Below are 72,089 nucleotides of genomic sequence, written 5' to 3' on the forward strand. Positions count from 1 at the left end.
ATGAAGGGAAAGACGAACGGAAATGCAAAATCTCATCATCGTTATCCAATATTGACCGTTCAAAAACTGTATGAGCTAAAGGTATTTTTGGACCACATTCACATATTAATTCTCCTAAATTGCGATGATTCAACGAAACAACGCTGGATTCCTTAACCACTAATTCCACCCTTTTTCTTTCTTTCTTCCCACCACTTATTTTAAAATGTTTTAAAATATTTTTATTAATAATTATATTTTTATGCTTTTTTTTTTTTGTTTCTTTTCTTGGTTTCATCACGTTATCTATCATATTTTTATTTATTTATTTTTTCTCTTTTCGTATTTCTCTTTTGCACTCATTTTACACTCCAAAATAAGACATAAAATAATATTTTTTGACATGCGCATAATATAAATATATTTTCACTCTTATCACCGTTCTTTTTTTGGGGGCATTCTCTTTTTCTATGATGGGCATGACATCCTAGTAGTAAAACATAGCAGAAGTTGACCAGCTCCCATAGATATGAAAGGAATTAGTACAAACAAGAATTTTTAAAAGCAGTCCACATTCAACTAGGAATGGTATCTCCTTCAAAGCAATGGTAGACTTGTTAAGAAGGAAGTCCAAAATACCACAAAGGAAAGAACTCAAAAGAGAGAGGCATGGCCAAGACATTCAAAGCACCAAGTCATCTTTATTTTCTTTGAGTAGGTTCCAACACTTATTCCTTATTCTGTGTATTATCTTCTGAAGTCTCTTCATACAAACAACCACCCCACCATGGAACAACCTCCTAGATGCCAATTCACAGTGATTTTCTTCATCATCATTTCCCTCTCCCTTGGCTTAATTTCCTTTATCTTGTGTGTAGCCGCTGAGATGAAGAGGAATAAGGTAGTGCTTATCCAAATATGTTGTTTTCTAGAATTTTTAGTCTTGCAATCAAGAGTTTTTGCTTTAATCTGAAAAGGGTTATAATTATAACACTTGTCTCTTTGTAGGAGGAGGACATAAGATGGAATGGGAAACTATGTTATTTGCCATCAAGCAAGGCATTTGGATTGGGTATTGCAGCTTTGGTTAGTTTTTTTCTTGCCCAGATCATTGGGAATTTTATATTGTTAAAATATTCTTGCTCGAGAGGAAAGAGTAAATCCCAGTATAAGATGCCTCCTATTGCAAAGGTTCTGCTTTTGATATCTTGGTAGGTTAATTATCAATCTTTTGCATACCCGTTACTAGTTGTTACTAACATTTCAGCAATTTGAAATTGAGGAAGTAAAACATGAAACAGATAATTATTTTTTATTTGACTCAACTTGATCATCATTTTTGTGTCAAAATCGATACACTTGTTCCTTAATACAAAATTGATTTCTGCAATTAAGTTCTGGAAAATGGACACCATTGAATTTTCCTGTTTTATATTATTGACTTTTAATAGAGGGCCAGATCATCATGGAAAACTGTGTGCCCTGTGGCCTGCCATTATTGGGCACAGGATGGCAAAGTGTATCACTTTTTGGGTATAACGTTCAATAGTTTTTTGTCCTTTAGGGAAACCATTCTGTATATTAAAAAGTGAAATATGTTTACATTAATTTATAGCGTTAATTTTAAACACTTGAAAGAAAAAATAATTTATTAAAAATCTGTTAGGAGTATATCTTTTTGGCATGCAAAACTAATTCTTAAAAAGTTAAAATAAGTTTTAAACAGTAATTAATTTGAGATAAGTATTTGTAAATTTTGAAAAAGTTCACTAATTATAGAAATATGTCGAGGGTGAATTCAAAAGAGTGCCCTGTTAGTATTATTCATTAAAAAGTAAGTATTTACCATATAAAAACATAATAAACATTTATAAATATAAATAATTATTTTTAATGTTTAAAATCAAATCCAAAAATGAATGTTAATAAAATAAAAAATAATAAGAATAGTGAGATCATGCTTTTGCATTTGGTAGTGCACATTATAAGGAGCAAAATGGTTGTCATTGGCAGGGTTAGCTTTGGAATTGCGACCATTTTATTGGTTGTAGCGACAAGCATGAACAGAAGGCAGGCATATAGGGTAGGATGGTTGAATGGGGAGTGCTACATAGTCAAAGGAGGAACTTACGCTGGCTCAGCCATTTTGGTACTCGTTGCAGTGGGTTCTGGAAATGGTTCAGCTTTCTCTACAATAAAATCCACCCAACCAAATAAGGATAAGAAAATACACAAACAAATCGGGGTGATATTATAGTTTTGGGAACCATATAATAATATATTGAGAAAAACATGCACATTTTTTGTGTGATGAGAAGAAAAAATGAAAAGAAAAGGTTTTAGGAAGAGGAAGAATTTATCAACAACACTAGGCACCACGCGAGCAAGTTGCAGAGGTCAACAATGTCAGAGCAAAGAGAGGGTTCCAAAGGAATACAATTCTTTTATTAATTAATTACGTAAAAGAAGGTGCCAAAAAAAGGCCACTAAGCACCTTATCCAATGCCCAAAGGAATAACTTTTGTTTTCAACTTACACGAAAAAGAGACACTTCATTTGTACATATTCTATCCGAGGTGGTGACTGCCTCATATAGATCCCAACTTGCATAGATTAATAATTGTTTGGTATATTATTTTGTATTAATATTTTCCAACTCATTATTTCTCAGTTGCTTCTACAATTAAACAATTCTTCGAGTGCCAAGCAACACAAGGAATCATAATTTCACCCACAAAAATAGACATGATTCAAGGAGCAACCTCATAAACGTGTTTCTTTGCTAAAAGCTGCCTGGGCCCAAGTTAGCATTTTAAAAACACCATTCAATTCGCAATAATGACATCATGCTTTGTATGATTACGTTTTCTTTTTCTTTTTCTAAAATGTAAAACCATTGGTTGTATGTTTGAAGAACAATCCCATGTTTGCTGAGCTGAATCCTACACGCGGTGTAGAAACGCCCTGCGGCACAACAAATGCGTTTTCATTTTGTTGGAACGGGGAACGAAATAGGATTGAAAAATAATAGAAATAGAAAAATATAAAATGCAAAAATAAAAATTAAACTAAACATATGTGTGACAAAATATTGTCTTTACTTATTTAGAAGAGTAAGAAAGGTAATAAAAAAATTATATTAATTAAAAATTTTAATGTTATTTTTCTTTTATAGAATGTTATTTTTGATATTTTAACAAAAAATAAAACAAAAGAATTAAAAAGTTACCACCTGCCCCACCTAAAAGAAATCTTCCCATTTCTTCAAAATAAACACTAAAATTTTTAGTATTTGTATCTCACATGTTTTATCTCTTTCCTTTTCTTTATTTATTTGATATATTTTTATTTTATAATAAAAAATTTCTCTTCACTCTTAAATGAACAATAAAAAATTGATATTTTTATCTTATTTCTTCTTTTGCTTTTTCCTTTTCTTTTCTTTTATTTATTTTTTTTAAAAATTTAATCTCTACATTTTTATGAGATTAATAAATTTAGTTTCTTAAAAGTAATTTTTTATTCTAAAACTTAATTTTTTTTAAAAAATAGTAATTTTGTATAAGCGTATAATTTTATATTAAATATTTATTTATATTTTTTAAAAATATATTATATAGTAAATAAAAATGTTTGATAAAGAATATTTTTTAAATAAATAATTTTTTCCGAATATAATTTATTTAATTTAAATTTTTAATTTTGTTATTGAATTAATAATTTTATTATTTTTCAAATTTTATTAAGTGAAATAACCTTGATAAAACATAATCTTATTTCTTCTTATATCTGCATGTGTATATTAGAGAAATCATCGATTGTTCTTGCGAACGTCTTTTAAAAAAATTACACTCCGGAGTATTTTTCTTATACCTCTTTAAGCTTTTCGATCTAACTTGGATATATAAATAAATTAATAATTATTATATTAATAAAAAATATGTTTGTTAATGTATGTTTCAAGATTTTGATAATATATATATATATATATATATATATATATATATGTATGTATATAAAAGACTAAACACTTAGTTTACTCCTAAAAAATAAAAAGTGTTTAATATTTTAATATCTAAAATTTTAAAAAGTTAAATTATTTTTTAACTTTTATCTTCATTTATCATTTTAATTTTTCAGCCATACACAATCAATATACTAATCGAATACATAATAAAAATAACGTTGTATATAATACAATATTTTTTTTTAAGTATTTTAATTTTTGATATTGTTGTACGTCAAATATTTGTTAAAATGAGGAACAAAATAGGGCTGAAAAAAAATAAAAATAAAATAAAAAATGTATAAATCGACATAATAAAAGATAAATAAGTAAAAGTTACCACCTACCCCATTTTTATGCTTGTTGAGGGGATAGTTTTTTTAGCTTAAAAAAAAAATTCTTTCTAATTTTCTTCTCAGTAAAAATTGATGTGTATCTCACCTCTTTTATATTTCTCTATTTTTATTTTATAATAATAATTTTCTTTATTTTTGAAGAAAAATAAAAATCGTCAATCACATGAATTAACTGGTAAATGATTGTTTCAATTGAAATTATATATTCAAGTTTAAACGCAGCTGTGTTAAACATTCCGAGAGAGAATTTTGCCGTCGATGATAATTCTACCTGACTTAAAAAGAATTGTCTCTAACAAGAATACTTGTGATCTAGACCAAAACAAAAATAAATAATGAAAATTTGATATTTTGATCTTGTTTCTTCTTTACCTTTCTTTTTTTTTTCTTTTATTTCAGCTTTAAAAAAAATTGTATTCTCTACATTTTTACAAGATTAAATAAATTTAGTGTCTCAAAAGTATTTTTTTTAATTCTCAAAAGTATTTTATTACATTTTACATTATTTTTTTTCTTAGGCCTAAGTTTCTCTAAACTCTATTTTTAAAAAACCAAAAATAGTAATTTTGGTCTCTATTAACACCTTCCACATTCCTCTTCATCTTCATCTTCATCTTTCCTTCCACCCGCATATATACCTGAAGAAAATATTATATATTTTGTTAAATATTTTTTTCTAATAAATAGATAAATTTAAATCGTTAATTTATGTGATTATATATGTTACATTTTAAATAATGTATAAGTATATAACTTTATAATAAATATTCATTTATATTTTTGAAATGTTATTATATTGTTAATTATTGTTAAATTAATTTATATTTAAATTATATTGATATAAGTGAATATAGTCTATTTGTGTTTGCTAAATATAATTGTATGATACCAATTAAATAAATTAAAAATAATGTATTTGATTTTTAAGATTTTCTTTTTTACAAATCCAATATAAATGATATTGCTATCATTGTATATTAGAAAGGAAGAAAAAAATAGTAAAAATAAAAAGAGAGATAAATTTTTAGAATTTAAAAAGAAAAATTCATGAAAAGTTAAATCTTAATCGTAATCACATTATGTCTATATTTGTTATTTAATCAATTTACACTTAAAATTATTAATAATTTTTTAATGCAAGAATATTTAAATATAATAAATTATATAATTAATCAATCTTATGTTTATTTAATTTATTTATATATGCTAATTTATTTATTGATCATTACTTTTTTTATGTACAACATTTTATTAAATTTTATAAATTATAAGAAAAAATAGAATTTTATTTCAATGTAAATACACATGTAAAATTAACATTAATTTCTTCAAAATTATTATTTTAATTTGTAATATAAAAATATATAATTTTTTATTTTAATCATTTTACAACTAAAATTATTAAAAAAATCTCAATACAAACAAATTTAAGAAAATATAAATTATTTTAAAATTTTTTAATGCACAAATAAATATTAATAAAATTTTCAAATAACATGATACCTTAAACCAAAATTATAAAATAAATATTAATATTTTTAAATTAAATAATTAATGAAATATAAAAAAAAACTTAGGTGGTGGTTTGTGGCGAAGAGGCAGCGACACGCGCTCAGTGGACACACTGAGTGGCGTCGGCGATTAAACAGGGAGGGGAACGACAAGCAATGGAAATGAAGAAGACACAAATGGGGCTACGCTCAAGGGAAGAAGAAAATGGAAATGAAAAATTTTATAAAATAATGATTACACATAAATATATAAATTGTAAAATATATATTTATTATTAGAAAAAAAATACATACTTATTATCCTACCTTAATTATATATTTTTTTCTAATTTCAATGAGGAAAATGGCTTTTCCTAACCTCCGTGTGCCACAAATGTTCACTCATTTTTGGGCTCAAAAGTGTAATTTTCTTTTCTTAAATTAAGAAATGGTTCTTTGAATCTCATGTTGGCCCAAGGTCCAAAGTAAACAATTTGGACTTTTATACTCTTCTATACTCCAAGTGCAATTTTTTATGTATTTCCTTTTATTTATAAGATTTTTCTAAGCCAAGCAAATGTTTCCAAATATAAATCAAGGGTATCTTATACTTAGAAGAATGTTTGAGAATTTTTTGTATAGATTTAGGCTCAACATTTAATTTTTCGTGAAATGGGATCCACTTTTTTCTAACAAATTTCTATTTGGGCTCTATTAATTGTTTAAGACTTTTCTTGAGATTTTGAAATATTATTCTGGTGATTACTTGTAAATTCAACTTTATGGTAGTTAGCAAGAAATGGAGTATTATGGCTCACGTGTCACTCAAAATTAGCAAGTACAAGTATGTTTTAACAATATATTTTTACATTTCATTTCATCTCAAGTTGAAAGTGAATGATAGCCTAAATACAGAATGATGCATGTTAGAAAATAAAAAAGGTCTCATATTAATTAAAAATACTAAAAATAAAGGAAACATAAACAAAAGATATACGAAAGTTAAATCATCTTAGATATTTTGAATAAAATTGCTACTTCAATATTAATCCCACGTTAGGAAATCTTATTCCCCTTTTCATACGGTATAAACTTGAATTGAGCCTGTTAATAAAATACAATAAATGAAAATTACATAACAGTTTTAATAAAACTCTCTTCACTTTTAATGTTACTTATTTTTCAACAAACTTGCAGTGGGTCACTTTAGAATACTAATTACTAGCTTTGTTTGATCTCCAATTGCAGCACCTTCCCATGAAGAAAAGAAATACAATTTCAGTGTTTGATAACCAACGGAAAAGACCGATATCTAATTTGAAATGCACATTAACCAGAAAACAGCTACATTGTGTTATTTTGCTGCCATTCCATTTATTTAAGATGGGATGTTTTATTTTGACTTCTTTTTGTTCTTAGCGACATTTTTTACCTTGAAAATTGTCATTTGCATGTGAAAATATATCTTTATGTTTTATTTTGACTTCTTTTTGTTCTTAGCGACATTTTTGACCTTGAAAATTGTCATTTGCATGTGAAAATATATCTTTATGTTGACTTTCTGACGAAACTTAGATGCTACTTGTTCCTGTTAAAGAAACACTAGTCTTTAGGTCCTTACTCTGAAACAGTGACGTATCTCTGGTAGTCGCTAACGTGGGGAGGATACTTGCAAAAGACACTTCGATGCAGAAGTCAAGATTCGGTTCTGAGTAATAAATGGTATTAAATAATGAAAAGTCAACCATTTACCTATACTTTTACCTTCTTTATATAGGCATTGTAACGGGTTAATGGGCCTGTCAAGCTAGTTTTGATTTTAGCCCTTTATTTAAAATAAATAATATCTTAATTATTACCCTAAATTAGGTTTAATTACCTCTTAATCCTGACGAAGGGTATCCGGCCAAATTAGGCCGAATAAGTACTCAGTTTCCTTTTCTTACAAGTAGAACCGAGTTGATCCCTATCCAGTACACTAGCTCCCAAGCCCGAAGAGGTATGAAGTGAGGGCTTTAAATAATTAGAAGAGGCAGACAGTTGATTAGGATTAATTTGAACAAGATCGAGGAGGGTACTCGGTATTGAATGGATGAGTGGTGGTAGTATTTACATTTGACTGATGTGCATTGTGTATACCGAAGGGTATTCGGTTTAGTAACAGAATGATGGAGACCGAGACAATAAATAAGAAATGATGATACAAAAATAAATAATTATGAAGGAATATTCTAGAATGTTAGCCGTTAGGGCTTCCTCGGTGTGTAAGAAATGAAAGGGTGCCCAACTTCATCCGTTGATCTGAAAAGGATCTAACGGTTCAAAAGGAGGGGCGTCTTTTCGTTTACCCGATACCAGATCCCCTATAAATATATGGTGGTCTCTGCATCCATTTTTTACTCTTTTGCTCTGTACTAAAACGTGCAAATTGTTGCTCCAAACCGAAGGGTATTCAGAGATCTTCACTTGTTCTTCCCTACCGACTACTTTTAAGGTGCGTTCTAATTTCTCATTTCCTTTTCCTTCATGGCCGAACCTATTATGTGGGAGGATTCTCTGTCCAATGTCTCGAAACCGAATACTGTCGAGGTAGACATTATGAACGAAAATGAGGGGAGTGGCGAGGTTTTATCCATACCGAACGAGAGGGCTGAAGAAGCACAAGTCAGGGAATGTAGCAACGAGGCTGAGTCATCTGCTTCAAGTGATATTGACGTTTCTGAACTAGCCCCCTAGGGAAAGACAGGTGTTTCCCCCCTGTACAATACCTGGATACGAGTGGGTGCATAGTGAAGTGGCCGCATACTTTTCTCGTTTCCAAAGAAATAAAAGTCTTCAATTTTTTGTAGATAATTGTGACATTTCCTTGTGGGAGGCCTTTGAGCCGTATCCGATATGCCTCAATCCCTGCAAAGGGGACAAAACCGAGAACTATGAATTTGTTTTCTTGGGGGGCGTTGGAATGGCCGACACCTTCTTTATGTATGAATATATGTTTAAGGAGTTAGGTATTAGGCTACCCTTTGGTGACTTCCAAATGGGAGTTTTGAGGGTTTTAAATGTAGTGCCAACACAACTTCACCTGAATGGGTGGGTGGCAATACAAGCCTTTAGGATACTTTGTAAATTCCATTATATAAAACCTAGTGTAGGTCTATTTCTTCATTTCTTTTGTACGCGCCCATCAGACTTAGCAAGGTGGGTATCTTTAATAAGGCAACCTGAGTTGCCTTTATTTAAACCTTATACTTCATCCTTCAAGGGCTTCAAAACCGGCTACTTCAAGGTGACCGTGGACCCTGTAGGTAGAAATTATTTTTTTGATAGCGAGAATAAGCCCCTCTTCCCCTTTCATTGGACTCGGACGCCTCGCTGATATGACATATTCCCCGAGGACATGTTATCGGCTAAGGAGTTGTCAGACTTGGAATTTTTGAAGTCCTTCCCCCGGGAACTACTTGCCCGACATATACTCCTCGTGCTCAAGTCTCCACGTCCTCGTTGGGATATGGAGGGTATGTATCGTCTTGATTTTAACTTATATTTTCAATCAAGTTGTATTGATTTGACTTATTGTTTTTAATGTAGGCTTAATGGCTCAGCGAGGTGTTAATGTACCAACCTTCCATCGTACTTTGAAGCAGAGGACGCCAGAAGGTACAACAATTGAGGAGCACCGACACCCTCAAATTGATCAACTTCCCGAAGTATCTGAACCTCGCCCTCCTCCCCAAGACCTAGTCCTTGCAGAAAATCAGCCCAAGAAGTGCAAAGACAAAGGCAAGGGCAAGGAGACCGAGAAGGAGAAAGAGAAAATATGTCCATTCGGGTGGGCCGAATGCAGCAGAAGGGGTACGCAAGCAAACCCGATCGGAAGCTACTGAAGGGGCGAGTAGTTCCTCCACTCCGGTAGTTCTTCCACTCCGGTAGTTCCTCTGGATATGCTTACCGAGACCTTCCTAGCAAATGGAACTCACGCTGGCCGGCTAGCTGCTCCTAACCTATTGTCTAATTCGGGAAAAGAGTTGGTCAACAGTTTAGACTTTGAATCACTCTGGCGGTGCTATGTAGAACTTCAAGTACGATCGACAGCTATGCTTCAAAGGCTGGTTGTTGATCCAATTCTTGAGGTGAAGAATATGCAAAAGGCGTATTCGACTTTGCAAGAAGCCCTAGCAGAGAGCTGAGAGACTCAATCCAGCCTTGGTGAGACCATTCAATCCTTGGAGGCTGAGGTCAATCAGTACAAGGAGCACTACCGGATAGTGGAGGGACGAGTCAAAACGGCTGAGGGAGCTCTGCGGACGAAAAAGGACGAAATAGAGGCACTAAGGGTAAAGTCTGCTCAAATAGAGGAAGCACTAAGGGCCAAATCGACCGAGATGGAGGAAGTCTTGGCACTTGAAAGGCAGAAGGCTGAAACCGATCTGAAGGCTTTTGCCGCAAAGTGTTCAGAGCAAGTTGCCTTTGAACACGAGTCTGGTTTTAAGCATGTTGTTCGTCAATGTCATGGATTCTGTCACGTCCCAACCGACTTCCATTTTGACATTACTAAAGACTTCTTCGGTGGCCGGTTCATACCTTACACTGAAGTAGATGACGATGTAGAACCGGATGCCGAAGCCCCTAGCCGCGCTGATGATGAAAACGCTCCTGCTCTCGAGGGCCCTGGACCAGATGGTGGGGAAGGGCAATCTTAGAACTATTTTTTTTGTACTTTCGGGCCAATAGTGCCCCAATTTTGTAATTCTATTGAATTTTTTAAATACACACTCTTGTCTGCTATTCTTGCATATTGAATTTTGAAATACAATTTTGTAAGTCTATCGAATACCTTTACAAACGTTATGTTTATGATTAGTTATCTCAACCTTGACCAAGTGGAGATACTTGGAAATTTTAATAGCGATTCATCCTTGGCCGAGTAGGGTGCTCGGGAGGGAATTAATGAATTCAACCTTAGCCAAATAGAGATACTTGGGAAGGAATTTTAATAATGATTCATCCTTAGCCGCGTAGGGGTACTCGGGAGGAAAATTACATAATTCAACCTTAGTCAAGTTATACTTAGGAGGGAATTTTAATAACGATTCATCCTTGGCCAAGTAGGGATAATCGGGAGGGAAATTAAATAATTCAACCTTAGCCAAGTTATACTTGGGAGGAAATTTTAATAACGATTCATTCTTGGTCGAGTAGGGGTACTTGGGAGGGAAATTAAATAATTCAACCTTAGCCAAGTGATACTTGGGAGGAAATTTTAATAACGATTCATCCTTAGCCGAGTAGGGGTACTCGGGAGGGAAATTAAATAATTCAAAAGATTTGCTTGAAAGAAATCCATAACTGAGAAGAAGTGAGAAGTAGTATTTTATTGATAAGGTGCCTCGTTAAAAACCTTCCTAGGAAAATCCCTTTTCACTTTTTTTTAAGAGGACAAAACATGGGCGAGGAAAAGAATACACCGAATACAAATTATAAGTTTTTAACTAAAGTCATGCTTCAAATGTGTAACATTCCAAGTTCTTGGTATAAGCTTTTCTTCCAATGTTTCTAACTTGTATGCTCCATTGTCTAATCTTGTCGTTACCCGAAAGTGGCCTTCCCAGTTAGCCGCTAACTTTCCCTCTCGCCAATCTCTTCGCGCATCTCCTGTTACTTGCCATACCAAGTCATTTTCATAAAATTGTCGTGGATGGGATTTTGGAATTAAATTTTCTAGCCATCATTCTTCTGCTGGCCTCGGTCATAATTGCTGCTTGGCCACGCACCTCAGCTATTAAGTCCAGGTTGACGGCCAAAGCCTCGTTATTAGCCGATTCCTCGAAATTCTCCCTTCGAAATGAAGGTTCTCCAATTTCTACCGGCACCATGACATTAGTACCATAGGTAAGCCAAAAAGGAGTTCCCTTTGTTGTGGTTTGCGGTGTACACTGATAAGCCCATAGCACCTCGGGCAGCTTCTTTGCCCATTCTTCTTTTGCCGAACCTAATCTTCTTTTTAATTCATGCAAGATCACTTTGTTTGCGGCCTCAGCTTGACCATTAGTCTGAGGGTGTTCCACAGACGTAACCCTATGCTTGATATGAAGCCCTTCCAAAAATTCATTGAATTGCAATCTGTTGTCTGTTATTAATGCATGAGGAAGGCCGAAACGTGTGATGATATTTTTCCAGGTGAATTTATGTACATTGTTGGCTGTGATGGTGGCAAGAGGTTCAGCTTCAATTCATTTGGTAAAGTAATCCACAGCGACAATTAGAAATTTACACTGCCCTTTGGCTAAGGGGAAAGGGCCGAGGAGGTCCATACTCCAAATGGCAAAGGGCCAAGGAGAGCTAATAGGGCGGAGGGTGTCGACATGTTGATGTAAGTGTAGATCGTGTTTTTGACAGGGGATACATTTCTTTACAAACATATGGCAATCTTAGGAGAGTATTGGCCAATAGTACCCAGCTCTGAGTATTTTTGCCGCCATGGTTCGTCCACCCGAATGGGTACCACAGATACCTTCGTGAATCTCCCTCATGACATAATTTGCTTGGTTGTCGTTAAGGCATTTAAGCATAGGTGTTGAAATCCCTCTTCTGTACAAGTCTTTTCCGAGAAGGAGGTATTTAGCTATATGCATTCTTATTTTCTTGGCCGAGTCTGGATTATTTGGCAGGCTGTTGTTGGTAAGGTATTGGATAATGGGGGTCGTCCAATTGTGAGGCATATTTTCTATATCCATGCACTCTTTCTTAGCTATGCTCGGTTTAAGGATTTCCTGGTGAATTACACTTTGTAATTGCCCAGGTTTTCTTTGGCTGGCCAACTTAGCAAGCTTATCGGCTTGTTCATTCATTGTTCTCAGGGTGTATCGAACACATACCTCGTCAAACTCAGCTTCTATATTTTTAAATTCTTGGTAATATTGGAGCATGACCGAATCCTTCACCTGATATGTTCCATTGACCTGTTCGGCCACTATCTTTGAATCACTCCAACAAGTGACACGTTTTACTCCAACATCCCTTGCCAATTTGAGGCCGGCTAGGAGGGTTTCATATTTAGCTTGATTATTAGAGGCTTTGAATCCAAACCGAATGGATTGTTCAATTGTTACGGTGTTCAGGCCTTCAAGTATAATTCCTGCTTCACTACCAGATTGGTTTGATGATCCATCAACATACAGGTTCCACATATCCCAACTGGCTTGTGGCTGAGTTGTGAATTCATTGACCAAGTCGACAAGTACTTGAGCTTTAAGGAGGCGTCGGCTTTCAAAGTGTATATCAAATTGAGATAATTCTATTGCCCATGCTACCAACCGACAAGCTAATTCAGGTTTTCTTAAAATTTTAGACATTGGACAATCTGTCCGTACCACCATCCGATGACTCTGAAAGTAGTATCTTAATCGACGAGCTGTGTGGACTAGGGCAAACACCACTTTCTCCATTAATTGATACCGGGATTCGGGACCTTGGAGCGTTCTGCTGATGAAATAAACTGGGGCCGGTTCAGGTATTTCTTGTAACAGGACGGAACTGATGGCATTATTCGACACCGCCAGGTAGATAATCATCTCTTTCTCAGGGTGCGGTTTTGTTAATACGGGTGGTGCTGTGAGCATATTTTTATATTGGGTGAAGGCGGCCTCACACTCGTCATTCCAAGCAAATTTTTGAGATTTTTTAAGCAAGTTAATGAAAGGCCGAGATTTGTCTGCCATTATGGGACGAAACCTGGAAAGGGAAGCGATCCTGCCGGCTAGTCGTTGAACTTCCTTGACATTCCGAGGACTAGCCATCTCGATGATAGCTTGACATTTATCAGGGTTTGCCTCGATCCCCCTTTCGGATAGCATGAAACCCAAGAATTTACTGCCGACTACACCAAATGTACATTTTTCAGGATTGAACCGCATCCCATGCCGCCGAGCCTGACCGAATACTTCTTTTAAGTGCATAAGGTGGTGCTCTAATTTGACAGATTTGATTACCATGTCATCAACATATACTTCCATGCATTTTTCTATTTGTCCTTCAAAAATTTTATTCATCAGCCTCTAGTAGGTTGCCCCAGCATTCTTCAAACCGAAAGACATTACTCGGTAACAAAAATTAGCGGAATCAATGATGAATGCAGTTTTTTCCTCATCCGGCGGATACATTCGGATTTGATTATACTCAGAGTAGGCATCTAAGAAACTGAACATTTTGTGTCCTGCTGCGCCGTCTACTAGGGCATCAATGCTAGGGAGTGGGTAAGCATCTTTTAGGCATGCTTTGTTTAAATCTTTGTAGTTGGAACACATTTGCCATTTTCCATTTTCTTTTTTGACCATGACTATATTGGCCAACCAGGTAGAGTACCTGACCTCTCGAATAAAATCAGCCTGTATCAATTTAGTAGTCTCTTCTTTTACTGCTTTTGCTCTGTCGCCTCCCACTTTCCTTTTCTTTTGGGCTATTGGTCTCGCTACTTTATAAACCGAGAGGTGATGACAAAAAAATGTTGGATCGATGCCAGACATGTCTGAAGCCGACCAGGCAAATAGATCAGCATTTCATATCAGTGTCTTCTGGAGCTCTTGTTTTTCTTGGCCAGATAGGCCGACTCCCAAGTAAGTAACCTATTCAGGCTTCGGTCCCAGCTGAAAAGGTTGCTTATTTTCATTGGGCTCAACCCGACACCCTTCATCAGTCTTAGGATCAAGTTCAATATCTACGTCTTCCTCAGACCTAGGGGTCACAATGTTGACATCTCGTTTATATTCTTGGAGTGGTCTGATGCGTAAGCTTGCAAAATAGCACTCCCTCGCTGTCTTCTAATCAGCATGAACTGTGACTATTCGGCCCCTTTCTGATGAAAATTTCATAGCCAAATGTGGAGTAGATACTATAGCTTTAAGTTTGTTAAGGGGTGGTCTGCCGAGTAATATGTTGTATGAGGTGTTCGCGTAAACTACCAAGTACGTGACCTTGATGCGTTTTCCTTCATGCTCTAATCCAAATAAGGTGTAAAGGTCAATACACCCATGAGTCTCCACCCGTTCCCCTGAAAAACCAACTAGGGGTTGTCTTGTATCGGATCCACTCCTTGAAAGTCTTCATCAGTAAATGTAATAGGGGGAATCTGAATCCTGCTACTGAGTGTGATATTGTTGACTGATCTGATTTGCCTCAAATGTCTTTTTCTGGCCGAATGGGTAGGTCCGCCACTGGCAAATCCTCCAGCTATGCTATTAATGACCCTTTTAGGATACTTCTCATGTTCATCGTACATCTAGTTGGAGGTTCCCTGGACCTACTCCTCTGTCGTTCAAGTCTCTTGTCATCGTATCTCCTTGATGACTCAGAGTAACGGTCTCTTCTTCTATTGGATTGACCGACAGGATTTGTCTACATAAAATCTTTTAAATGTCCGTCCTTTATTAATTCCTCTATTTTATCTTTCAGCGCTGTGCACTCTTCGGTGGTATGACCCCTGTTCTGATGGTATCGGCAAACCTTGCTTTTATCTGCCCAAGGAGGGGTGTTGGCACGTCTAGGCATTCTCAGTATTTCTGTGGCCAATGCTTGATCTAGTACTCTAGACCGATTAGTGTTGAGCATAGTGTAGGAAGGATATTTGAGTCCCCTGGACGGCCTTTTAGGTTCATTTCTTCTCTCCTTATTTTCTTGCCTAGACTTGAAAGTTTCTCTCCTGTCTGTATTTTTTGAATTGGACTCCTGGTACATCCGTACCTGGTTTTGGTACTCATACAATTCCTCCATCTGCATATACTTGGCAGCCTTGCTTCTCAACTCATCTAGGTCAACATATGATTTTTTGCATATGCTATTAACAAAAGATCCTGACTTAAGAGCCATTGTGAGGTGGTGCATGGCCACTGCTGGCTCTAAGTTATGGATCGAGAGGCTCACTTTGTCGAAACGCTCCATGAATTCCCTAAGAGATTCTCCCTTTTCTTGCCGAATATTGACCAGCGCGAGGGATGTTAATGGATGAGGTCGGCTTGTGGCGAACTACAAGCTGAACCGTCTTGTGAGGGTTGTAAAAGAGTCGATGGATGAAGGGGGGAGTCGTGTGAACCAACTGAGGGCTGGTCCTCGGAGTGAAGTAGGAAAAATTCTACATCATAGAAAATCGTTCTCGGTATACAAACCGATTTGGGTTGTAAATACGTCCAAGTGTTCGCCGGGATAAGATGTACCATCATATTTTTCTATTGTTAAGCCTCTCCAGTTGTTGGGTAGCTTAGCCTCCAGGATGTGGTGAATGAATGGGCTTCGACTCACTGGATCGTCTCGGTCATTTTTGGCTTCAGATTGAAAAATCTGTTTTGATTTCTCCTGCAACGCCGAGGATTCCCCCTGATCTTGGACGATGGGTGTGGTCTGGGAAGGGATATGTGTTCTTATCTCTTCTCTCAAGTTAGCATTTTCCCTTCGTAGAGCCAAGAGCTCTAGTGCATCCTTCTTTATCTCCTTCTTCATCTCTGTCATTTCTGCTTTGAGCTGCCTCAGTACAGCTAAAATGCTCTCGTCGGTTCCCCCTTGCATCACTACTTCAGGTGTTGGATCATCTGGTGTGACACCCTCCAGCTGTTGACGAGAGGTTCCTCCTTGTTGAACATGTTCTTCTTGCTGGCTTCTTGTTAGTACCATGATTAATCTGAAAAATGAGGCTAATCGTGCCCCACGGTGGGGGCCAAAATGTTCATGTTAAAGAAACACTAGTCTTCAGGTCCTTGTTCTGAAACAGTGACATATCTCTGGTAGTCGCTGACGTAGGGAGGATACCTGCAAAAGGCACTCCGATGCTGAAGTCAAGATTCGGTTCTGAGTAATAAATGACATTAAATAATGAAAAGTCAACCCTTTACCTGTACTTTACCTTCTTTATATAGGCATTGTAATGGGCTAATGGGCCTGTCAAGCTAGTTTTGATTTTAGCCCTTTATTTAAAATAAATAATATCTTGATTATTACCCTAAATTAGGTTTAATTACCTCTTAATCCTGACGAAGGGTATTCGGCCAAATTAGACCGAATAGGTACTTGGTTTCCTTTTTCTACAAGTAGGACTGAGTTGTCCCTATCCAGTACACTACTGGTAAAAAATAAATTTTATCCAGATAAAAATTCCACATCTAATACTAAATGTAATGCTACTTTTAAATAAATATTAGCACTTCAAGAAAGGCGTGTATAGTCCCTCTTATTTTAATAATTTTTTGTCTTAAAACATGTTTTTCCTTTCTTATAAATGTATTAATAACAACAATGTTTAAAAAAAAAAAAAACTTAAATAAGAGTGATAATAGACACTCCTCGATAAGAACTGTATCTAAGTTTTGTATCCCTCAAAGTTTAGTTCGTTTGGTGAACTTTGTCTCACTTTTAGAGGCGTCAAAGTTTTTTTGTGAAGTGGTTAGTTACCTTCGAGGATGTGAGTTGAGTTCCTCTTTGTCCAGTTACCCTGAAAGACAATAGATGAATATGATTTGTGCATACCAAAGCGCAACATGATATTTTGTTTTCCAGGGTCTAACTTCTAACTCTTCTAATCTCTATTTTCGGTTTTGCGCAGCAAAAGTGTGCAGCAGAAAATGGTCAACTTTTAGGTCTAACAGGAGATGAACGAGAAATTGAGAATTAAATCTTGATCTGAAGAATCTTCTCTGAGAAGCTGAGACTTGGAGATTATTTATTCCATATACTTATAATTAGCCCGTCGCAAAGTTTTACGTTTATGCACATACGAAAAGTTGATTTCATGTTTTCTACAAGCTTTTGCAGAAGCAAACAATAGGCTTGTTATAACTTATATGATTAATGGAGCGATGGGTTTCATGATGCAGAAACAAAACATTAGGCTTGTCTAAATTACAAGCATTAGTGCTTACATTATATGTGATATGAAGTAGTAAAATTATATCCAATGGCAGACTAGTGCTATTCTTTCATTGATGGTTGAGCATCACCCTTAACATTATTGAAATTTGAGTAATCTTGTGCTTTTACATAACCATCATATTTATCTTTTTTTTCTTCCCTTCATCTTCTTCTCCTTCTAAGAACTTCAAGAACATATTGTGCAGTGCAGTAAGCAATAGCCTGAACAGTGACCATTGGATTCACACCCAAAGCTGTAGGAAAGACACTTGAGTCTGCCAAATAAAGACCCTCCACTTCCCACGTTTCCCCCATTTGGTTTACTACTGATTCCATTGGATTATTACCCATCCTACAGCTCCCCATTTGGTGTGCTGAACACAGTGGTGTTGAAAGGTCTGTTAAAGACCTTGAACTTTCTTCTTTAACAAACTTCTCAAATTCATGACAACTGACCCTCTTAACATTTATGCTCCTTCCCTTATTATTATGAGTCCCAATTTCTTCAGCACCAGCTGCTGCAAGAATTCTCAGTACCTTCTCAATTCCAATCTTTAAATTCTCTTTGTCTACACCTTTCAACTCATAACTTATACTGGTTGGTGAATTCACAGTTCCTGATCCTTTATCCCTTGCCAATGCAAATACATGAGCTGTTCTAGAAAACTTGCACATTCTATCTTTTAAGTCCATTCCAGAGGTCCATGGCATTAGAATTGAGAACATACCAGGGTGCAATGCAGGTGTTTGGATCACTGCACCATATCCAGATTTGTCAAACTGTGCAACAACTGTAGACATTGCTGTCATAATTCCCCCTTCATAGCTTTTTTTATGTTTCTCTGGCCACAGTTCAGGTGAAGAAGGTTCATCGGGGAAGTAGCCCCAAGCCATTGCCACTGGATGAAGGTGCAAGTGTCTACCTATGTTTGCATTCTTCAAGCCACTTTTTTTAAGCAATGTTGGAGTACTGAGTGCTCCACAGGCTACAATTGTGACCTTGGATTCCACCACACAAATGTCTTTGATTCCATTGTATTCAATTGCAAAAGCCACTCCACATGCTATTTTTCTGTCTCTTCCTTTCTCTTTCTTGTGCAAGACTTGTATAGCCTCACAACCCGGAATGATTGCACCATTGCCTGATTTCACCAAGTCCACTAGCCATGTTTCCGATGTACCCTTCTTCCTTCCATCCTTGCATCCCATGCAGCACCAGCCACAATAGTGATCTGGTGAAGCATTCCTTGGAATGTTATTCACAGGATACCCCATTTCTTGACACCCTCTTCTTAGCACTGCATTGTTGAATCCTTCCTCATTAATCTCAGATTGGACCCCCATTTTCTCACACACAGCATCCATAGCTTCTTTATAAAACTTACTTTCAAATAGTTCAAGCTCATGGCTATCACACCACTCTTTGCATACATGCTGAGGGGTTCTAATGCTAGCTGACCAGTTTATTGCAGACCCTCCACCAACTGTGGATCCTGCAAGTATTAGTACAGACATATCATCTGTTGCAACCAAACCATTGGAAAGGTACATGTGATCCATGCTTGGTCCTTCAAGAAGGGAAAGTTTGTTCCTAGCACGATAGCTTCCTTTCTCTAAAACGAGAACTTTATGACCAGCTTTTGCAAGAACCCCAGCTACCACCCCACCTCCGGAACCAGAACCGACAACCACTGCATCACATTGGATAACTAAAGAAGGAGAGGACATGTTAGAAGCCTTGGTCTTTCGAGGATTAAAAGACACTGAGAATCCAAATTTTCTTAGAGAATCAGTAATGATGTCTCGTGGGTTATTTATATGCACAAGGCCTTTGTAAAGAGGTCCTCTAACCTCTTCATCATCGTTGTTATCATTATCATTTTCTTTTTCCTCTTGTCCTCCTTCTTTTGATGTTCTACGTAAAAAGTGGTTCTTCAACTGTATTTTGAACTCTGGATCAGGTCCACAATACCCAATTGCTTTCCATGATGGGTTTTCTTCTGCTTCATCTAGCTGAAAATGGAATGGTTCTGGCATGATGAGTAAGTAGTTCCAAGCTACCAGAAAATCATATAAATTTGATAATGTGTTAAGCACTTTGTCTATTTTCTTCAGACACAAAGCCTATATGGTATTTTTATTGTGCCGTGGTAGCATCTTGATAATATATGTAAAATACTTCCACAATTTACATCGGATATAAAACCATTTTCAGAAAATAAATTTCGAAAATAATATGTAAATAACTTTCACAATTTAATTTTTCGAAATTCATTTTTTAAAAAGTATTAAATACATTTTAAAAATTTAACTTTCATAAGTGATAAAAGGAAGAATGATCTGAAGTGTAGCAAGTATGTGAAACTATTTCTGAGTTTGGGAATTAATTAGAAAATAGGATATTGTCAACTCTTGGGCCCGAGCTTGTAGTCTACTCTCTTTTTGGGTGAAAATCTATTGTTTCAATCGGCCCAATAAGTTCATAATATTGAACTATGAAACAAGATTCAAAGCCCAAAACAAATATGAAGGCAAGAAATATATGAATTTCCAATAATATTCCGTTCACAACAATAAAAAAACAATATTATGTTCAATTCTATAATTTGGGATAGAGTAAATATATTTTCACTAGACATCAAGCCCCACTGGATAGAAGACCGAAGTCATGTTTGGGAAACTTAAATTGCGATTTGAATTGTTTTATGAAATATATGGTGGCACAGTAGATGTAGCTTTCATCATAATGGAAGCTAAGTGAATGAGGTTCCTCTCCAGTAGCTTCTTTTTCTCGGACTAGCATCATTTACTTTTCCCATCATTGTGGGACACTCTTCATTTTTACCTTGAGTTGTGATATTACCAACACAGCTTATAATTTTAAACTAATGAATACCCTTGAGGGTCTATTTGAATATTCCACAAGGAAAAATTTGATCTTATGGAACCACAGCTCAATTGTGCTCTTTAAGATTTAAAAGCACAGTACATGAGAATTTAATGAGAAGGACACACGAATGACCATTGAGGTGGATAGCATACCTATTTCCTACGGAAGGTACGATTGTAGTGAATATCTGCGAGCTGGGTCAGGTGGGTACAGTCTTTCATTTCATTTGTTTATATACCAATGTTAATCAAATCCTACCATTTTGAGGGTGGAGGGAAACCCCACTATACAATGCATGTGTAGCCCTCATGGGGCCATTTTTGGTATGAAATCCCGTATATATACTGCTAGTTTATATGAATATAACAATCATTTACGGGTCCTACTGTAGTCAGTGACGGATTAAGAAATTTTTAACCGTAGAAATAACATTCACATATATACCATATATATTATTAATATTCTTTAATCAAGTAAGATTGAACCACCTGGTTTATCAATTATTAATATTTTTTGCTAACTTCACTTTTGTTTAAAACTACAACTATTAAAATAGATCACAGCTCATGAGACAATCGAACTCACTGCAGGTTACAGGTGAATCAGGTTTATAACAGTTTGACTCAAGCATTTTGATTTATTTATTTATCCAACTAATTGAACTCACGAGTTAGGTTAAAAATATTTTGTAGTGATATAGTTTCAATAAATGTTAATAATAATTTTTTAAAAATATATAAAAATTTATAAAAAAAAATGTTTTGTTTTTCAACAGGGGCCATGCATTAAAAGATAATCATGACAAATTCGTCAAGAAACAGCTATAAAATATCTCCCGCGTTGACTTACGAGAAGAGCAAGTGAAAAAATATTGTTATGCAAAAGCTGATTACCTGTTACCATATTATAATATTAATTTAATGACATAGGTAGATGGGAGTGGAAATAGAGAAAAATATCACACAAATCCTTGCTCAAATATTGTTAATTAACGCCCTATATATGAAAAAAAAAATTTCCTTTCCTATTTGAGGAATAAAGATGGTCTTATTTCCTCTTTTTAACTTCATCTGTACAACAATGACAGTTTCTTTTTTTTTTCTATTTCTTTGTAATAACATGCAAATTTATAAAAGTGTACTGTAGTATCCCAATTTTTTTTTATAACTATCATATCTAAAAATTTGTATTAATAAAAAATAAATATGAAAAGTAATAAGCAATATATAGTATTATATATAATCATCTATTATTAAATAAAATTATTACTTAAATATATATTTAACTATTATTGATTGAATTTTTTTTTAATCTCTTAAAAATTTTTAAAGGTACCTCAGATTTTATCATTTATAAATGGATACAATTTTATTTCCATCAACTTGTTTCCTTGCCGTCCCTTTCTCTCAACTATACTTAGACATAACATTAATGCTCTCAGTTTTGTAAATACTCTATGTCCATTTTCTTTGACAAAACGCTAGCTAGATCCCATATGAAACAAGGACAAATATTTATCTTTCATATTAATATATAAAGAATTTAATTGTTCCTGTACGAAAGCAACACTAATTAATGCCAAAATGTGTGTGTGTGTGAGAGAGAGAGAGAGAGAAGTAAGAGAAATTAAATGCTCCAAATTGATTCCTTCGTGGAAGGTCCTGCTCTTGCTGCAGTATTGTAATGAGAGGAATTTGTATTTTTTTAATTAATTAAATTGATATAATTACGTCAGAGAGAAATATATATTTTTTATAAAATAAAAATTCACCATGATTAATCATAAATTTTATTAATTAGATTTAATTAAAATTGTAGATTTTTAGATGACTATATCATATTATTCAACAGCACTAAAAGATTCAACCCATATCAAAGAGGCCATTACCTGAGTGAAGAAGACAAGGACAATGAGAAGCTTGATAGTCCTGAAAAACATCCTTAGTAGACGAAAGAAACTATGAGACCAAGATTGCATAGCTTTCTGGCGTTTGGGTGGAGACAATTCAGGGTAGCTATGGAAGAAAGGGAACTTTGTTGAGAGGCTAAAGATCCCACAGAATATAAACGTGCCAAACCATGTAGACAGTAACCATAATGCCAACCGCAACAACCATGTACTCGGGTGTTTCAGTTTCTCACTTATCAATATTCCAAGCTACAATTTTTGAAAGAAAATGCTCAGATATTAGTATCAAATACGATAACAAAAATTAATATAAACTTGTATAGAAGAAAATTAATGTAATCTTGGAACAATTTTACTCAGTAGTGTATATATTCGACCCTAGTAGTGCTTTTGTTTAATTTCTGAGGTTAATTGTAAATTTTGAAATGGCATTAACAATATATGGAGGTTTTAATTACACTGTGGTGGTTGTACGATACGTATACTGTCATCAATAAGACTGAGATTTTATTCATTGTCGCGAGACATAAGAAGCCTAGTACGGTCAACACTGCCATATTTTAAAATATAGAACGAGTATGTGCATCTACCGAACAAATATACAAAAACCTTGTAAAAGTTAAAAAGATAGTAAGCTGAAAGCAAAGAAAGAGGCGAACTTGTTTTCATTTACTCTTTTATCGTTTTGAGTTTTATGAAAGTTTGTAGGTGCATCTATTTTTTATTTCCATTTCTAATCTCAGTTGCATATTATATTATAAAGATAGACAAACTATAAAATAAGGGGATAATACTGAAAGAAATATCCACAAAAAAAAATCAATTTTTTTTCCATTATATAAGAAAACTTAACCTGCTTTTGTCAAAGAAAGGAGGTCATCATATATATATATGTATGTGTGTGTAATTTCAATTTTTATAAAAATAATATAATGTAATTTTATTTTTTATAAATATTGGAATTATTTTTGCTATCAGTTAGTGATAAATAATATAACATGCATCAAATCATACATTATTATTAGACTCAAATCAGTTGACGACTAAATGGATTTCTTGTCAGCATTAAATAATAATAATAAAAAAATTCAAAGAAAAATATTATTTTTGAAAAGCCAGAACAAGGAATTAAGTAAATGGAAGAGAAAGAGATAAAACTTTGAGGGTGCAAGGTGGCAAGTCCTACACGCTCAGGTGTTCCAGCCATGGAAGCTGACATACGGTAGAAGTTGGCGACAGAATCATCGGAGGACCCAACAACGTTGTCTTTGATGGAAGGCAAGATGGTGTCACAGAGAGCAACAAGGGACTTCATCTGGCGAGGAGAGAGAGAGTTTTTAAGAGGTTTCTGTTCTTTCTCTCTCTCCTCACCAACATCGCCACCATCTTGAAGAAGACTAGTGTGTGTGTGTGTGTCAACATTACCGAGCTCAACCACAGTGTGAACTTTAGCCTCATTCGCACCCAAGCCCAAGCCCAGCCTGAAACTACTACTTCTGCTATTGCTTTCCCCACTCTTCTCCATACTTGATTTGTTCCTTTTTTATAATCGCAGCAAATGCTATATATAAGTATGAGGGCAACGCATTCGGTGCAGTTTATATAAATAATAAGCGTCTTTTGTTAAATAGTGTACTTTACGAATAAATAGCAAATTTATTAAAGAGTATGTTAGGATGTTTAAAATATTATGGGGACCAATGCATTATCAAGTTAATTAATGTTTAATAATTATACATTCTTAACTTAAACACCAAATTTTAAAAAAATATATATAATTAATTAATAGTTTGTCATTTTCCTTTTCATTAAAAAAGATCCATCAAAGTTGTACACTTGTAAAATTTATTGTTCAATAAATCCTTAATTTTCTGTGCATAAATAAATAGTCTAAGCTTTAATTCCTTTTAAAATGATCTATAAATTTTATTAATTTTTATAAACAAATATCCAAATTTTTAATTTCTCATCTCAATAATATATATATATATATATATATATTGATTTTTTTTGTTATAATTTTTTTTGTAAAACATAGTAAACCGCTGAATTAAAATAACAAAAAAATTGTTTAATTTTATTATATTCTGATATTTGAGTTTAATTTTAATGTGATATCAATATAAAATTATTTACAAAATCAAATGATTAGAATACACGGACACGGTGAATATAATTTTTATATTAATTATTATAAATTAATAATTCTTACGAATATATCAATTCATGAAGGAATAATACTGTAAATTTTTTTAAAGTATCAATGTAATTAAATTAAATTTTTAATATTTGAAAAGTAATTTATAAAAGTAAAATTAATGAAGATTTTGATTTCAACTAATAAATAATTAGAAATTTTCTCTATCAGTAATTTAATGTCAATTTAATAAAAAAATATTATTTATAAGAATTTAATTTAAACATACTGTCATTGTAAAGTTTGTTTATGAATTATCAATTTATGTAATAATCAATATAAAAACCATATCTACGATATATTTTTATTAATTGATAGTATAAAAATATTTACAATAAAACTAAACTCTATTTGTAGCAGAGGTTAATCTTTTTTTTTTTTTTTTTTTCTAATCACACTTAGTAGTCACTGACTAGCTTGAGAGAATTTCGAACACGATAAAATCTAAGATCTCGTACTAAATAAATTAACCAAACGTAATAAAATTAGTCTATCTACACATGATAAAGTTTAAGAATTAATTAAAATAAAATTAAAATTTAAAATGTCTATTCACATAATCGAATACAATTTAAAGATTGATCATTAGGATAAAATTAAGATTTAAAAAATTCATTTTAAAAAAAATGTGTTTAAGCGACAAACTACTAATTTTCCATTTGCTTTAAAAATCAACGTGCCGTCACATATGCATTAACGCTTACAGATTTTTGTCCACAAAAGGACCTTTCAAAACTAATATTGTCAAACCTGGACCAACACAGTTATTAAACTACTGAAATTTGTTCATAATTTATTAGTTCAAGGAAAGTCAAATCAATAAAATAGCAAAAAATAAAATAAATAATATCAATATATTTTAATAATATATAAATAATAATGTTTTTTTGCAACCAAATAATGACCTAATTAAAAATGTAAATAATGTAACATTTTTAAAAAATGAAAGTAAGTAAATAAAAATGAATTTAACTTGAATATATTTACGGTATAAAATTTTTTATACTATTATCTAATAATAAAATATTATATTAAAACGAATAAATTTTTATAATAATTAATATAAAAATCACCCGTAGTTTAATTAGTTGATAATATTAAATTCTTCACACTCACATTATATGAAAATTTTGTCTAAGAAAAATTAGTTCCTTAATTCTATTTCACTTGAAAACCTCTTTTTCTATCTACGGACAATAGTTGTGTTTGGTCCTGCCTTTATTCATTCTAATCACCCCAAGCTTCTGCGCCGCTAGTAATTGGGTGTGTTTTATGAAAGAACACCAGCAACCTTGTATTATCGTTTATTGAGGAAACACAGAGGATTGAAAAATAAAATAAAACATGCACTAACAAAATAACAGAAAAAGATATTTTCAGAAATAAAATTTTATTTGATTTTTAATTAAATAAATAAATATAATTATCGGTATCTTTTTTCTTCTTAATTTTATTTGCTTTTGAACAAACAAAAGCAGCACTATTAGAGATCTATGGCCTTACGTGGCGTCCATTTCATTCTTAAATTTGAACAGAGACGCTACCATCCTTGTCATGCCGTATTTCGTGGCATCGTGTGCCATGTCACACTCTTGTTACTCGATCATATTCGGAGGTATTTACTTCAGACCCAATTAAAATAGTGCTAAATAGGTAGAGGAGAGAGAAAAAAATTAAAATGTAAAAAATATAATAATAAATTATATATATAAATGACTTCACTAGTCGCTTAACTAGTTATTAGTTTAGTCAAATTGATCATTCTATTCACCTTTTAAACTCTAAACCATTCTATCCATCTTTTAAAACTATATTCTAAACTACAAAACCATTTCTAATTTATTATTTTATATTACTATTTTAATAATTAAGAAATAAACTTTCTTACCATTGTTTAATTGAATCTTAATAGTTTTCATAATTAATAGAAGAAAATGAGATAGAAATAAAACCTTCCACTACTAGAAACACGCAAAATATAAATGAATAGTACATACAAATTTTCATATAAGGGTCAAACTTTATCATATAGTCAAGTTGCCTATTATTTTTTTACCAAGGGTCAAACTTTTGTCTCTTCGGGTGGGTCATATAGTAAAGTTGCCTATGGCATTTTCACAATCAAACTTTGTCTAGTCCAAATAAACTATATACTTAAAATTTTTTTTTGGTTTGTAACTTATTTATTAGATAAGTGTACTCGTCAAAAAATAATAAAGGATTTTAAAATAAGTTCTCAAAATATCATTTCACGAGGATTAATTTTTAATTACTAATTTTTTTTTAATTCAATCGTTTGAGTCTAAAAATGTGAAATTTAATAAGAACTAAAATTAAATTTAAAATTAATTATGAATAAAAGTAAATAAAATAACACATGTCTTAGTTGAACTTATAAGAGAGGGACTTAGGGTATATGAGTTTTCTTATTCAATCTTTTATTTTATTTATCCATTTAACTCTAAATTTGATTTCCTTGTGATTATCAATCATTTATGTAAAAACTATTAATACCTAATGATCATGCAATATTAATATTATTTTCTCTAAATTAATATTTCTAATGATCATGCAAAATATCAATTAAAGAAAGCATAAAGCACCTATAAACTTTTTAATTTAATAATAATTTGAAGATAAAGATTGGTTTGGTCTATCTAATCTTTTGCCTTGTTTTACCCTATAGATCTATTAACTAATTGAGGTATAATCGCTTAACAATATAATTAATTAAGATTATAATTATACACAATAGGATAAAAGCTAATCACGAACGGAAACCAAACATAGATTCAAACTTTAAAATCCCATAAATTCATGAACAATAGTTTTCATAGCCCTAGTTATAGATTTAGTTACTTATGTTAAAGAAAAGAACTAAAACAATCATAAACAAAGCTATAATCAAAAGAAATAACAAACTAGACTATGAGATGAGTTCCCGGTCTTCAAGTACAATCGTTCAAAACTCTAAATTTTGCCAAGAGTATGCTAAAAATCCTGTACAAGAGAAACGAGATGAGAAGTGCATCAGAGAGTAAAAGATAAAATGTAAATGGTGTCCAATAAGATGCTTAAGGTATCTCTTTTATAGGTTTTAAAAACCCAAAAACTCTTTATAATTGTGCTTCTTGCAGATAAGTACAGTCGTGAAAGGCCTTGTTGAAAGGGTATGGGCATGCTGACTGTTGCCAAACTCTGATCTTTCATTAATTTGAGTCCAAAATGCACCCAAAATCCACTTGTTGCCTCTTCATACTAATTTGTACATTTAACATATAAATCAGTGTAAAAAAATTCAATTAAAATAAAGGTTAAACATAAATATATGAGTTGTAGAAAATGGCCTAATTATGAACTTATCATAACCTGTGTCACAAGATTAAAAGTCTAACTCTTCTAGTGTAAAATCTCATTAGTGGCTTTAGCCCCTAAAAAATAAGGCTATCTTTGTGGTTCATTTTGAGGTTAGAATACAAGTGGTGTATGATTAATTTTTCTTAATAAAGGGTTTAAGTTCAAACAATTTTTTAAAAAAAAACTTCATTGGAAGAACTAATTTGCTATGTTGTGAATATTAGTAACTAGATTAAGCGTGTCTTCAATAAAAAGAATATAATATAATATAATATAATATAGACTACAAAAAAGAATTGAGTTGAGAAAAGAAGAATACTCAAAACTATTTTATTAGGGTCATATTATGACAATGACAAAGATAGATTAATCTAATTCAATCATGATAATACATTGATCAAATATAAAAAAATTATACAAAAATGATTAAATATTTGATGGATTCAATTTTAAATATAAAGTTGATAATTTCAACTAAAAATTTTAAAAATACACAAAAAAAGTATTTAATTGTAATTGTATTATTTAGCTTGATGATTAACTCAATTAGGACATGAAGTTGACTAGTAACCCTTTAAAAAATGAAAAAAAAAATTACATAAAAAAATAGATTAAAGTAGTGACAAATTATATTTTGTTCTATCTATAGAAATTTTTATATTATTTTTTTAGTTTCAATAGAGAATTTCACTAATATTTTTAAAATTATTACATATTTGAAGAATTTGGGTGTCATTATCATTTGATAAAAAAAGTTTTATGGTTAAAAACAATAATAGTATGCATAAGTATTCAAACCATTTGGATATCTAAAAAGACAAGCACACAAAAGCATGGTTGTGCAATGTTTTGCACAAATATATGATGTCAAAGAAGAGTTGAAAGTGTAACTTTAGACATGCACAACCATGCATACAAAAAACACACTTATGCACATTGGAACATGAACAATTATGCCATAAGAAATGTATAATGCATATATATTTCTCAATTTAACTAAATAGTATGATTTATGAAAGGAATGTGATGAGAAAGATCATAAAATAGATGTTTACTTTACAAGAATACCTATTGTCAGTTTTTCCTTTCTTCTAGAGCCACCTGATATATCTTTGTGTTGTCAAAAATGCAATAAAAAAGTTGAAATTCTTTTACCTTCAGTGTTAGATTCAACTTGCTGAAAGGTAATATTTATTTTTGTTATTCTTCTCTCTTTATAATTGATATTTACATAATTTTAGTTGTTTGAATTTGATAATTATCATGAATAATTAAATCCATAGTTAGGTTATGATCATTGACTTAAATATTTTTTAATAAATTTATTTTTTTTCTTTTCAATTGGATTTGTTTTACTACTTTTATTACTTTTAAGATATGATAAACCTTCTTATGATCTAAGTTAACTATGTAATCAATGATCCTACCATTACTAATTAACGAAGTCGTAAGGCGAATTCATGAATTTGAGATTTTGTAAAATCAATTTTTATCTTAAATTTTCAATGATTTATTAGGCTAACAAACTTATTAAGATTTAATTCTTTCTTAATTCAGCATATTAGATGATCATTAGGGATAATGCATTCATGAAAAAGAATATCAATATTACATTATCATTAAGTGTTGATAAGATTCAAATAAGTGTTTGGTACATGACAAAAACATAAATTACAAAAAAAGAAATTGACTAAAATTTTTGATAAATAAACAAGTAAAATTAAATGTCCAAGGCTAATTTATAATTTAATCTTTATTTGCAACAATTTTACTATTTTAAGATGTTTTTATTATTATTTTTTGTCATATCTCTTCTTTTCTATATTCTTGGTTATCATTATATTGTGAATAATAAATATGGAGCCAATAATTTTAGATTGTCATGTCATTTATATCAAATAATATTTAGAGTTTTAAATACTTATGAATATATACACTTATTATTATAACATTTTGCCTAATTAAAAGTTGGATTATTTAAAATACAATCTTTAATTTTCTTATGAAATCAACAAATGTATTAACTTAAAATGAACTAATAAATAAAAAAGTTTTAAAATTTTGTTTGGTTGTAGAAACTTGAGAAAAAATTAATGTATAGTAAAAAGATTTGTTGTTTTTATCTTTCTTGTAATCAAAAGACATAATAATTAGCACATTGTTTTCTTTTATGCACCTTTAAACCATGACATTGAAAGCCTATTCAAAAGAAAGATTGAATATTAGAGTAACAGAAATTTGTTATAAATATTTGAATTGTGGAAGGAAAGTTCCTAGCAATAGTTTGAGAAATACAAAATATTTTAGCATATAATTCTTACTTTATTTCAAAATTATAGTTCTAGGTTCTTAATTATTCATATAGAAGCTACAAATCATCCGTGTAATTTTTTGAAATTTTTAATCTTACAAAAATTAAACCAATTCCCATTAAATTGTCTAATAGGAGTCAAATTTATGCTAGGTCTCAAGTTCCATTAAATTAAACCAATTCCCATTATTCATATAGTCTTATTATCTATTTTTTGTCATTAATATATCTTAATAATTGTAAAGACAAGTTTAGGTACATTTAGATTTACTTGATGAAAAATAAAATAGAAACATCAAAATTGCTAAAAAGTTTTGTTGCTTTAATCCATATATAAGATAATAAAAAGATAAAAATCATTAGGACAAATAATGGGGATTGAATTCCTTAAGTCAGAATGATATGCTTTAAAAAGAATTAACCATCGAACAACTTATGTGTAAATGCTACAACAAAATAGAATTATAAAAAGAAAATAATAACACATCCTTGGTGTGACAAGATCTTTCATTTTTTGATAGAACTTGCTTAAAAGTTTTTGGAATTATATAGTTAATCATGTTATACACCTAATGAGTAGAAAATGACAGCCAAATATCTTAAAAATGAATAACCATATAAAATTTTAATGTACAACTTGCCTAAAATATCAAATATAAAATTTTTGATTTGTTTATACTTTACTTTCACTCTATCAATGTCTAGAAAAAAACTAGATTAACTAAAATGCAATTTTTTTAGCTTAAAATTAGGGACCTATGTATAATGCAAAATATAGAGAAGCTTTCATATCTTGAGATGTTATGTTATGTTTTATGAACAAAATTTTTCTTTTTATTATAATGATAACACTACTAATATTTTTAAATAAAATAATGGAATATCTTAAAATTTAAACTACAATAAAATGAAGGATTACAAATCAATTCTAATAAAATAATAGCTCTTGAACAAATAAAACATGATAAAGAGTTAGTAGACCTCTATTATATTATAGGTACGATTGAACATATTGGTTGATTCAAGTGCCTCCACCAATATCCAAATCTATCTAGAATTCTATTTTAAATTCTCTTTCCTACAATTCATTACTTGACTCTAAATAATTTTTTTAGTCATTTCTTTGATTTTTGAGCCAAAATCATATTAGAAAGCTATTGTTAGTGCATGTTGGGAACATGATATCCAAAGTGAACTAATAATTTTAAGTAGAAATCATACCTAAAATTTAACTTGACTTCTTGATAGGAAAGAAAATTGCTGGATGTTGATGAGTGTTAAAGGTAAAGCACAATTCACATGGAAGCATTGAGAGAAATAAGACAAGACTAGTTGCGAAGAGGTTTATTCAAATTGTTGAAACTAACTGCTTAGTAATTAAGCGTCTTTATATGGACTAAAATCAGTAAGTAAGTAGGCAATAAAACATCAAATTAACATAGACTCATATTACTTTTGACTTCAAACAATTGAGTGTTGATTATTTTTTATTCACAAAAGAAACTTAATGGTTGATTTATGTTTTAATATATTTTAATTTTACAAAACTCTCACTTGCTCTATTGTTCTATGACAATCAATTAACTCTTATATTGTTGCAAATCTTATCTTTCATAAAAGAATAAAATATATTAAGATTGATTGTCATGTGTGAGTGGAAAGTTCAATAAAAAAAAATACACCTTTCACTTATTATTATCAAAGAGAAATTTGCAAAAATCTTAACTAAACTTCTTATTCCTATGTTTTTCAAACATTTGTATTAGAGTTAGGATGGTTGGAAATGTAATATCCAGCTTTGAGAGAGTGTTAATAAATTGCTAATTATTCTAACTTTAGCAATGCTAACTTATTTAGTTTGAAATAGCTAGTTAATTAATAAATCAATTAACAATTGAATTTCAATTAGGATGATTGAATTATATATAGTTATAATCATATACATTATGTATATTGATTAATTTGATTTAATGAGTTTAATAAATTGATTTCCATCAAATAAGGTATATTTAAGAGAAAGTTTTAGACAGAAAGAGAGAATGACATATTTTAAATTTTAAATTAAAAGAATTATATATCATTAATAATAATAAATATATGATTAGTTTATCAAATTTATATCAATATATCAATTTTTTTATTTTAAAAATTATTAATTTTAAATATATTTATTTAAAATATAAAAATTTTCTTCTCTTCTTTCCTTTCTAAAATTTCCCTTCCAAAACAATCTCTAAGAATTTTTCTTTTCATCTTTCATCTGTACCATATTTCTTAAAAAATGTGTCATTGATTTTTTTTTAAAAGTAGATTATTCAAGATTATTCAAAATGGATAAAAAAGAAAGTTAGAATTATATGTCACTTATTATTTGAAATCAGATTATATAATTTGAAAAAAAAATTGTAGAATAATGAGCAATAATTTTTTTATTTAGATTAATTCAATTCCTTTAGTTACAAAATATTATGTCATGATAGTTAAATGGTTTATTTAAGAATATGAAACTGAGCATATTTATAAGAAGTTGATTATATTTGATTGAATTATAATTTTCATTTTTTAAACTTAATTTAGGTTTTAGTTTAGTTTTTCAATTTTATATAATTTAAGTTAATCCTCTAAATGATTTAGGTTTTAGTTTAGTTTTTAAATTTTACATAATTTAATTTAATTTGCTAAATTTAATGTAGGATTTATTTTAATATTTTAACTTTTTTTATTCAATTAGGTATTTTAAGTTGTTTTTTTAGGATGATATTTTTTACTTTTTCATATTTTCTAATTTTGTTAATTTTTCTAAGCAAGAATGTGTTTAGTTAGAAATAAATTGTTATCAATTAAAAAAATAATGACAATATAAATTAAAATTTTGGATGATGATTTAAAGGTAAATTACATAAAAAAAAAGCAAGAAAAATCCTAATTCAAAACATTGTTAAATAAATTGAGAGTTGGTTAAGTGGAGTAATACAAGATCTTCAATACGATTAGTTGTAGGTTTTTCCTGTCTTGAAGTAGTATATCATCCACTTCTAAATTTCTGTAACAAAAAATTTGTTGTTACATAATATATATAAATTGGTAATTAATTAATTGAAAGATTAAATGAAAATCAAACTTAAGAAAAAAATAAAATAATAAAATTTAGAGAATAAAAATGATAATTTTATTAAAAATTAATTTGTATACATTGACAACATAATTTTTTTTACATTATCACGTAATTATAGATTATAAAAAATTATTGGTTAAATTAATAATTAATAAAAAATTATATTCACCAAACTCTTTTATTAATAGTTTAGTTTGGTTATTTGACTTTGTTGAATTTCGTTTATATCCACCCCTACCCGTAAGGCATCTAGGTAGTGACATTATAAAAACACCATTCTTCTCTTTGATGGTTGGAATAATGACAGAAACTAGTAATGAAATTGAATGACATCTACCAACTTCATTCTCAAATACCGTTTTAAGAGAAGTATAAGTCTATTAATTTGTTGAATCACAACCATACGGATACGTATAAATGTTTATTAATTTTTTAAATAATACTTATTACTTATTGCACATATAATATTTATAAAGCAATATCAACAATTTTTTATTGTTTTATTATGTATAAGTGTTTCAAAATTAAAATTAATGAAATATTATTTAAGATAAATAACGTCTTGGTAAAAAACTAAAATTTGAAATTTTATTCCAATTAAAAAGACGAAATAAAAATAATTTCAATAATTTAATAAGTAAATTTATAATTTAAAATTTTAACAAATAAATTTTAAATATAATAAGAATAAATTATTCTAAATAAATTTTAAAAAATATCATTTTAAAATTTAGTTTTAAGGTTACATATAATTGTTAGAATTTTTCCCCTGTATAACTTTACCTTTTTTATTTTTAGTTTTGCTAAATAATTCATCGATCGTGCTTGCAGGCTTAAATTTATTATTGCATGCTTAGAAACATGAAGACTTGATTTGCTCAGATTTTACTGGGAGGAAAAATGTATAAACGAGATAAAAGGGATTAGTAAAATAATATTTGATAGAAGAATCACTTTCTATATATATAATATATAAATATAAAATTTTAAATGAGAATAATTTTTTAAAAATTAAGATAAAAAATATTTTAAAAAGTAAATTTTATGATATTATTAAGTGACTTTTTTACATTGAATATTTATAAAAATAATTGATATTAATTTAAATATTAATCTTTTTATAATTTATTTTTAATTAAAAAAATTAAATTTTATTTTTTTAATTTTAAAATAGTCATACGTACAATGTGTTTTAGTTATATATATACAACAATATTTATGCTGTTTATGAATAAATTCCTAGTTTGTATTAGTTAATTAGTAGATCATGCCGTGGATAGATGTTTTATTCTAAAATTAAATGTAATGTATGAGTAAAGTTAACAATAAATATTTTATTAAATTAAATGGATAACATTTCATATTAATAAAATAGATTGTCATACGTAATAAAACATAAAATATGTATATTTATACTTTAAAAAGTAAATTTTATTTTGAATGTAAGTGAAAAGAAAAATGTTTTTCACCAAAAAATTAATGATGTGATAGATTAAAAAAGTAAATATGTATGTAATGTTTTTGACTAAATTAAAAATGATTATTTGAATAAGGTACAAATTATATATTCATGAGGTAATAATAACTGCAATATATAAAAATAAAATAAATTGTAATTTTACAAATCCATTTCATCAATTAAGAATAAGAGGGTTGATGAAATTTATTAAACTGATAGATTATAATTCAAAGGGAAACTTTTCAATTAAAATAATCTTAAGGAGATCTTTACTGAAGTTTAGAAATCTACGTTTTAAAAGTAATGTTTAATCTAATTAAGGAACGTGGTAAATGAAATATTATAAATTATCTGGGTCAGAGTTCCTGTGCTGCTGTGCATACCGAACATAAAATAGATCAAGGATTAATTTGAGTAAAATGTCAAATAAGTATTTATAAATAAAGAAAATATATAGTTTTTTTTATAAGTTATAATTAATTTATGCATTTTAGGTTGTGGAAAAATTAAATAAAGAATCTCTTAAGACTAAAGAAATATGTATTAATTTGGGTCTTAATTTTAATTTTTATTTCTTAAAAATATTTAGTAAAATTTAATATAAGATTGACCTAATTGGGAAGCTTTATAGGAACTGTAATTACTTGTCATATCATAAAATTAAAGTGATACCTAAAGCGATGAAAACGACTACGTTGATGCTCATATACTCACCAAGGGGGCAAGGTTGAATCTCATTGTATGTATGGTGCCAATTAATTAATGTTGGCTAATACATTGGTCGATTCACATTGACAATGTATTATTGAGCGAAACAAACCAATGTGTTAGGGCTCATTAGTCTAAGTAGTTGGGGAATTGGTTCTCTCATAATTATTGGTCTATAAATATTCTTTTTTTATGCTTTCTCTATCTACAAAAAATTTATTTATTAATTAATACTAAGAATTTCATGGAGAATACTTCTCATGGAGTTCTGTTTCCAAGTTAAATAAAAATATTGACCAGTTAAGGAATTGCAAATATTTTTTTAACAATTGAAAATAAGAATGTAAAAGAAAATTCTTAACAAAATAGGTTTTGTTATGTCTTCTTACACATTTTTTTAACAATCTTTCTTCTACTAAGTATTAAATGAAAAATAGATACATGTATTATCTTAAAAATATAAACGTGTTTAATTTTTTTTACTTAATAACTAAGAAAATTTATAAATATAAAAATTAGGATAATTTATAATATTTTATCTCCATTTAAGTAATTGAGAAGATTTAGGGACATGCAAAGTCGGAGAATTTTGAATTATTTCTTCTGAAATGATTCAGTAATGACTTAATAAGTTCTTATCACTACTATCTTATTCATTCATATTTTATTTGTTTCTATTTTTAAATCATCTTTTTCTAAAAATAGTTAATATTTTTAGAATTTACTCGTTATATTAATAAATTAAAAATATATATTTTTATTATAAATTACGTTAAATTACATTAACAATCACAAAACGAAGGTACATTATAATATCATTTTTGAACAAAAGCTTGCTGTTTTAAAATAAACATAATATATTTTAACCGGTCCTTAATATCACTAATTAACATTTGTTAATATTTTAAAAATAATAAATACATATACTTTTTATTTAATATGTATTTTATAAATAATAAACAATTTATTAAAAGAATATGCAATAGCATATACAAAATCCCCATTTATTCATTTACCTTTGGATATGTAATCTAATATATAAACACACTCCAAATTGATAGAAAAATAATATAATAAATATCGGCCACTCAAAAATATTATTATCTCTGTGTTATTTTAGTCAAACAGATAAGTCAAATGTATTATTTCTTTTTCAAATGTTTAAAGCAACACGTTTCAGAAATTTCCAAATTCAACGATAAAACAATAAAAAGTATATATATCCATTATGAATATTTAAGAAAATATCGTATTATTTCTTTTTTAAGTGAGATAATTTATTACTACAATACATCATATATAACTTTTATTACATTTAATCTTATCCTTACAATTTCTCATAACAAATATTTGGATCGTTTTTACATAATATAATTTTAAATTTTTGAATAGTGTTTTTTAATTTTGTATGTCAAAAGTTTAATAAATATATACAAGACAATATAGCGTGTGAGTGATGAGATAATCTTTCATATTTAATTTTAGATTTTTAATGGAGTTTAAATCATTTTTCTGAATGAAAATATTTTTTTAAAATAAAATAACTAAAATTATTAAAATTTAATATTGAATTTTAAATAAATTATATTTATAAAATTTATTTAATTATTAATATTTAAAAGTGATTGTTCATAAGATATTATTTAAAAGTAACAGAAGTCAAATGAATAATGATATAAAATTATACTTAATTTAAGAAAAAAAATCATACTTAATAAATACAAATTAAAATAATGTATAAAAACATACTTAGATAGCATTATACGAAAAAATAGATTAAAAATACTGATAATTATTTAATTATAAAATTTTATATCAATATCAAACATCTAACTTTATATTATTTAATTTAAGAAAATAGGAAAGAAATTCACGTACAGTATTAATATTATTTTGGTTTTTTTTTTTATCGCTGTTAACATAACATATGTTAAGAAGTAGAAAATAATACATTTTCAAAAAAAAAATATTCATATTTCATATTCGATATATATTTCCTATGATAATTTAACATGTTTAACAATATATGTTTACTGATTTTTAATTTATGTTCTATTATATATATTAAAAATATCGATATATTTTATATTATCATTTAATTATATATAAATTTGTATTATATATGATTAGAAGCACATTAATAATATTAATATTGTATATAAATAAATGCATATTAGTAAATAATTTTTTTAACGTGTATTCAATGATATAAAATAATAAATTTGTATTGAAAATCATAAAAATATATTAAATTTAATATATTAATAATATAAATATTATATTTTTAAAATAATTTTTCTTATTAATTATTTTTATATATGTTTAAAATTTATATTAAAAAATATTAAAAAAAATTAATAGTTTTAAAATTTTATATAAATAAATAAATTTAATTTATTTACATATAAATAAAAACAGAGGCAATATAACATAAAAATAAAGTCAGATCTCTCAACCATAGAATATGTATTATTATAATATAAAAGTTTATTAAATAATATGCATTATTGAATTTGAATAGTGTGATCAAACAATGCACACGATGCAATTAAGACATGAGAGGAATTTGATCCCATCTCATGGACATGGATGGGAAGCTGATTCAAATTAAGAGGGTATGATTTATAACCTGTCACTTAATTTCTTGTTGGGCGTTATACCCACACATATGCACGGCCCAATAAATGTTTAGACTTTTCAAGTGGACAGGATTTTCAAACATTGATCTTTTTAACGATTGTGAACATATATATTAAAAAACTTTTTATATATTATTTTTTAAATACTATTTCTATCTTGTATATTTAAAATTATATTGTATTATCAAAATATTAAATATTCAAAGGAAATTTTTTGTCAAATATAATAAATTTATTTGATTTAAATAAAATTAATTGCCTCTGCCAATAAAACAAAAAATAAAATTTTAATCTTCATTAAAGTATAATATTAAAAATATTTATAATATTAAACTTAAATTTTTTCTATATTAAAAATTAAAATTATTTTTAATAAAAATTATTATATTTTATAATATTTTATTACTTTTTATAAAATTTTATATATAAATTTTTTTGCATATAAAGCACTGTATATTTGTTGAAAAAGTTATTGTAAAATTTAATCTTAATTATATTTTTGATCTTCGTAAAAATAACACATTTTAAAATTAGTTGTTAAATTTTTTAGTTAGAATTTAATTTTTGTCAATTGAGATTATATTTGGACTGTATTCGATAAAGATAGCTTATAGCTTATTTAGTAGTTTATAACGTATTGACTTATCAATAAACTTATAAAGATGTTTGATAAATTGAAAATAAAAAGAGTTTGTAGTTTTTGAAAACTAACTTTTCAAAAGTGACATTTAACTTTCAAATACTTACTATCAATATTTCTATTATATTTTTATCTTTTATTTTATTTTTAAAGACAACTCATCTTTTATATAATTAAAACCTAGTACATTAATTTTATAGTCATTTTCTCCTCTTCACCTTTTCTTTTTCCATTTCTTCATGGTTCCACCTTTTTTTTATCTATTTTTTTCTCTTTTCTATCCAAATTATTTTGTATTAAAAGTATTAACAATTATTGTTTATATTCATCTTTTATTTAATTAAATTTTTATTCTTTAAGTAATACATATTTAAGAAAAAAAATTCACAGCATTCTTATTTTTGCTCAAGAATTATTGTAACACTCTTAATTTCTTATTCAATCTATATAATTATTTATGATGAAATAAAGAAAATAAAAATAATTTTCTTGTACATATAATATAAAAATGTGATAAAACTAAAAATTTCTTATAAATAAGTCAATTTACAAAAATAAAAATATAAAGGTATTAGAAATAATAAAAGATAAATTATACTTTAATAATTAAATTTACACTGGAACAATAAAGAAATATACATATACTAGATTTCATTTACGTGTAAAAGTTTAATATTTACAGATTATTATCAAAATATACATTAGGACTTAGTTTACATAATTATTATATAAAAAAATAGTCTAAGTCCTAAAAAGCAGCTAGTATCCACCAAGATATCGAGGACATAGTACTAGTCACCATCTTCGAACTAGTCCTCTGTGTCTGCCAATTCCTTTAGTGTTAGTTGCTCGTCATAATGATCTTCAATATCAGTAACAATCTCATTGTTTGTCATCAGCTCTCGAGTAAAAGTATCAGATCATGGTCATGAAAAGTGTACATGTAATTTACTGGGTTTGGCGTTCAGACCATACCTCTGTATATGTACAAGCTAAGTGTATGGTGGATTTTACTAGTATAAGGATAATCAAAAGGTATGTTATACTTTATTGTCATCTTAAGAGTGAGTGCATCACCAGATCCCCTATTATAATGGCAGAGTTGTCACTCTCCAAATACATAATTAAGCTTACTACTCACTAGCCACTTTAACAATTTAATGGGTCTCTGTGGGTTTGCCATCCTTATTCCTTAAAAATATTAGTAAGAATGAGTTCTCTCCTTACCATTAAAACATAATCAATTATAACATCAACATAGTAATAAACATATCAACAAATACCATTTCATAAAACTTCATTAGCCATCAATTCATGCATTATAACATTGAACACAAGTCAATACATTAGTAATTTCTACTAATTTATACATGTCTAGCCACCAAAATCATTATACTTCTCTCTCAAGTACGCACTATCTCATGCACTGTGATTACATATATACGATGCCTTTAGCACTTCATAAAGTCTCACGTACATAGATAGGTAAATAGTCATTGGTTAGTCCATGCACACAGATACAACGTATACAATAACAAGTCCCTTATCAAAGGTATAGTTAGGAGTCTAGTAAAAAAACGAGTGTGAGCTCATGTAACGCCTTCGCTCTCAAATATATTATCTATACATACACGAATGTCATTCATCATCCTATATTTCTCCTAAATTTTCAAAATCGTTTTCAAATTTCATACCCCCAGTGTATCTCTGTAACTATTTACACTAATTCTTTCATCACTTCTTACTCATAATACACTCCCTTTCATCTCATTCTCATCATTCAACTAAAAAGATCATGTTTACTCAAAATACTTCCGGACTAAGTCTTTATTACATATATTACAAAAATACAGTACAATCACTCCAAACCAACCAACATACCTCATCAACTTTTTACACTAGTTAAATAACATTTAATCATATATTTTCAAGTAAGAAATACACCATAGCACTCTCATGACCATGAAAATATTTAATATGCTTTAACGATGAGAGAGAGTTCTTCTTACCTCGAGGAGAAGATTTCAAAGAAGATTTATGGAAGATATCATCCAAGAGACTAAGTTCTTCTTAAATATCACAAAAGAAAGCACTCTTGAGTAAATAGAAAATAGAGAGAATAGACCAGAGATTAGAGAAATAAGTTCCAATAAACTTACTTGGAGTCAATTGAAAAGAACGTCCAAGTCCAGATTTGCAGAAGGCTTAGGATTTAAAGAAAGTTTCTCCGAGAAGGAAAGGTAAGAGAATAGAGAGAAAATGAGAGAAAGTTACTTAGATTATAATGCAAACTTTTAGGACGGAAATCCCTTAAGTACCCCTTAAAACTCGCGAATTCTCGCTTGAGTGAGCTCCTCTCTTGCCTGAGTGAGACTCAACTTGCTTGAGCGAGAATGCTTTAGAATGCCTGATCTAGAACGCTCATTCTCGCTCAAGCAAGACCTTTTACAACTATCAATATTCATACCTTTCCAATTTAAAACAAAATCTAATAACATTAATAATAAATAAAATAATTAAGAAAAAGAGAGTGTTACAGTTATTTATTTCATGATATGAACAAAAGCATGTATTTATTGTAATTTTTTATTTTTTATTCTAAATTTTTTGGCTTTTAACTAAGCTTTTCCTTTGATTTAGTACCAGCTTTAGGTATCAAATCTCTTACATGGCTTGGGAACGTGCTAAATTCAAATCTAGCAACAATTTTTGCTTTCAAGCATTGCTAATCAAAGCAATGTCAAGGTTCGAGATTAGATTGATGATCGAGTCAAAAGTTAGGGTTCAAAGTCATATAAGATTAAAACTTATGCTTGGGTTACATCATTCCATGATTATGGATAATATAGAATTTGGTGAAATTAGTTTTTAAGTTTTAGGTGAATATATGAAATAGGATTTAATGGAATTGATTTTCAGGTGATATATCAATATACTAAATAGAATTTTTTTTCCTCATAAACATATAAATTGTTAGCATATTTTTGTGTTATTTAGTTCAATCAACGACTAATTTTATTATAGAGGTATGATATTTTTTTAGAATGAGTAGTTATGGAGAATTATAGGTCTTTTTAAGTCATTTAACGTACATAAGCCAGTCACACAACTATTTTGCTAAATAATTTAATTTCATAAGCTGCTTATACAACCATAAGGTTTTAGCTACAAGTCCACAACTTTCAGCTAGCATTTCAACTCGTTTTACTAAACACAACATTGGTAAATGTAGTTTATCTAGGAGCTTGTAGTTTATTGACTTGGTCAATGAACTTGTAGAGCTGTTTGGTAATACAAAATGAAAAAAGTTTTTGCTTTTCAAAAGTTATTTAAAGTAGCGTTTAGCTTTTAAAAGCTAACTACTAATATTTCTATTACATTTTTACTCTTTAATTTTTAAAATATAAATAATTTACATGTTATACATTACAGTATAATGTATATACGTTAATTTTATTGTCTTTTGTTCTTTTCCCATTCACAACAGTCTCATATTCATATTATTTTTTTTTTCATTTGCTCTTATATCTCTTCTATCCATATGTATTTCATATTCAAATACATATGAAGAAAAAAATTATTTTTCTATGTAATTATTTAATTAATTGATCATAAATAAATAAAATAAGTAATAACTAATTTTAAAATTACATTAATATAATATTACATATCTTAAGTCATTTAATACAAATTAGCTAGTTGCACAATTAGTTTGTCAAACAATTTTAATTCTATAAACTACTTATATAGTTATCAACTCTATCTATAAGTTCACAACTTTCAACTAACTTCCCAACTAAAAGGTAGAAGCTCATAACTTTTAGCTTGTTTTACGAAATATAACCTAAATGATATAGTGGATAATGAGGTTTCAACTCATTACTGTCATGTCATTTAATTATCTTTAATATTATATTATTGAAATATTAAAATTTGCAAAAGAGTCCTTTTTTATGAATTTAGTTTTCTTCTTTCTCAAACTTCATTTTTCTTCTTCCTTCTATAGATGAAGTTGTGGAAAGCAACCCACTGCTCATTGATAACTTTGATAGGATTTGGTCCGACTCAGCATTTGAATAAATGAAAGAAATGAAATTTGAAATGATACTAAGCCATTGTTTGTCTTGTAGTTGGATTGAGAATTGTTTGAAAGTGATTATGGTTTTAGCCAGATCCTGCCTTGCCTTCATCAACTACCTCTTCGTCTTCTTTCACTACAACCTTGACTAGCACTGCCCTTAGACGGAGCTCATGGATTGCATTGCCTTTGCAAAGCCCGAATCCTTCTCTAAAGTCACTCTTGTTGTTTTTCTCTTCATAAATCCTTTCTCTTTCATCCTTCTCATTGATCTTCTCACTCCGTGGATGTTCCTCTATCTCTTTTGCCCATTGATCAGCCTCTCGTCCTTCTCAGTCGTACCTTCTCTGATTTTAATAAACAACATTTCTTGCTCTTTATCTACCACATTGCCATTTCTCTCATCTGACTAGGGTTTTCTTCTGGCTTATGAGGGATTCCATTTTAAACCCATTTTCTTTTAGTATATGGTAGAAAGATTGGAAATATAAAATGTCTATAAACCATAAGGCCTTTCACTCCTAAAATGCCTCAATGAAAGACAACGAGATTTTATTCAACATTTAAGTCAAAGACCTTATGGAGTCAAGGTTGATATAATATGGGTCATGGTGAACGTAAACCCCAACGAGGATTAGATGAGACAGGAGGCGTAGGCCTTGGACAACCTGCGTTCCTCCACCGAGGAGTCACTTTACTCTTCTATCTGGTATACATTCTTGTCACCAGTGGTTGCAGTAGCTCATAAAATTCAAGTGCAATTTTGTTCTTTTAGAAGCTCATGCACTACTTCAGGCTCATCTTTGAAGTTTTTTTTTTTTTTTGGGACTTTCTAAATGGATTTTATTTAGTTGAATGATTTTATGTTGATTGCACTTGAAATAGGTCTCTTGAATATTCTCTTTTTTTTTTTTACCTACTGATAATTTTTGGTATAGGTGAGATGAGTAAGATAATTGAAGTATGTTAGTTGAAAATGATATTTGAAGAAGTTTTAGGAAGAGACTCTAGAGATGAAGAATTAATAGTTTGATTACTTCTTCTTGGCTTTTATAATGAGGTAGCATGCCTATTTATAGGCATCATCCACCATTATATTTGGGTGGTTTAATATTCTAGAACTATCTTGAAACTAGAGGATTTACAATGTTATAAAACTCTCTCTAGACGTATCTACAAACTAGAAGATAGAAATAGTTTTTCTTAGATTGTTCCATATAATTTTCTAGACTATTCTAGGAATTTGTATAATTTTCTAATACTCTTTTTGATGTAAATTTCAATAACTCCAAGCATTGTGCGTAGCTATTCAAATTTTAATCTTGGTAGTGCTTTAGAGAAAATGTTTGCAACTTGATCTTCAGTTATGCAATACTTGAGCTTGATTTCTTTAGTTCCTTCTGCTTGCCTGATGAAATGATATTTGATTGCTATGTGTTTTGTTTTGCTATAATGCACTAGATTCTTTGTTATTGCTATAGCTGATTTGTTATCACAGTAGATTGTAGTAGACTCGTTTTATTTTTCTCCCATTTCTTCAAGTATTCTTTGTAACCAATTACTTAACTTGTAGTTTCTGTAGTTGCCACATATTCTGCTTCTGCTGTTGATTATGCAACTGTTGCTTGCTTCTTTGAAGCCTACGAGATTGTTCCTGATCCTAGTGAAAAGGCATAACTAGATGTGCTCTTCATGTCCTCGATCGATCCTACCCAGTCACTATCGGTGTAGCCAAGTAGCTTTGAGTTGCTTATAGTTTGGTACCATATACCATACTCCTTTGTGCCTTGTAGATATCTTAAGATTCTTTTTGCTGTTTCAAAATGAATTTGGCTTAGACTTTGCATAAATCTTGAAAGAAGACTTACAACATGCATTATGTCTAGTCATGTGGTTGTGAGATATAGTAAGCTTCCAATTAAACTTCTGTAGCGTGGTGCTTTAGCTTTTAGTGCTCCATCATTTTTCTTCAATTTCTCATTTGTCACCAATTGAGTGCTAACAATCTTACATCCATTCATCTTGAATTTCTTAAGTAATGTTTCAACATATTTCTTTTGTGAGATAAATATTCTTTCTTTCTTTTATTTTACCTCTATTCCAAGGAAATAGTTCATCAAGTCAAGGTCGGTCATTTTGAAGGTCTTCATCATATCTTCTTTGAACTTAACTATCATCTCCATATTGTTTCCGATGCAGATAAGATCATCTACATACAAAGAGACTATAAGTATGTCATACTGACCTTGGATCTTGGTGTATAAAGTTGCCTCACTTTTGCTTTTCCTGAATTCTTGGTCTGTAAAGTATTGATCGATTTTGCTATACCATGCTTGTGGAGCTTGCTTCAATCCATATAGAGCCTTTTTTAGTCTTAGTACTTTGCTGTCATTATCTTTGCTGACGAAGCCTTGTGGTTGCTTCATATAAATATCTTCTTGAAGAATACCATTGAGAAAGGCAGATTTTACATCAAGTTGATAAATGTTTCATCCTTTTTGTGCACAAGAGCAATTAGAGTTCTTATAATATTCAGGCGAGCAACTGGAACAAATGTCTCATTGTAATCAACTGCAAGTTATTGTGAGTATCCTTTAGCTACTAGTCTTGCCTTATAGTTTTGTATGGTACCATTGGGATTAAGCTTGGTCTTATAAACTCATTTTACCCCAATGATATCTTTATCTGTGGGGTAATATACTAGCTCCCATGTATTATTTTTCTCAATTATTTTTATCTCTTCTTTCATTGCCTTGACCCATACTTCTTGTTTTGATGCTACTTCAAAGCTCTTAGGTTTAGTTATGGCTAGGTTATAGGTCTCGTATATATCCACCAAAGATCTAACTCGTCTTGGAGTAGACTTTGGTAAGGAAATTTGTTGTTGTGGAGGTGAAAAACTCTCACTTAGACTTCTTCAATTTCTTGAGATTGCTGCATTGGTATAGAAACATTTTTCTGAACCTTTTCATCTTTCCAATTTCAAGCAGCATTTTCATCAACTTCAACATCTCGAGTAATGGTGAGCTTCTTGGTTTGCAAGTTGTAGACTCGATATCCTTTTGACTGTGTGTTATACCCCAACAAGTTACCTCGTAGGATTTTGTCTTCTAGTTTGTGTCTCTTCTTTTCTGGAATGTGTATGTAGCAAACCATTGATAGGTTTTTAGACGCTCCAAGCTTTAATTGGAGTTTTATCTTAGACAGCCTTACCTGGAAATCTATTAAGTATGTAGACAGCAGTATAAACTACTTCATCCTAGAAAGTATTTGGTAATTCTTTCTCCTTCAGCATGGATCTAGCCATCTCCATTACTGTGCAGTTTTTCCTCTCAGTTACCCCATTTTTATGTGGAGTATATGCAACAGTAAGTTATCGCTGAATGCCTTCATCCTCACAAAATTTATCAAACTCTTGAGAGGTATACTCTTTACCACGATCACTTCTTAATACTTTTATTTGTTTACCACTTTGCTTCTCGACAAGAGTCTTGAATATTCCAAAGTCTTTTGATTTTGCTTTGATGAAGTAGAACGAAGTCATTCTAGAAAAATTATCGATGAATAGGATAAAATACCTATTATTATGAAGTGATGGTGTTTGTATTGGTCCGCAAATATCTCTATGAGAAAGTTCTAATAAGTCTTTTGCTCTCCAAGCTTTCCCAATATAAAACGGAAGTCGATATTGCTTGCCAAGGAGACATCCTTCACAAGCTTCATTATTTTTTTCAAGATATGGGAGATCCTTCATCATATTCTTTTAATAGAATAATTTTAAGACATGAGTATTGAAGGGGCCAAATCTTCAATGCCGAAGTCGTGAAGTATCAACTTCTATTTTCATGGCAACGTTAGCACCTTGTTGAAAGATTATTGAAAAACTTCTGTTTCTTTTCTCCATCTTTACTTGGCCAATCTCTTATTTTTTGCTGTCATATATCTTACATGTGTCCCATTTAAAGTGGAGAGAATAATCTTTCTCCATCATTTGGCCAATACTCAATAGATTTTTCTTGAAGTTGGGGACTAATAAGACATCAATATAAGTTTTGTACCTTTCTTTGTCTCCACCATAACGGTGCCTTTTCCTTTTGACTCAATGATAGTACCGTTTCCCATTTGAACTTTCACTTTGATAGATTTTTCGATATCTTTAAAGATGTTTATATCTTTGGCCATATGATTACTACAACCGCTACCCAAGTACCAATTTTTGCTCGTTTCAGTGCTGGAATCTTGGGTAGCATAGAAAAGATGTGGTTCTTGATAATACTCTTCAGCAAAATTTACTTGATGCTTGTTTTTATGGCAACAATACTTTTTCATGTGTCCAAATTTCTTGTAGTATCGACATTGTAGTTTTTCATGATACAAACATTCTTTTTCAGCATGATTTATCCTTTTACAGATGCAGTATGGAGAATATTTATCTTGATTGTTTCTAGAATTCTTTTTGTTTCTAGAAGTTTCTTTATTATTCTTTCTTTCCATTCCCTTTATTCTGAGATCGTAATTTGAGCTTTGAGTGAAAGACATTTTCTATTGAGTACTCATAATGCCTTTTCAACCTTTGCTCATAAGCTTCAAGGGACCCTACCAACTTTGTCACTAATAGAGTAAATAGGTCCTTTGTTTACTCAATAGTGGTAACAATTGGATCATATTTATGGGGAACTGTGATTAGTAATTTCTCAACAACTTTTTTGCCAAGAATATTTTCCTCGTAAGCTCTCATTTGATTAACCATTTCTTTTATTTTGAAATAGTAATCCTTGAGGGTCTTAGACTCTTTCATGTTTAATAATCCTTGACGGTCTCAGAAATAGTAAGCCTTGAAACTCCTGCTGCAGCGTACTCCATGCTTCTTTAGCTGTTGTAGCACCCACTATTCTTGGAAAAATTGCATCAATCACAGCTTGTTGTAGAGTAAATAAGGCCTTCGAATCCTTTTATTTATTCTCCTGCAGTAAGGGATGATATGTCTGTAGGAGTAGTGAATCCTTCTTCCACAACATCCCACAAATCTTGCAAAGTGAAATGTCTTCATTTTTGTGTTCCAAAAATCATAATTTTCACCATTGAAAATGGGGACAGGAAGAGATTATGGTTAAGTAGTGCTAGTCATGGGTTAGAAAATTTTTAGAAGTAGTTTATTTTAATTTTGGAATAGTGTGATAATATTTCTATGCCTAGTAGATGACTAAACGTAGCTCTGATGCCACTGATAGTTTTTGGTTAAGGTGAGATGAGTAAGATAGTTGAAGTATGTTAGTTGAAAATGATAATTGAAGAAGTTTTAGTAAGAGACTCAAGAGATGAAGAATTAATAGTTTGATTACTTTTTCTTGACTTTTACAATGAGGTAGCATGCCTATTTACATGCATTATCCACCATTATATTTGAGTGGTTTAATATTCTTGAACTATTTTGAAACTAGAGGATTTACAGTATTCTAGAACTCTCTCTAGAAGTATCTACAAACTAGAAGATAGAAATAATTTTTCCTAAATTGTTTCATATAATTTTCTAGATTATTCTAAAAATTTGTATCATTTTCTAGTAACTATATTATATACACATTTTGAGACAGGGACAAAGAAAATAAAGGTTGCAATTTTTACCTTGCAATGCCACTGAAACCAATAAAGGAGATGAGGTTAGTATTTAGACACTTATTAGAATAATTAAAAAAATTTCAAAATAATATAAATATTTTTAAAAAAGTTTTATAAATATTATTTAAATGATAAAATATTAAAAATAACAATGTCGTAGCTGAATTTTTATTATTTAATTCATTACATAACATAATATAGTTAATGAAAATGGTTAAATTCTTACATTTTAAAAATATATGGACTAAATCTTAACATATATATTTTTAAAAAACTTATCTCAAATAATGCTATTTTTATAAAGGCTAAAAATATAATTAAAATTAAAATTTATAATGACCAAATTCTTTCACGTTTTCCCCCAAATTCTTCCACGTTTTTCCAATTTATTTTTCCTGCATTTATTGAACCTGCAAATACAATAAAATGCATTACGAACTCTACTTACAGGTAAAATAATTGGTTACAAAGATTCATTTTCTTCAGCACCAAAATATAATATTTCAAAAATTCATTATTTTTTGAAAAATGACCATATTTTAATTTTTTAAATAATTTTTAAGTGTTTTATTTTTAAATCTTTGCACTTACACCGAAAATCACTAATAATAATTTTAAGTTGTTTTATTTTTAAATCTTTGCTTTTACAACAAAAATCACCAATAATAATTTTAAGTTCTTATATTTTTGTAATTTTTTTCTAAAATCTCATATTTCAGTATATATTATTTTTAAATATTGTATAAAAAAATATCTTTATCTCATAAATTCAGTTCAGCTATAAAATATGAAGTATTTAATATATTATAAATTATTTATTAGTCACTCCATCTTACATACTATACACTTCATCACACCAAACTCTAATTTAATCTAATTAATTAGTTTATTTTCATTAGCTTATTTGCGTTCTTTATGAGATTATTTACATTTAATATTATATATAATTTAAACTGTGATATTAAATATTTTAATTTCTAATTTTAAGAAGTATTTGTGATTGAACTATTTATAAAATAGATTTATAAAAAATTAATAAAAATAGATTTAAACAATATATACTCATCATTACTTTAATTTTTTATTTATCAAATTACGTTGATAAAAGTTATATTTATAATTACACTATTAAAAAATTATATTCTAAAATCAATTATTAAAAAGACTTTATTCTTATACGTTAAAAGTTTCGTAATATTTACTTTTAAAATATGTAAAATAATGATTCTTTGAATATATTTTTATATTTAATTAATTTTATCAAAATTAATACAAATAATTAAAGTATAATATAATTACAATTTACTCACGTTTAGCAGAAATTACTATTAATGTAATTTATATAAACATGATTTTATCCGATTATCACTTTTTTTCTTTTTTTTATATATATAATTATATTCTGAGCATTAAATCTTTAGGGTATGTTTGAAAAGAAGTTTTTAGATAAAAATGGAAGGGAGAACATATTTTTTAATTTTAAATTAAAAGAATTATATATTATTTATGATACCTAATATATTATTAATATATTAAATTTTTGTTAATATATTAATTTATATTTTTTATATTTAAAAATATTAAATTTAAATATATTTATTCAAAATATAAAATTATGCCCTCCCTTTTCCTCTTCTTTAAAATTCCCCTCCCAAACAACCCCTTAACCTTTAATAATTTTTCATACAATAGTAACAATACCAATATTTGATATCAATTCAAATATTGAATCGTAATATTATCCCGTGATAACGTATATCAAATAATAATTAAATATTTATAAATATATTATTCAACAACTTTTATATATATATATATATATATATGTATATATATATATATATTAATAACATATTATATTATAAGTTAAAATAAAGTAATGCAAGAAATACTTATTATTTTTGTTTTAGTATGAAAGTTTATACTTTTAATTTATTTGATTTTAAGCTTTTAAACCAATGATTAGATTGATAATTTTGAATTTTATAAAAAAATATTAAGTAAATAAATATAATACTTGATATCAATGAATCTTAAATTTACATACATATGAATATGAAAAATTTAATTTAGACTTTTATAATTAATTAAACTATTCCCTTAAAAATCAAATCTTTCGTATAGCTATCTTATTTTAATATGTCCTAACTTCTCATTAATCATCATAGACTTGACAATAGACTTTTGAAAGTGTAGATTGATTATCACAATAATAGCAATTGGAGCCATTAGCTTAGGCCATATCGATATTTCAAGAAATAAGTTTCTAAGTTAACATGCTTTCTTGCTTCTTGTAACTATTGCTATAAACCTAGTTTACATGGTGGAATCTGCAATATATGTTTGTTTCTTTGATCCTAAAGAAACAACACCCCACCAAGAATGTAAACCCATCTAGTTGTGAAAGAATGATCCTGTGTAAAAGTTACCAAGTAGCATATATATAGACTTTCTAAAATCGAAAGACTACCACTGTATGTCAAACTCATTGTCCTTTTCAAATATTTTTGTATTCAATAAACATCACGCAAATGCTCTTTGCTTAGCTTGTTTATGATGAGGTATAGCTAGTCTTGCACATGTCATAACAAGCATTAAACATCCAATACAAGACAACCATTATTTGGTTCCAATTTGATGGTAGGATCAAATGGTATAGTCACATGACAATATTAATAATAATAATAATAGTAGTAATAATATTAATATTAAAATATTTTCTTAATGATTGATACAAAGAAATGTAATTTTTATCTTTACTAATTTTAGAATAAAATATGCTCTCCTCTCTTGTGAGTTATGAATATTTTAATATTTTTCTTTTTATTATATAATATACAGTTTGGTTCATTTGACTGTATGCCATTAAAAATATTCTTTAAAAGTTTCTAAAGTATTTTTTTTTAATACACACATATGTATAAATACATGCTTTTAAATTCACTAATTTATCCTTCACCTATAGTATAACTTTTATTTGTTTGCTCTATTTTGTTAAATCTTTATCCACTTTTCTTTTTCTTTAAATGTGTTAAAGTCACAAGTTGTTTATATTTTGTATGTTTTCATCAATGGTCACCAAAGGTGAAAATTTTTCTAATTTTCTTTATATTTATTTGACTCTTATAACAATAACAAATGCTTACTATTTTATGATAAATAAATTGAACTTGTTGAACTTTTAAAAAATTGTCAAAGAAAGTAAAAATTAATAAAAAAGAGTATTTTGATAAAAACAAATGTCTACATGTTTAATGATACTTTAATGAAAATCTTTTAATTAATTGTTGTGATACATTTTAACTTTTTAAGGGAGAGGGTTGTAAGAATTTAAAATAAAATGGATTATAAGTGTAATATATACATATGTTAAGAGAGGAGAATGTAATTTATCCATGATTTTAATTCCTAGAATTACATTGGCTACTTCTATTTCTTTCGTATCAAAATTATCAAACAAAAATTTCTTATTTCTTTTATTTTATATAACATAGTGCCAAATAAACATATGATTGACCCTAATAAATTGTGACTCATTTTCTATTATTGAATTTACTATAAAGACATAACAAATTCATTAATTTTATACCAGTTCACTAGAGTCCATAAAAAGATTATATTATGTCTCTAATAAGGAAAAGTTGTTTTAACACTCATTTGATGTATTGGAAGATTATATATTAAGGCTGAAAAATCACTTACATCTACTGTTGACCTCTCAAAGTGCTAATAACCAACATTGTAAAAGCTTAGCCAACACATTTATAATTGTCAACGTTCATGAATAGTGGACTGTTTCCTTTTCTCGCTTTGCAATCGGACTAAATAAACAACGACAATCACACACCATGGTCACAAAGATACTCCATAAATGGACAAGAATCCAAATGGCAATAGTAAGCAAGAGGTGCAGTTCCATGGTCACAAAAATACTCTCCATTAAGACTATTTTACTAGCCCTAGGTTCATTTATGGTGGTGGAAGATTTTGATATTTTGAATACAATAACAATGAGAATAGTAGATAGACGAATAATCACAGCGTTACAATGTTTGTCGATCTTTGAATTTATTGGCCTAAACCTTGTATTGATAAAAAAGTTGAGTCAACCTTGGGTCACTCCATTTTACTAGTTCTATTTATGATTTAAATAAAGTGTTTGCAAATAAATAAATTGTAAAAAAATAAAAAAATGACAAAAAGTATCACAAATCAAATTTTTATTTGCCACCAATTAACCAAAAGTACAATGTTCTTTTCTAAAGTTTTTGGATACCTCACTTAATTTATCGCAAATAAATTAATTGTAGCATTGCAATGTTTATCAGTGTTTGAAGGGCAAGTGCACTCATTGAGAAGTAATAAAGGGTTCTTAAATTAAGTTTTCAAAATATCGTCCCAGAAGTATTAATTTTTCAATTACTAAAAATCTTCTAATTCAATTGTTTGAGTTTCAAAGATACGAGATTAATCAAAACAAGAGTTTATAAAATCAATTCTAAAAACTGGAATAAAGAACACAATACACGTTTTGATTAAATTTATCGGAGAGAAACCTAGGGCATATGTGTTTTCTCATCCAATCATTTATGTTATTCTTCTGTTTAACTTCAAATTCAATTTCCTTGTGATTAACAATCATTCATACAAATAGTATTAATACTCAATGGTCATGCAATGTTAATATTCTTTTCTTTAAATCAACATCCCCAATGGTCATGCAAGATATCAATTTAAGAAAGCTTAAGGAACCTATGAACTTGTTAATTTAATAACGATTGGAAGAGAAAGATTGATTTGGTCTACCTAATCCCTTGTCTCGTTTTATCCTATTGATCCATTAACTAATCAACGTACAGTTGCCTGACAACATGATTAATTAGGATTAAGAAGGAAGCGCAATAGGATAAAATCTAATCACAGAACGGAAATCAAATTTAGATTCAAACATCAAAACTCCATAAATTCATGAACAATAGTTCCCATAACCCTAGCTATGAATTTAGTTACTCATGTTAAAGGAAAGAATTAAAACAATCATAAACAAAGCCATAATTGAAAGAAATAGCAAACTAGAATGTGAGATGAGTTCCCGGTACAATTGCTCGAAGCTCCAAGTCCTGCCAAGAGTATGCCAAAGATTCCGACAAGAGAAATGAGATGAGAGGTGTATCGGAAAGCCAAAGACAAGATGTAAAACGGTCCTTACAAGATGTCTGAGGTCTCTCTTTTGTTGAGTTTGAAAACCCTAAAAACTTTTCATAATTGGGCTTCCTGCAGATGAATACTATCGTGCAAGGTCTTAAACATGACTGTGCATGGGCTCGAAGCATCACCATACTTGTTGAAAGGGTCTGGGCGTGTTGATTGCTGCGAAGTTCTAATCTTCCATCAATTTTAGCCCAAAATCCACTTGTGACCTCTTTATACCAAACTGCACAATTAATATATAAACTAGTATAAACTCTAAATAAAATAAAAGTCAAATATGAATATATGGACTGTAAAAGAGGGCCTAGTTATAGACTTATCAATTGAGCTTTGAATTTATTGGCCTAAACCTTGCATTGATAAAAATTTGAATCCACCTAATTAGGTCACTCTATTTTACTAGTTCTAATTATGTTTTGAATAAATGTTTGAAAATAAATTGTAAAAAAAATAAAAAGAAATGACAAAAATAACTCAAATTTTATTTGCCACCAATTAACCAAAAGTACAATTTTTTTTCTAAAGTTTTTGGATATCTCACTTAATTTCAACCAATATCATTGGGAATCCCTAACATTTAAAAGGGTATCTGTCCCCTAAAATTACTCTAAAGCTCAAATAGAATAAGAAAAGTAATTTGTCCAAATATAAATGAAAAGTAAAAATGAATATAACTTGAAGTTCTAACAATCTCAATAGAATGTTGAGAATATCACTTGGAAAAGAACTTTAATTTTTTTTCATTCTATTTCTTTGTCTTTGTCTTTTTTTTTTTTAATTATGTCAATGAAGACCTTTAATATACTTAGAACTAATATAAAAATTAAACATCGAGTAATTCAAAATTAAAGCATTATTTAGAGCTAAAATAAAAACTTTGATTGATTAAACAAATCAGTCAAGTTTGATTTTGTAAAATAAAATAAAAATTTCAAAATTAACTTCTTAATCAATGAAAATAAAATAACACTTGACTAAGATGTTAATTTAATCCATTACAAAAGAATCTAGTCAATTGAATGTGAAAATGAAAAGTTCATAAAAAATAATTAATTATTCAATTATTAAAACACACCAAGAAAATCTTAGCAAAATACTTCAAAATTAATTAATTGAAAACATATTTAAATCAATTAAGATGTTAAAATTTGAAAATAATGTAAAATTGTAAGTTAGAAATTAAAACAAACTATAAATGATGTTAAGCGAAAATTTTTAAAATAATATCTCAAATATTTCTAATGAATTACTAAGCCTTATAACACTATCTGAGAAATTTTTCAAGAAATTATAGCTAAAGAGACAAGGTGTTGAATGTTCAAGTTACTTAAATTTTTACTTGATCTTCATATTTAAATTCATAGGAACTTTATCTTAAATGTATATCTAATAATAAGATTTTATCCTCAAACTTTGTTAGCTAATACATTTTATTTTATAATAAATTTGTTTATTTTAATAGGAATTATATCTTTATCATTCTCATTAGACTGTAAGAAAAATTATAATTTCTAATATATTTTATCTTTTAGTTCCTTAAGAGTTACATTTTCATACCTTTATTGAAAAGATCAAATTGAAATTTACAACAACAAGCAAAAAAATATTAAAGTTGACTAAGTTAAAATTAGTTAGTTAAGTAAATAGATAGAGTAGTTAATTTATTATCTTTACATATAAACATTACATATAAACATTGTAATATTACATTTATAATTACCTTTCTTATAAATCAATATTATAAACTTTGTTAGAGGCAAAAATTTATATACTTTTTATGTAGGATTTAGTTATAAACTATTATCACCCATCTTAAAGAAAATAATAGTGGTATTATGTATTTTAGTTTAAAAAATATGCTTTTCTTTCCAAAATTTTGTGGATAAGTTTAGAGTGCATAATATCTTAATTTATTTAGAAGGTATCTCCTTATGTTACTCAATTTTTATTAGTCTTCCATGTAGTAAAAATTTGGCCAACATGTCATTTTTAACATTTTATTAAGACTTATTGTTGTAACCTCTTTCCAACTACTCATTTCATTTAAAGAATCACTTCTCATGCACTAAGAATATACTTCCTATAGTTTCATATTAATACTCTAAATTTTTCCTCACTTCATAAATGATTATTAAATAATGTCACAACCCTTTTTTATAAAGTATCAATGATAATGTATTACTGTTCTTAGAACATATTTATTTATAAGATAAAATAAATATAAGATAGAAGATAAAATTTCCAGAAACTAAATTTTAATATTTAACATAATAACAAAGCCCCAAGACCTTTTTTATACAACCTAAAAATTACATAAGTGTATAGATATTTACAACAGTGACTTTACATAGAGCTCAAAATACAAATTTTTAAATAATAATTACATTCTTGAAGATTGTAGCCAAATAGTTAAGACCTATCGCTAAGATCTAGACTACCAGAATGACTAAAACTACAATCTTTCCAAAAAAAAAATATGATGACTTTAGAATCTGGTCAGCTAGACCCTCCAGCATGAGAAATTGATGCATTTCCTATCATGTCTGCTTATGTACCACTGTACGGTTATCGCAGCATACACACACCAACACAGACAAGTGCAAGGGTGAGCTTATATAACTAACAGTTATCACTATAAAATATAAGATATAAAAAATGTCTATACAACTCATACAATTCTCTGCACTTAATAAAAATTGTTCAGGCCATTCCCAGCCCATATAATGCAAATGCAACCTTCCAGTCCTGACTGGTTTCACAGCCTAAATATTCTAGAAGGAGCTATTCTCGGTCTGGGAACGACCCATCTCGGTATCTGCATCTGATAAATCCATATTTTATTGAATTTTTACTTGCCTTTTTAGTGTTTTTTAATAGAAAAAGTAAACTTAGAAAGTGTAAATAAGATGAAAATTCTATTTAGGTAAAATATCATAGGTTTCTTAATTTTTGGTTAATTTACATTGATTTACATAGATATAATTTGCAATTTTGATCATTTGAATAATTGTGCAAGAATTTCCATACTTATTCCATGGACTTTTAGCTTTTGAGAAAATTTGAGGTGAAAGTGACCACTTTTACAAGTGATAGTGACTACTACAGCAAGCTAATTTCAGAAGGAAGACCAAAGTAACCACTTTCAGGAGCAATAGTGAACACTACAAGAAGCCTAGAATGCTACAGACCTACACATAGCTACTATTAAAAGTGACAGTGAACACTACAACGAATACAAAATGATATAGGCTGTGCGTAGCCACTTTTGGTTACCATATTGATTACATGCAGCTTGTAATAGTGACAACTTCAGAGAGGAATGGTTTAACCTAGGAGCTACACGTAGCTACTATCATAATTGATAGTAGCCTACTATAGAGGACGTTAATTTGACTATAAATAGACTTTTAGAAATTAGGGTTAGGATCTTTTGACACTTTTAGATTTTTGCTATTTTGGGAACACTTTGCAGAGCTTAGGTCAGCCTTGGGTGACAGCCAAGGGTCCAACCTAGGGTTTGATTTCTATTTTTTCTTCACTTCTCTTTAATTTTCATGTTAATGTTGTTGATTTCTCTTCATTCTCATTTGATAATTGTAAAACCCATTCTCATGGAGGGCTAAACCTTTTGTAATCTCTAGTGAGTTTAGTTAGACTCTTGAATTCCTGGGTTTTGAATGTTAATATAATTCCTTTTCTTCCATGAATTTATTCTTCCTAATCTCTTGAATTGAATTAATGGTTGAATGAGGGGGACATTGCTTAATTAACCCTAATTTATTTTAATAAGATTCTAAACTTGAATTGCTTAATTCTATGATTATTTCTAAGGTTGCATAATCTTGGGGATATGAGACTGGAGTCTATTGAGTTGCTTAATTCGTATGGGAATATAAGGTTGATTTTTGCTTGTTAAATTAACCTAATTCTGGAAGGAGAGGAATAATATTAAATCTTGAAGAGGAATAAGGATAGAGTCTACATGAATGAACTAGGAGTTACTATTTTTATTGATTGAACTTTATAACTTTGTTTCTTGCTCTTTATATTAAATTTGGAATAACACAAAACCCTCCCTTTTAACACCTTAATTTAATTTCTAAAAATTAAATAAATTTCACAAAAATTGGGAGAATAAAAATCTTCATTTAAATAGTCCTAATGTATAAAGTTCAGTAAGGTATTTCAAAATCAAGAGAAGGTTACAAGTTTGCATCAAATAAGTGCTATAGGACCAATTTAAATACATCAAATTCCAAAAATCAGTTTTCCTAAGTCTTATAGCAGTTTCATCCCTCCCGTTCACTGAGTCCAGTGCTGATCGTCTTGGTCACCTGAAAAATAAACGTAAGGTGAGTACTTTACACTATCACACACATATATACAAGCATAGAGTCTCACCTTGCCCATTCCACACATTTTCTAGCATAATTTAAATCATACATCAGCAAATATAAAGTAATAATTTCAATATTCCATTCTCATTCATTCACAGGTGCGCTCACTGTACCATCATACAATCCACACGTATGTGCGCTCACTGCACGTAGCAACACTCACTGTGGCACTGTGATCAAAGTTTCCTGATGCTCTCAACCTCAGGGACTTACTCAGTTTCACACCATGGATGGTCGCCGGATAGTTCCTGCTCCATGGATACGTGTGAGGTACTAACCCCCAAGCAAATGTGTTAGTCAAAGGCCGAGTCAAGAGGAGAATGTGTGGCCTGTACGCTCACTGTTGGTGTCACCACCAACCTCTCTTCCCTAAGATATTTCTACCACCCTCATCTTTCACACCCCCAGTGTATCGCTGAACCATTCACAGCTTTCCAACATATTCGGACACATCCACATTCACATTGCCATTCCATACATTTTTAACCATGTCATATTATTCAACATCAATCAATGGCATGTTTACACACATTTCACCCACATTCACATCATAATATCATGTTCACACACGACATGTATGCCCACATTCAATCACATTACACTCAAACATCAAATTTTCATAGAAACCCTACCATAATCAAGTCAATTCATCGTACTCATGTCCATCATTCATTTCATCATGCTCAATCAAGAATCCTTTATCAAAACATTCCTATTCCTACATTCTATCTCAACCACATTGCAACTTATAACAAATAAACAGATTCAAAACAAAAGGAGATAGGGTAAAGTCCCCCTTACCTCAAATGAAGACCCAACACAAAATAATAGCAGAAAATGTTCCCCACATGGTGCTTCATCCCTAAAACATGGGAAATCTCCATGAGAACTCAAGAAAATGGAGAAAGCGATGTAAGACCAAAACCTTAGCTCACAAAACTTACCTTTAAATGTCTTAAACACCAACTCAACCTTTAATCTTGCTCACAAATGGCTTTGGAGGCAGTTTAATCATTGAAATAGAGCCGGGAATTAGGAGAATCGAAAGAGAGATGAAGAGGAAAGAGTGAGAATGCATTTTTTGAACCCTAAACCCCTCAAATACCCTACTGGTAGCGACACTCTCGCTATAGCGAGACATCTCTCGCTGCAGCGAAGTTCTCCTTCTCGCTATAGCAAAAATATCAAAGGGAATTACACTCTGGTTTCTGCAGAATCTTGTTAAAGCGAGGCTCTCTCGCTATAGCGAAACTGCACCCAGAAAATACCTTCTTTTTGTTGCCCTTTCACTACAGCGAGAATGCAACAAATGCACCCCTTTTGCCCAGGACAGTCTCACTACAGCAAGAATGTCTCTGTAGCACACCCTTATCCTATATCTCAAACAACTCCAAGTCAATCACAAGTCCATATCACATTTCAACCACACTATACATATATCTTCACGATTATATTCACATCCAAATCATCACACAATCAAATGTACATTCAAACATTAATTCACACACACACACACACACACACATGTATTAATTGTAACACCCCGAATTTTTTTAACATTGATTATTGTTATATGTATGTATATATATATATATATATATATATATATATATATATATATATTTGTGTGTGTGTGTGTGTAAATGTAATTGAATATTAGAATTGGCACTTGAGTGTGTAGTAAATGTTAAACGGTGATGTGTATAAATGCATATGGGTACATATAGATATGTATATATGATTGGATTGGATTTTCTGATGCTGAAAATAGGTTAAGGGTGTAATCCTAGGCTGTTCTCGCTGCAACAAAAGAATTCTTCGCTATAGCGAGAGAGCCCTAGAAGGAAGGACTGAAACTGTCGCCTTCTCGTTACAGCGAGAGACGTCTCGCTGTAGCGAGATTCTGCAGATTCCTCTGAGTTTTTTGCTGCAGTGTGAGGGCGTGTCGTTGTAGCAAGAGTGTCGCGGCCAGAAAGGGTTTTAAAGGGGGTTAGGGTTCGGGGAAGGTTATTTCTCCCTTTCCCTTCGAAGTTCCTTGGATCCTCTCATTCTCATACCCTTTTCCACCGATTAAATTGCCTCAAAAGTCGTTCGGGAGTTAGATTGAAGGTTGAAATCACGTTTGGGGTGTTTGGAGGTAAGTTTTAATGATTAGGGTTTTCGTTTTTCAACCCCATCCTCTATTTTTGTGGTTTCCTTGGGTTTTCATGGAGTTTCTTCATGTGTTTAGGTCGAAATCTGTGTGGAGAACACATCTGAGGTTGAATCTAAGTGTAGGTCTTCAATCCAAGGTAAGGGGGACTCTATCCTACTCTATTATGTGTGATTTGCTGTTAATTGTAGAATATTGTGATGTAACTTAGTTAGAGGGTAGGAAATTATTGAGAAATGTGATGAGGGCCATATGCCGTGAGATGTGAATATTGTGTGTGTTTACCCGAAATTGATGAATGTGAATTGTATGCTAGATGTTGCATGATAGAATGAATATTGTGAACAAATGTGGGCTCGAGGGTCGTGTAATATAGATGAATATTGGCTATGTGCCATGTAATATGAAATGAATGTGGGCCTAGTGCCGTGTAATTGAATGCAATGTGGGTTGTGTGTCGTGTGTAAGCATGACTATTGCATGTGTGAATGGAATATGTGCGGATGGGCATGTTAGCGCCGTTGTAATATGCTGTAAATGGTTCAGCAATACACTAGGGGTGTGGAAGATGAGGATGGTAGAAATACCTTGGGGAAGGTAGAGTGGTGGTGACACCGACTGTGGAACGGGTGCACCATGGGCCACACATTCTCTTCTTGACTAGACCTCTGACTACTACATTTACTGAGCAACCTGTGACTACCCACGTGGTATCCGTAAGGCGGGGGTAACCGGCGACCATTCATGGTGTGAATCTGTGGTCACAGTGCCATAATGAGCGTGGCTGGCGTGCGCATGCACGAGATTGTTGTCGTTATTTGTATTCATGAATGTGACATGCTATGGATGCCACTAGTGCATCGGTGTTGTACTGGAATGAACTGTGTGATAATGCTGCCTGCGAATATGTATATGTGATGTGTTAAACTGATTTAGAGGTGAGACTCTATAGTTATTTGTGTGTTTTGAGTAGTGTAGAGTACTCACCCTTACATTCATTTTTCAGGTAATCAAGACGATCAGCATCGGGCTCAGTGAAGGGACAGATGGACTGCTATAGGACTTAGATTTTATTTTGAAAATGTTATAATGGAACTAGTCCTGTAGCAGTTATTTGATATTAATCTGTAACCCCCCTCTTACTTCAAAATATCTTATGAAAATTTAGTTATTCAAATTTGTGAAATCATTATTTAATTGAAATTAAAATCTAGGTGTTACATTAATAATCAAACAACATTACAAAATTTGAGGCGTTACACCCTTAATTAATTATTTTCGTAGTTAATGTTTATAACATGTTTGATGCATATTCTCGACCAATGTCATCGGAGACAAACTAGGCTTCCATCCTAAACTACATACATTTTTCTGCTTATTTTAACGAGGATTGACGACAAATCCTTATGCAAATATAAGCAATCATCAAATTGGCGTTGTTGCTAGGGACATTGGTGTTAATTTTTGCATTAAATTTGTTAAACACTCTATTTTAGTGTTTTGTTTTCGAATTATCTACATTGTGAATATATTAACATTGATATAAATTTGTATTGGATAGAGTAGTTCTGCATTTAGGCATATAATTTTGCTATTTTTTTTGCAATTTTTGAGCACTACTTTCTGTATTTTTGCCTTATTACATAGCATTTTGAATTCTCTACAATTTTGCTCTGTTTTGCTGCATAATTCTGCAGAATTCTTAACTTGGTGTTGCATTTTTCTTTACAATTGTTTTGTAGTTTGTGCATTTTTGTTACTTCATTTAGTTTACTTCTTTCCATTTCTTATAGTTACTTCCTAATGCATGACCAGATCAAATCCTGTAGACTTGTATCCATTTGATCTGGAAATTGATAGGACTTTCTATAGTAACATTAGGATACATAAGAGCAACTTTCTTCTCCTTCATCCATCTACTGTTCACCGCATTCTTTAGATTTTCAAACTGAAAAAATTGCTGATAATTAAAGGACATTAAAGGAACTGGCTGCACCTGATGTAATTTATCAAACTTTATGCATACAGTATCCTGACATTGATGCTCCTTTTATTCTTAAAACTGGACTGATACACTTGTTGCCTAGATTCCATGGCCTTGCAGGTGAAGATCCGTACAAGCATCTCAAGGAATTCCATTTAGTTTGTTCGATCATGAGGCCATAAGATATACCTAAAGAACATGTCAAGTTGAAAAGCCTTCCCATTTTTCTCTAATGGATGCAACAAAGGATTGGCTTTATTATCTCCCACCGGGATCCATAACCAGATGGGACAACTTGAAGATACTTTTCCTAGATAAATTCTTTCCAACATCAAGAGCTACATCTATAAGGAAAGAAATTTGTGGGATAAGACAACTTGAGAGAGACACTCTATGAATACTGGGAAAGATTTAAGAGATTGTGTGCCAACTGTCCCCACCACTAAATTAGTGATCAATTGCTCATTCAATACTTTTATGAGGAACTGCATCCCATGGATAGAAACATGATAGTGAAGGAGCATTAGTGGACAAAACTTCGGTTGCAGCCTATAATTTGATTGAAAATATAGCTGCTATTTCCCAGCAATTTGCAACAAGACAAAACTCTTGTGTGACTAAAGGAGTGAGTAAAATCCAGACTGCAGAGCCCAACAAATTAGAGCACAAGATTGATGAGTTGGCTGCCATGGTGAAGCAATTAGCTTCACTGCAAAAGACTGCTGTTGTACCTGCTCCACCATCACCATCCATTCCAGCTATGCTTTATGGGATATGCTCAGCCATAGATCATTATACTGATAGCTTCTCCACATTTCAAGAAACTAACACTCTGGAAGGTAACCCCTAAGCTTATGTTGCAAATATTTACACTAACAAGTTCCCTTTTTAGCAGCCGCAACAGCAGCCCAATTAGGACTTATCTTCAAATAAATATAATCCTGGTTGGAGAAACCATCCAAATTTGGGATGGAGAAACTCCTTATATCAGAATAATCAACAGCAAGGCAACCAACATCAAGCACATTATACTGGTCCAAGTAAACCCCATCAATAACAACAAGCCCCATAACATCACCAACCATCCTTTTCAAAACCCAGTGCACCCCAAAAGAATGAGCCATCATTGGAAGAGCTCATGAAACAAATGGCCATGAACAACATCACTTTCCAGCAAAGAACTGAGGTTAGTATTAAGTATTAAGACTCTGGAGAAAAAAAATGGGACAATTAGCCTCCTCTCTGAACCAAATTCAATCTTGAGGTTCAAGAAATCTCTCTGCACAGACTGTTGTAAACCCCAAAAATGTGAGTGCAGTAATCTTAAGATCGAGAAAAGTGATGCAAGAGCCTGAAATGCCTAAAGGCAAGGAAGATTTAAGTTGTACTCCAACTACAATTGATCAAAATTGAGAGGAAAACATTCAGGAACAACCAGAACCTGCACCTGCCCAACCAAAGGTGGCAGAAAATATTGAAAGAACAGTTCCTCTAACATTTTCTCAAAGAGTCATCTAGCCAAGTAAGAAGACTGAGGAAAATGACAGAGATTTTAGAGACCTTCAGAAAAGTATAGGTGAATATAACTCTACTAGATGCAATTAAATAAATACCCAGATACGCCAAATTTCTAAAAGATTTGTGCACCCACAGAAAGCGTCTGAAAGGTAATGAAAGGGTGAACATGGGTGGAATGTATTTGCACTTTTTGAGAAACAGAGGTCCTTAATTCCTGAAAAATGTAAAGACCCAAGGACATTTACTGTTCCATGCATCATTAGTAACAATAGGAATGATAATGCCATGCTAGATCTAGGAGCATCCATCAATGTTATGCCATTGTCTATTTTTACTTCACTATCTCTTGGACCCTTGCAGCCCACAAGTATGGTTATCCAGTTGGCCAATAGAAGCATAAGAAGGCCAAGTGGAATTGTGGAGGACGTGTTAGTCAGAATGAATGACCTCATTTTCACAACTGACTTCTACATCCTAGATATGCAAAAAGAAGAACCAATGAAGAGTGCTGCACCAATTATCTTAGGAAGACCGTTCTTGAAGATTGCAAGAACGAAAATTGATGTGCATGCCGAGACATTTACCATGGAGTTTGGAGATAGCATAGTGCGATTCAACATACTGGATGCTATGAAGCACCCACCTGAAGAACACTTTGTCTTCCAGATTGATCTTTTTAATGCTCTGATAGATGATAATTTTTCTAAGTTTTTAGAAGAATATTTTTTTCTTAATTTTTCTGATTCTATAGACACTCCCATTTGTGACTATTGTAATAATTCTTCTTTGTGTGATACTTGTATTTTTTATTTTTTGAATGCAAATTCTACAACCTCTGATGTTGAAGAGATTGAAAAATCAATAGGGGTAGAATGTGATTTATTGATTACAATAAGTACAGTTGAATCTGACCTTCATGATTTGAATGTTGCAGAAAGTGTCCCTCTGTGGAGCAACTTCCCACACTAGAGCTTAAGCCTTTACCAGAATGTTTAAAATATGCCTATCTAGAGTCAGGTGAAAAGCTTCCAGTGATGATCTCCACCAAACTAGATGTTGATTAGGGGAAAGACTCCTTGAAGTGATAAAGAGGCATAAGAAAGCTATAGGTTGGACACTCGCTGATATTTCTGGAATTAGTCCCTCTTTGTGTATACACAAAATGTTGTTAGAGGAGGGTATTAAACCAGTGAGGCAGCCTCAGAGGAGGGTGAATCCTCTCATTCTGGATGTGGTGAAGGAGGAAGTCACCAAGCTACTACAGTCTGCGATCATCTATCCTATTTTAGATAGCCCTTGGGTCAGCCTGGTCCAGTTGGTTTCAAAAAGATCTGGACTCACCGTGGTAAGGAATGAAAAAGATGAACTAATACCCACCAGAGTTCAGAATAATTGGAGAGTCTGTATAGACTACCGAAGGATAAACCAAGCAACCAAAAATGATCATTTTCCACTACCCTTCATTGACCAGATGCTAAAAAGGTTAGGTGGTAAGTCTCATTACTATTTTCTTGATGATTTTTTTGGTTATTTCCAAATACATATAGCACCTGAAGACCCAGGAGAAAACTACTTTTACATGTCCTTTTGGTACCTTCGCCTATAGGAGAATGCCTTTTTAGCTTATGTAATGCTCATGGCACATGTTAAAGATGTATGTTGAGCATTTTTTCTGACTTAGTGGAGCATTGAATTAGAAGTCTTTATGGATAATTTCACTGTATATGGCCATCTTTTTCTGTATGCTTAGTTAACTTAGAGAAAGTTTTGAAAAGATGCATAAACACTAACCTTATGCTGAGTTTTGAAAAATGTCATTTCATGGTAGAGCAAGGTGTAGTGCTAGGCCATATTATATCTGAAAAAGGCATTGAAGTAAATCCTACAAATTTAGATGTTATTGCACAATTGCCTTACCCCTCTTGTATCCGAGAGGTTCATGCTTTTCTTGGCCATACAGGGTTCTGTAGGAGATTCATTAAGAACTTCTTCAAGATTGCCATCCCTCTTTCCAAACTTTTGTAAAAAGATGCTGAGTTCAACTTTGATGAAAAGTGAAAAGAAGCATTTGACATTCTTAAGGAAGCCCTGACCATCACGCTTATCATCTGACCTCCAGATTGGACAAGGCCGTTTGAATTAATGTTTGATGCATCTAATTTCGCAGTAGGAGCTACCTTGGCACAGCTGGTTAGTAAACTTCCCTATGTTATTTACTATGCTTCTAGAACCTTAGACCCAGCACTGTGTAATTATACCACAACTAAAAAAAAATTATTGGCCATAGTCTTTGCATTGGATAAGTTTAGGTCATATGTTTTAAGGTCAAAAGTTGTGGTTTTTACTGATCATTCTGCCTTAAAGTATTTGCTAAAAAAGATAGATTCTAAGCCCAGGATTATAAGGTAGATGCTTTTACTTCAAGAATTTGATTTAGAAATCAAGGACATAAGTGAAACTTAGAACTTAGTAGCAAACCATTTGAGCAGAATGGAGGGAGTCCTTGAACCTATTCCACTCCAGAATGATTTCCCTGATGAGCAACTCTTAGAGTTGTATGCTTCACAAGTGCCTTGGTATGTTGACATTGTTAATTTTTTAGTTGCAGGAGCTTGTCTAGCAAGTGCACCAAGGACTAAAAAGGAAAAGATTAAAAGTGATACCAAACATTATATGGGATGACCCTTATTTATAGAAATTTTGCAATGACCGAGTCATTAAAAGATGTATACCTAATGAAGAAATCTCATCCATACTACAGTTCTGTCATGTCTCAGCTGTAGGAGGTCATCAAGGACCTCAGAGGACAGTAAGAAAACTGTTAGATGCAAGAATGTATTGGCCCTTAATTTTCAAAGCCTCATGGCAAACATAATCCACATGTGAGAGATGCCAAAGAGCACGAGAAGTGATCAATTAGAGACAAGAGATGCCCCAATAGCCCATACTATATTGTGACATCTTTGATGTCTGGGGTATTGACTTCATGAGACCCTTCCTTTCATCTGTTGATTTTTTTTATATACTACTTGTTGATTATGTCTTAAAATGGGTGGAAGTTAAGGCCACCAGAACTAATGATGCTAGGGTTGTTGTAGACTTTGTCCATAGTAACTTGTTTTGCAGGTTTGGAATCTCTAGAGATATCATTAGTGACCAAGGTAGTCACTTTTGCAACAGAACAATGGAAGTCTTGTTGATGAAATATGAAGTTCTACACAAAGTTTCCACTGCCTACCACCCACAAACGAATGGGCAAGTCGAACTCTCTAATAGAGAAATAAAGAAGATACTAAAGAAAGTAGTGCAACCCCACAGCAAATATTAGAGTCAAAGGCTCAATGATGCATTGTGGGCACACAAGACTACATTCGAGACACCATTGGGCATGTCTCCGTATAGAGTTGTCTATGGAAAAACTTGTCATTTGCTAGTTGAAGTAGAACACAAGGCATACTTGGCAGTAAAAACTTGTAATCTGCAATATGATTTAGCTAGAGAACAAAGGAAGTTGCAACTGCAAGAGTTAGAGAAGCTATGTCTTGAGGCGTATGAGAACTCAAGGATTTACAAAGAAAAGGACCAAGAGATACCATGACAAGATGATATCAAGGAAAGAATTCTACATTGGTCAAAAGGTCCTCTTATTCAACTTTCATCTTAAAGCCATGCCCGAAAAGCTTAAATCAAGATAGATAAGTCCATTCTTAGTCATAAAGGTATTCCCTCATGTGCAATGGAAATTAAAAGTGACTCCACTAGCAAGAGCTTTATGGTAAATAGACACCGCTTGAAGCACTTCCTGCAAAATTAAGCCACTTTGTAGGAAGTTGAGGAGATTGATGTAACACCGTAAATTTAATTTTAAAATAATAAATTTTGTAAAATAGAAATAATAAAATTTTCATTTAAATATATTTTCCCAACACATAATTTCACAAAGCATTTCAAAATAATAAGGGCTGACAAATTTGTAGTGAGTAACTGCTACAGGACTAATTTAGTTACATCATATTTTCAAAATAAAATCTAAGCCCTATAGTAGTGTCATTCATCCCTTCATTGAGTCGGGTGCTGATCGTCTTGGTCACCTAAAAAATAAATGCAAGGGTGAGTACTCTACACTATCCTACACACACAAATAAGCATAGAGTCTCACCTTGCCTATTCCACATATTTTCTAACATATTTCAAACTAAACATTAGCAATCACAAGCAACATACTTCAATATTTCATTTCAATTTACGGACAGGTGCGCTTATTGCACCAATAAATATCCCACACACACATGCATTCGCTGCATGCAGCCACGCTTACTATGGCACTGTGATCACAGTTTCACATCATGGATGGTCGCTGGTTAGCCCTCACCTCATGGATACAACGTATGCGATCACGAGCTCCTCGACAAAGGTGTTAGTCAAGGGACGAGTCAGGAGGAGAGTGTGTTACCTATGGTGCACCCATGCTCATTGTTGGTGCCATCACCACCCTTTCTTCCCCAAGGTATTTCTATCGCCCTAATCTTTCACACTCCTAGTGTATCGCTGAACCATTCACGAAATTCTAACATTTTCAAACACAACCACATCTATATTCACATTCACATTCGACATGCCATCATACACTTTCCCATCATTTCATACTATGCATAATAATCAATGGCATATCTAGACACATTTCATTCACATTCTCAATCACATTATACACAAACATTAGATTTTCACACAAACTTTACCACAATCAAGTCACCCCATTACACTCAATATCAACTAACATAGAGTACATCATATCCAGCATAAAATACCCATCAACACACGTGTTTCCACATCCTATTTCAATCATATTGCCATACATAGCAAAATAAACAAATCTCTAGCAAAATGAGATAGGGTAAAGTCCCCTTTACCTCAACATGAAAACCCACACATGAAATCAATAAGGAAAGTGGTCCCTACATGAATTATGTGGTAAATACATGGAAGAATCTCATGAGAACCAAGGGAAACCGAGAAAATAGAGAATGAGGTCGAGAAACCGAAACTCTAACCATTAAAACTTACCTCCAAATGTCCCAAACGTAATTTTAATCTTCAATCTAGCTTCTAAATGGCATTGGAGGCAATTTAATCAGTCAAATAAGGTTTTAAGACGAAAGAATCGAAGAGATTTTGGAGGGAGATATGAGAAATGAAATTTCTAAAACCCTAAACCCTTTAAATCTCTTTCTGGTTGCAACACTCTCGCTATAGCGAGATATTCTCGCTGCAGGGACACCCTCTCTTGCTACAGTGAAAATCTTAGAGGAAACTACACTCTGGTTTCTGCAGAATCTCGCTACAACGAGACCTTCTCGTTACAGTGAGATTGTATCCAGAAATGTAACATCCACTGTTGCTCTTTTGCTGTAGCGAGGGAACTCTCACTACAGCAAGAACGCAACAGTCTCACCCCCTTTTTCCAGTGCCTTCTCGCTACTGCAAGAATGGCACAGTTTCATGCTCTTCGCTCAGGGTCTTCTCGCTATAGCAAGAATATATATATATATATATATATATCCACAGTGAGAACGCAACAGTCTCACCTCCTTTTTCCAGTGCCTTCTCACTACTGCAAGAATGACACAGTTTCATGCTCTTCGCTCAGGGTCTTCTCGCTATAGCGAGAATATATATATATATATATATATATATATATATATATATATATATATATATATATATATATATATATTCAATCAATTCCAGTCCAGTCACATTCCACATCACATTTTAACCACATATTCATACATCTTCACAACTATAGTTACTTTCAAATGCACATTCAAAGATCGATTTATACATTTATATTAATATATTAAAGTATTATTACAAAATCTGGGGCGTTACAACTCTCTCCTCCTTTTGAGAATTTCGTCCCTGAAATTTAACCCAACTAAACAAATAACTCCAGGTACAACTCTCTCATTCTACTCTCTGTTTTCCATGTGGCATCTCCCTCATCACTTGAGCTCCAAATCACCTTTATAAATGAGACTTCCTTGCCCCTCAACTGCTTAACACGGTGATCCACAATCCTCACTAGATACACATCATAGGACAAGTCCTCTCTCACAACCACATCTATATTCACATTCACATTCGACATGCCATCATACACTTTCCTATCATTTCATACTATGCATAATAATCAATGGCATATCTACACACATTTCATTCACATTCTCAATCACATTATACACAAACATTAGATTTTTCCACAAACTTTACCACAATCAAGTCACCCCATTGCACTCAATATCAACTAACATAGAGTACATCATATCCAGTATGAAATACCCATCAACACACGTGTTTCCACATCCTATTTCAATCATATTGGCAACATAGCAAAATAAACGAATCTCTAGCAAAATAAGATAGGGTAGAGTCCCCCTTACCTCGGAATGAAGTCCCACACACGAAATCAACAAGGAAAGTGCTTTCTACACAAATTTCATCCTAAATACATAGAAGAATCCCATGAGAACCAAGGGAAACCGAGAAAATAGAAAATGGGGTCGAGAAACCAAAACCCTAACCATTAAAACTTACCTTCAAACGCCCCAAACATGATTTCAACCTTCAATCTAGCTTCCAAACGGCCTTAGAGACAATTTAATCGATGAAATAGGATTTTGGGACAAGAGAATCGAAGAGATATCGATGGGAGATATGAGAAATGAAATTCTCCAAACCCTAAACCCTTTAAATCCTCTTCTAGTCGCGACACTCTCGCTACAACAACACCTTCCTCTCTACAACAAAAATCTCAGAAAAAACTGCACTCTGGTTTCTGTAGAATTTCGCTACAGCAACACTGCACCCAGAAATACGCCTCCACTACTGTCGTCTCATTGTAACGAGAGAACTCTCGCTACAGCGAGAACGCAACAGTCTCACCCCTTCTTCCAGTGCTTTCTCGCTACAGCGAGAACGGTACAGTTTCATGCTCTTTACCTAGGGCCTTCTTGCTACAACAAAAATCTTCTCGCTACAGCGAGAATACCCTGCAGCACTCACACTTAGCCTTTCCATAAGTTCCAGTCTAGTCACAATACACATCACATTTCAACCACATATTCATACATCTTCACAACCATAATTACATTCAAATCATTACACACTCAAATACACATTCAAACATCGATTTATACATTTATATTAATACATTAAAGTATTATTACAAAATCCAGGGCGTTACAATTAACCTGCACACACCATGCACAAACCTCAACCATAACCGTTGGCCTGCATATCCTCTTCATACATCAAGCTAGTGACGTTAAAGAAGCAATGTGTGAGAGGCAACTCACAGATTTTATAGGAATTTCTAGATTCTTTCTGTGTTCTATAATAGTCTTGTGTTTGAGTTGTGATAATTGATGAATTTGCTGCATAATTTGTTGTACAAACATTTCACTCTGCCTTAGGATTGTTCTTTGGCATGAGTTTTCTCCATAATTTCAATTTTTGCAGAGGGAACTTACACTACTTGGACCAAATCTCTACACAAATTTAAGAAAGTCCAAGTATAACAGGACAGTGATCACTCCCACAACACAAGGTAGTCACTTTGGGGAAGAAATCTAAAAGTTCATCATGAAGGTAACCACTTTCCCAAGTCATAGTAGCTACTTTTATGTGACTTTGCTCTCTGTAGTGATTACTTTTGTAGTTAATAGTAACTACTTTCAGTGCTTTGGAGCTAATTGGCATGCTCGTAGCCACTATGCTTTGCAATAGTAGCTACACACAAGCACTTTGAAAATTACACAAGGAGATTACTCTTTGTAGTTGCCACTATTGTCTACCATAGTGGCTACGCAGAGCAAATTTTGAGCATAAAGTGATGTTCGTAGCTACTATCACTTTTGATAGTAGCCATATGCAACCCTATCAGCTATTTTTGAAATAAGGCGCCCCTGTAGTTGCTACTATCACAAGCGCATACTATTTTGCAAAATCCAATTGTGCGTGTCTACTATGATTTTTGAAAGTGGCCACGCCCACCACTTATATATTTAGTCTCCACTTCCTCCCCCACTTTCACTTTCACTTTCACTCTCTGTGTAATTCCAACCTGACTTCCTCCAATCTCCTTGCACTCATCCTCTTGCGTTCACTATTCTGTGCTAAGGTTCAC

General features: G+C 30.9%; 4 protein-coding genes across 4 annotated transcripts; 2 read left to right on the top strand and 2 right to left on the bottom strand.

Annotated features, from left to right (window-relative positions):
* The first annotated feature begins 653 nt into the window (after positions 1-653).
* Positions 654-2,236, top strand: LOC113859418. Its single transcript, XM_027492199.1, has 3 exons — positions 654-880; positions 988-1,190; positions 1,993-2,236. The coding sequence occupies exons 1-3, from the start codon at positions 767-769 to the stop codon at positions 2,234-2,236; spliced, it is 561 nt and encodes a 186-aa protein (XP_027348000.1). The 5' UTR covers positions 654-766.
* Positions 2,237-12,259: 10,023 nt separating this feature from the next.
* On the bottom strand, positions 12,260-13,843 carry LOC113859419. Its single transcript, XM_027492200.1, has one exon. It carries the CDS (start codon positions 13,841-13,843, stop codon positions 12,260-12,262), a length of 1,584 nt encoding a protein of 527 aa, XP_027348001.1.
* Positions 13,844-17,581: 3,738 nt separating this feature from the next.
* On the bottom strand, positions 17,582-24,094 carry LOC113857795 (long-chain-alcohol oxidase FAO4A-like). The gene is made up of 3 exons (XM_027490000.1): positions 23,706-24,094; positions 22,499-22,768; positions 17,582-19,733 (listed from the first exon to the last, which is right to left on the bottom strand). The coding sequence occupies exons 1-3, from the start codon at positions 24,042-24,044 to the stop codon at positions 17,883-17,885; spliced, it is 2,460 nt and encodes an 819-aa protein (XP_027345801.1). The 5' UTR covers positions 24,045-24,094; the 3' UTR covers positions 17,582-17,882.
* A 39,439-nt stretch (positions 24,095-63,533) lies between these two features.
* LOC113859421 lies at positions 63,534-64,968 on the top strand. The gene is made up of 3 exons (XM_027492201.1): positions 63,534-63,572; positions 64,106-64,332; positions 64,839-64,968. Exons 1-3 carry the CDS (start codon positions 63,534-63,536, stop codon positions 64,966-64,968), a joined length of 396 nt encoding a protein of 131 aa, XP_027348002.1.
* The last annotated feature ends 7,121 nt before the right edge of the window (positions 64,969-72,089 follow it).

Source organism: Abrus precatorius, unplaced genomic scaffold (assembly GCF_003935025.1).
Source record: "Abrus precatorius isolate BTA unplaced genomic scaffold, Abrus_2018 Scaffold2, whole genome shotgun sequence".
Taxonomy (NCBI): Eukaryota; Viridiplantae; Streptophyta; class Magnoliopsida; order Fabales; family Fabaceae; genus Abrus; species Abrus precatorius.

Excerpts from the sequence above, each read along its gene's own strand:
- LOC113859418 (XM_027492199.1), top strand. The coding sequence starts at position 767 with ATGGAACAACCTCCTAGATGCCAATTCACAGTGATTTTCTTCATCATC. Across the intron at positions 881-987 it reads CTGAGATGAAGAGGAATAAG|GAGGAGGACATAAGATGGAA; the intron begins GTAGTGCTTATC and ends GTCTCTTTGTAG. Across the intron at positions 1,191-1,992 it reads GTTCTGCTTTTGATATCTTG|GGTTAGCTTTGGAATTGCGA; the intron begins GTAGGTTAATTA and ends TGTCATTGGCAG.
- LOC113859419 (XM_027492200.1), bottom strand. The coding sequence starts at position 13,843 with ATGGAAGTATATGTTGATGACATGGTAATCAAATCTGTCAAATTAGAG.
- LOC113857795 (XM_027490000.1), bottom strand. The coding sequence starts at position 24,044 with ATGGAGAAGAGTGGGGAAAGCAATAGCAGAAGTAGTAGTTTCAGGCTG. Across the intron at positions 22,769-23,705 it reads TGGCTGGAACACCTGAGCGT|CTTGGAATATTGATAAGTGA; the intron begins GTAGGACTTGCC and ends CAAAAATTGTAG. Across the intron at positions 19,734-22,498 it reads TCCTTGTCTTCTTCACTCAG|CTAGATGAAGCAGAAGAAAA; the intron begins GTAATGGCCTCT and ends TTCCATTTTCAG.
- LOC113859421 (XM_027492201.1), top strand. The coding sequence starts at position 63,534 with ATGGCCATGAACAACATCACTTTCCAGCAAAGAACTGAG. Across the intron at positions 63,573-64,105 it reads CTTTCCAGCAAAGAACTGAG|AGGTCCTTAATTCCTGAAAA; the intron begins GTTAGTATTAAG and ends TTTGAGAAACAG. Across the intron at positions 64,333-64,838 it reads AGTGGAATTGTGGAGGACGT|AAAGTGTCCCTCTGTGGAGC; the intron begins GTTAGTCAGAAT and ends TGAATGTTGCAG.